This window comes from Lycium ferocissimum, unplaced genomic scaffold, assembly GCF_029784015.1.
Source record: "Lycium ferocissimum isolate CSIRO_LF1 unplaced genomic scaffold, AGI_CSIRO_Lferr_CH_V1 ctg4691, whole genome shotgun sequence".
Taxonomy (NCBI): Eukaryota; Viridiplantae; Streptophyta; class Magnoliopsida; order Solanales; family Solanaceae; genus Lycium; species Lycium ferocissimum.
Window position 1 is genome coordinate 1 of NW_026725744.1, and position 52,149 is coordinate 52,149.

General features: G+C 38.6%; 2 protein-coding genes and 1 long non-coding RNA gene across 5 annotated transcripts; 2 read left to right on the forward strand and 1 right to left on the reverse strand.

Annotated features, from left to right (window-relative positions):
- Positions 1 to 5,547: 5,547 nt before the first annotated feature.
- On the reverse strand, positions 5,548 to 30,679 carry LOC132044511 (dynamin-related protein 3A-like). 2 transcript variants are annotated; one of them, XR_009412203.1, is made up of 21 exons: positions 30,172 to 30,679; positions 25,409 to 25,691; positions 25,304 to 25,332; positions 25,106 to 25,207; positions 22,112 to 22,180; positions 21,967 to 22,026; positions 15,422 to 15,535; positions 15,210 to 15,258; positions 14,943 to 15,052; positions 14,272 to 14,364; positions 14,037 to 14,129; positions 13,814 to 13,951; positions 13,219 to 13,332; positions 13,027 to 13,122; positions 12,836 to 12,875; positions 12,491 to 12,633; positions 12,258 to 12,404; positions 11,364 to 11,416; positions 10,957 to 11,056; positions 7,120 to 7,213; positions 6,077 to 6,208 (listed from the first exon to the last, which is right to left on the reverse strand). XR_009412203.1 is itself a non-coding variant. In XM_059435008.1 (20 exons), the coding sequence occupies exons 1-20, from the start codon at positions 30,529 to 30,531 to the stop codon at positions 5,927 to 5,929; spliced, it is 2,475 nt and encodes an 824-aa protein (XP_059290991.1). In that variant the 5' UTR covers positions 30,532 to 30,677; the 3' UTR covers positions 5,548 to 5,926. The 2 variants fall into 2 exon arrangements, 1 of the variants encoding a protein (XP_059290991.1); XM_059435008.1 differs by lacking the exon at positions 7,120 to 7,213 and having other exon boundaries at positions 5,548 to 6,208; positions 30,172 to 30,677.
- On the forward strand, positions 27,316 to 28,575 carry LOC132044512 (uncharacterized). Of its 2 annotated transcripts, XR_009412204.1 has the most exons (3): positions 27,316 to 27,545; positions 27,631 to 28,331; positions 28,421 to 28,575. XR_009412204.1 is itself a non-coding variant. In XM_059435009.1 (2 exons), exons 1-2 carry the CDS (start codon positions 27,344 to 27,346, stop codon positions 27,834 to 27,836), a joined length of 408 nt encoding a protein of 135 aa, XP_059290992.1. In that variant the 5' UTR covers positions 27,316 to 27,343; the 3' UTR covers positions 27,837 to 28,575. The 2 variants fall into 2 exon arrangements, 1 of the variants encoding a protein (XP_059290992.1); XM_059435009.1 differs by having other exon boundaries at positions 27,631 to 28,575.
- Positions 30,680 to 38,272: 7,593 nt separating the features above from the next.
- On the forward strand, positions 38,273 to 46,100 carry LOC132044513 (uncharacterized). Its single transcript, XR_009412205.1, has 4 exons — positions 38,273 to 38,794; positions 43,251 to 43,378; positions 45,561 to 45,692; positions 45,804 to 46,100. It is a non-coding gene; the product is annotated as an uncharacterized LOC132044513 (long non-coding RNA).
- The last annotated feature ends 6,049 nt before the right edge of the window (positions 46,101 to 52,149 follow it).

The window sequence follows — 52,149 nt, forward strand, 5'->3', positions numbered from 1 at the left end:
TTGGAAAAATTGATTTTAAAGTTGCATAAAAACTTGGTTTTCAAAAGAAGTTTTATTCTTAAACGGTGTTGAAACTACGAACGCCCATAACTTTCGACTAAGGGCTCGGATTGCCTCGATATCGTTGTGGGAGGTTGTATGACGTGTGATGAGTATGTTCTCCATAGGCGGGCCCGGCTCGGCTGACACTCGTCCGTGGGTCCGCGACCTTCTTTTGTACTTTTCGATGACGTTTGAGAGAGTTTGGTATGACGATTTTCCCGATCCCCAAGTATGGTTATTTTACTTACTTTTTGAACTTGTGGACAACGATTTTATGCATATGGTTACTCACGACCGGGCCGCGCGCGTGTTGTTGGTACATCTTTCACCTGCCTCCCGGCCGGTTTTGTTGTCGTGCGCACTATGATATATTCGGTGTTATGCGTGTTACGGTTCCCGAGACCTCGCCACAGGCCGGGTTCCGTTTATGGAGTTATGCCGTGATATGGCTTATGACGCGTTGTGATGATGTGTTGCGTTCGGGGTTGTACGGAGATTTGAAACCTCTCGGTGTTTGCGTCGTGTTATGGCGCCATCGACGCGGCGACCGTATTTTTCGTGTCCCTTGCATGCTTTCTATTTTAAAAATAAACATTTGGCATTTTGGAAATGTACTTACTTTCGGTAATTTCCGTTTCGTGTGACTCGCTATTTACCGTATTTTTTCGCTTGCATACTCGTACACATTTTCTTCCGACCCCCTTTCTTCGGGGGGTCGCGTTTCATGCCGCAGTGCACGGGGCCCGCCCGATTTGGCATCCGTCGATTAGGATACCTATCTGTCGTGTCGAGTGCCCTTTATCCGAGCCTACATCTTGGTATATACCGTTCGTTGTACGCGCGCGTGTGTGTACGTGTTCGGTGGCACGGCGGGCCGTCCCGTCCCGTCATATGATTCTCGTTGGTTTGTTTAGAGGTACGTAGACGTATGTGTGGGTTGTGTGTGCCTACCTTGGCCGGTACGGGTTTGTATGCTATATGCTTGGGCCACCGCGCCGTTTGATAGCCTTGTCGCTTCCGATATATATATATATATATGATTGAGTTTGAGATGTGTTTTGAGACGGCGTTTGATATGTTGATACGCGTCGAAGTCCACCGTGTGTGATTCGGGTTTGATGAATGCGTTTGGGTGCTCAACTCGGGCACTAGTCACGCCTACAGGGGTTGGGTCGTGACAATGAATGTCATGATTTGGAATGCTAGGGTACCAACCCGGACTTTAAAAGGCATTGTGTGAACATGGTTGGATTCAACAAGCCAATCATGTTAGTGCTTTTAGAAACTAAGGTAAGTGACCATCAGCATCTGGTTAAAGTCGAGAGATTTAATGCCCATGCCCAATCTCCCCGTTGTAGGCTATCAGGTGGCATAATTGTTATGTGGAAGGATGATTTCCTCATGCTAGAAGAAGTCTCAATCACTTACCAGATGTCCATGTCACTGTCAAGGTACTTTCTACTCAAGTATCTTGGCTATTTTTTGCTATTTATGCTAGTAGTATCTATGCTGATAAGATTAAGCTTTGGAATAGTTTAGTAGATATTGCCAGTAATTATCAGGGCAGTTGGCTGATAGGGGGAGACTTCAATGAAGTTCTAAGGGCTAGTGAGAAATTTGGTGGAAATAATATTAACAACTCTAAAGCCAATAAGTTTTGGAAATGCATCAACTAGTGCAAGTTCATTGACCTAGGGTAATACGTGGTCAAATAAGAGATACGCTAATAGGCAAGATCTTATCATGGAAATAATTGATAGGTGCCTAGCTACTGATGAATGGATTAAAATTGTACCCTAACACCACTGTGACCCATCTTCCTAGGATCCATTCTGATCAATGTCCTCTCGTTTTATCCACTGCCTTGCCCTTTGGGGCTCAGAATGATAGGCCTTTAAGATTTGAGACCATGTCACTGAGTGTTTTCTGGGAGTGAGAACCTTATAAGAGCTATCACTAAGTTTCAGAATGACTGCAGAATTTGGAAAAAGGAAGTTTATGGTAACATTTTCCACCAGAAACAGCATCTCCTAGCTAGATTAGCATGAATTCAAAGATCCCCCAACTTCCTTTAAGCACCTTCCTCCAAAATCTAGAAATAGAGCTGACTGAAAAGCTATCAGCTATTCTTAAGAATGAGGAAGAGTTTTGGAAACTCAAATCTAGAATAAATTGGCTCACCAATGGGGACAGAAACACTAGATTTTTCCACACTTCCACTCTGACCATGAGGAGAAGGAACAGGATCCTTAGCCTGCAGGATGCTGTAGGCAACTGGATTAATGACCCTGAGGACATAAAACACACAATCCTTTCCTTCAACAATAGGCTCTTCACCATTGAACATGACTACTCCAGCTCCACCACTGTTATTCCCTCGAGCACTGAACATACTCTCAGTCCGAAGTTCAACAACTTTTGGACTCTCCTCCCATTAAGTCCTTCAAGCCCCTTAAAGCATCAGGCCTGATGGGCTTCAGCCCTTTTTCTAACAATAATTATGGCAGGACTTAGAATCCAAGGTCAGTGCTATCTTTCGCTCCACCTTCAACGCCCAGAGAATGGACCCTGAGATCAACAAAACCTTCTTATGTCTCATTCCAAAATGTGCAAATGCTACTATCCTAAAGAATTACAGACCCATTGGGTTATGTAATACCCTTACAAGATAGTAACAAAAATCATTGTCAACAGAATCAAGCCTCACCTTCCCACCATCATTGGTCCCACTCAGGCTAGTTTTCTTTCCAATAGGAGAACTACTAACAATGCCATCATTGTGCAAGAGTTTATCTCCCATTTCAAAAGGATGAAAGGCAAGAATGGGAATGCCATCCTAAAGATTGACCTTGAGAAAGCTTTTGATAGACTAGAGTGGTCTTTCATTAGAACCACCCTTATCTATTTCAAGTTTCCTCTAGGATTAGTCAATCTTATCCTTTCCTGTTTCTCCTCTTCTAGTATCTCTGTTTTAGTTAATGTTAGTAAAATTGAATACTTCCAGCCCAGCAGAGGTATTAGACAAGGAGATTCCATGTCCCCTTATCTATTCATCCTATGCATGGAACTGCTTTCCAGAAGGATTGACCAACAGGTGCGCATTCAAAACTCTGGACCCCCATCAGCATTAGCCACAATGGTCCAAAAATCTCCCATCTTTTTTTTTCTGATGACTTAACTCTCTTTACAAGGGCAAATCTACAAAGCTTTCACACCATCACCAATACTCTTAGGGAATTTAGTGTATTTTCAGGACAAAAAAAATCACTCTAAGAGCAAAGCTATTTTCAACTTTAACTGCCCTGACAACATCATTCAAGAATGCACTAATATACTGTGTATCAACAGCAGCAATGATTGTGGGAAATACCTTGGGTTCCCCTTTCATTCCAGACCCACCCACAGTGACTTCCAGTACATTATTGACAATATGAATAATAGATTTGCTGGCTGGAAACCAAATTCCTCAGCATGATTGCATTAGCTAAAGATAACTTAAGTAGTGTCCCCAACCATGTTATGCAGTACATCCAATTGCCAAAGCACACCACCAACATTGTCAATAGACTGCAGAGAAACTTTGTATGGGGTACCACCTCTGGAAGGAGGAAGCTTCACCTCCTGAGTGGGATAACATTACTAGACCAAAAGAGAGGGGCCTAGGGTTACAGATCGAGCATAAAAACATTGTCATTCTTGCTAACCTCTCCTGGAGAATGTACTCAAATCCTTCCATTCTTTGGGCAAGAACTCTACTTTCTAAACACTGCAGCCCCAATACCAGTAGCAAAAGCCCTATATGTAGAACTTGGAAGTGTGTCCCCAATGGCTGGAAAGTATGCTATGAGGGTAATAGATAGGTAGTGTACAGGGTGAATTTCTTGACTGACAATTGGATTAATGGGCGCCAACCCATCTTCAAAACCCTCCAAGGACCTGAGCCTCAAAGTGTTCTGAACTCCAAAGTTAGCAGCTACCACCATATTAGTATCTGGCACTTAGAAGGCTTCCCTTATGACATTCCGAGAAACATCCAAAGGGCCATTAGTGGAACCTTCTTTACTGCAAATGTTGTCAAGGAAGACCATGGTCTGGGGACTCACCACCAATGCGATCTTTAGTGCTAGATCTGCCTATTATCACATTGCTAATGCCACTAGGCAGTCAACCTCCACCCCTAAAAACTTTCGATGGATATGGAACTAGAGATTCCAAACAAAATAAAGTTCTTTCTCTAGCTCCTTTACCACAGAAGACTCCCATCTGGCGACTATCTCTACTCCATAGGACATTAGTCTGGTTTGTCACTACTGCAACTGCACAAAAGAGGACATAGAGCACATATTCTTTCAATGTCCTAATGCCCAAAGCTTCTGGAATAGGCTGATCCAACAGTCCTCTTGCCCATCCTTGGACTTTCACCTGGCAAACAATATCACTAATCAATGGCCTGAAATTTTGGAATCCATCAAAAACAAGGCCTTCAACAGTGTCATTACTTGGAACCACATCCTTTCTTTCTTTTTCTAGAATATATGGCTCACCAGGAATGGAAATATCTTTAATAAAAGAAAAGATCTTGTCAGCACTGAGCATACCATTACAAAAGCTATAGAATCCTTCTTTATTATAAGGAAAGGAAATTCCTGCAAACCCAACAACAAAATTAGCATTAACATTAAGTGGGAACCCCCCAGACACAGGATGCTACATGCTAAACACTAATGGTTCAGCACTAGGTAGCACTGGATTAGGTGGCCTTATGGGTGTCATCAGAAATAATAGGGTAGATTGGGCCATAGGCTTCATCAAGAGCATCACACATACCACTAATAACGATGCATAGTTGCATGCTCTGTATGAGGGATAACTGATGATGGCTTGAAACCAAAATCTTGTTCTAATTCATTTCAGTGTTGGAGTCAACTGAGGTTATATCTATGCTTACTGTGGACATACTTTATATAATCCTATCGTAGATGAATGCAGGTGGCTAATACAAAAGTTGGGGAATCCAGCAGTCAAGCACTCCTTCCGTGAACATAACATAGCAGACCTCCTAGCTAAGGAAGGATCAAAGCGCAGCTTTTTGAATCACAACTCACTTTTTGGTAGCTCCCCTTGTGTATGCCGATGAAGCGGTTTTGCCAGACATTTTGTTAACTTCTTTTGCTAGAAATATTTCTACTTGTAATCAAAGACAATCTTTTGCTAACTTATGCTCAACATGAGCCTGGAATGGGAACAAGATTCCCAAACTCTGTAATTATTTTGTCGCCAAAATATATATAACCAAAAACACATAAAATGAACAATAAATAATTTTAATTTTCAGAATTCCATTCTTTCCTCCATTGATATATTGCACTTCTAAAGTCAATGAACTAAGCACGGGAACAAAATAACAACATTAAACATATCAACAAGACTTCAAAGCACATTGGAGTCGCTTGAACTACACCATTTTAAAGTACTTGTCACTGTTTGGTTACAAAACACTAGAACGAAAGCAAAGGTCAGTGTTCTCCAAAATAAGAGCAGACTATACAGAACTACAATCTCATTGTCAAAGCCACAAATCCAGTCATTTCCCTCTCCCTATGAAACTTGTAGGCAAATGGCGACTATATAAAATAGAGCGGCCACTTGCTATTATCAAAACAAAACAAAATTATTAGCTGCAGCCTGCGGAAGATGGCTCTCATTATTCCTTGCATAGCTTCTAAATCATTCTATATAAACAATAGAAATAAAGAATATTGGGGAGAGCGAAACAATTGGCATACATCTTCATTGTGGCAGAAAAAATATATAGTGGCTCTTCACTGCACCAGATCGGGTAAGGTTCCAAATGCCTAGCAACCCAAAGCATTTGATAAATCTCCTACATATCTATTGTTGGATAAAGACCAAGAAGAGAATTACGCCCACCGCCATTTGAATCTGCACCAGCATACATTGGCGATTGTAGCTCACCAGAATGGGATGATTTGCGTGATCTTGGGTTTTTAGGAGAAGCAGTGTATGAATCAGTTGAGCCACTGCTTGTCGTATTATACAAGGATGATGTTGGAAGACCATGAATCTTTGGTAGGCCCGTTGGGTCGGTACCTATGCTGTAACCTCTTTCAACTGTCTCAGCTTCAAGTGGCAACTCATCCAATGTCTGCAAACCAAAAGACATTAATTCCAACGTCTACAACCCAATCATTTATAAGGGTTTGGTAACCAGTTATTTTTCATTTTCTGAAAATGTTTGATTTGATTTCTAAGTTTGATTTGATTTCTAAGGCGTCTCGATAAATAGTGGTCTTGGTTTTTTGATTTTGTTTTAGTTTTGATTTTTGGCCATCGGGAATTGGTCTTTATTTTATTTATACAAAGTTCTTACTTTCAAGAAGGTTGAATACCTTGAACTTGCCCAAATTTTTATTTAGACATCAGAACTCACACTTGTTCCTAATGAACACCCGGACACCCAGTCCAAGTGTGCCTATCAGATACGTATGGCACAGTTTTCAAAACAGATTAAGCATATGTTGCCAAGCAGCTCTAACGTGGCCAAAAAAACAAATCAATATGCAACACATTGTTAAAAAAAAAAAAAAAAAATCAAAAAAATGGAGGAGAAAACCTTTCTTTACATTATTTTCCAGCCCCAAAGTGTGCACCCTTTTGTGATTCGCACTCTATTCTATTAGATTTTAATGATTACCGAAATCTCTTCATTTCTTTGCAAAATAATAAAAATGTTCATTTATTTATCCTTAAGAGCAAGACAGAAATACAGAAAAAGGAATAATGCAAAAAGGTAATAAAAACGTATTAAACATATATTATTTTATCCTCAATCATTAATTAACATTCTTAATTGAACACACTAAATATCTTTGAATATATAAATATATGACTATAGAAGTTTAATTTCCCCCTTCATGTTCACACTATTCATAGAATAATTAATTCACCTTTGGGTAAATTCTTAGGTTCTAAGGACAGTCCGGTGCACTAAGCTCCCGCTATGCGCCGGGTCCGGGGAAAGGCCGGACCAAAAGGGTCTATTGTAGGCAGCCTTACCTTACATTTCTACAAGAGCTTGTTTCCACGGCTTGAACCCGTGACCTCCAGGTCATATGGCAGCAACTTTACCAGTTACGCCAAGGCTCCCCTTCTAAGGACAATGAACACCAATTTATGCATTTATCATGATAATTTTTTTTTATCCAAACATTTATCATGATATTAGACATCTCACTAGTATCAAGGATAAATGACAAAATTTATGCATGTGTCTATCATGACATACTAGTTTTGACACTTTGGTAACTAACTAACAAACTACAACAACAACAACAAGCCCAGTAGAATCCCACCATGTGGGGTCTGGGGAGGGTAGATTGTACGCAGACCTAACCCCACCTTGAAAGGTGGGGCGGTACATTTCCGAAAGAACCTCGACTCAAAAGAGGAAAACTAGACAAAAGGTCGATATGTGGCCAAGCATATCAAAAACAATATGAAAACAAGGAATAACAAAAGCGAGAAAGTCATGGTAGAGCAGTCCGGAAAGAAAGGAGCATTAACTACTATAGATAAATAAGATAATCAAAGTACAAAGGCCCAACAACTATAAGCAGAAATTAAATGCAGAAATCCAATGGCAATAAACGAATGAGTAGAACTACAACTACTATGGTGAAAGGATAAGCAACCTAGCCTTCTATCCTAATCTGAGTCCTCCACAACCTCCTATCTAAGGTCATGTCCTCGGTAAGCTGAAACTGTGTCATATCCTGTCTAATCACCTCTCCCCAATACTTCTTTGCCTCCCTTTACCTCTCCCGAAACCGTCCATAGCCAACCTCTCACACCTCCGCATCGGAGCATCTGTGCCTCTCCTCTTCACATGCCCAAACCATCTCAGCCTCGCTTCCCGCATCTTGTCCTCCACCGATGCCACTCCCACCTTGTCCCGAATATCTTCATTCCTAATTCTATCCCTCCTAGTGTGCCCACACATCCATCGCAGCATTCGCATTTCCGCGACTTTCATCTTCTGAACGTGAAAGTTCTTGACTGGCCAACACTCCGCCCCGTACAATAAAGTCTGACCACCACTTTGTAGAACTTGTCTTTAAGTTTTTGTGGCACTTTCTTATCACACAAGACTCGAGGCGAGCCTTCATTTCATCCACCCTACACCAATACAATGTGAAACATCGTCGTCGATATCCCCATCTCCCTGTATAATAGACCCAAGATACTTGAAACTTCCTTTTTTTTTTAATGGCCTGGGTAGCAAGCCTCACTTCCTCGTCAGCCTCATGCGGTACGCCACTGAACCTTGCACTCCAAGTATTCTGTCTTGGTCCTACTCAATTTAAATCCTTTAAGACTCCAACATCTGTCTCCACCTCCGCCATCGTTAACCCGTCTGCAAGTCTCGTCAATCGGACTATGTCATCCGCGAACAACATACACCAAGGCACCTCACCTTGTATTTGTCGCGTAATTCATCCATCACCAAGGCGAATAGAAACGGGCTAAAAGTCGATCCCCATGCAACCCCATCGTAACAAGTGGAAAGTGCTCCGAGTCTCCTCCCACCGTCCTTACCCCCGGTCTTAGCTCCATCATACATGTCCTTTATCGCTCTAATGTACACCATGTACACCTTTAGCCTCCAAGCATCTCCACAGACCTCTCTTGGCACTTTGTCGTAGGCCTTTTTCTAGGTCAATGAATACCACGTGCAAGTCCCCTCTTCCGCTCCCTATACCGCTCCACCAATCTCCTTATAATATGAATGGCTTCTCTAGCCGAGCGCCCTACGAATCCAACCGGTTTCTCCGAAATAGACACACCTCTCCTCGCCCCCCCCCCCTCATTTCCCACACTTTCATAGTGTGACTTAGCAACTTGATACCTCTATAGTTGTTGCAGCTTTGAATGTCGCCCTTGTTCTTGTACACGGGAATCATTGAACTAACTAACAAACTAGATGGACGTAAATACATACATGAAATAAACGTTAGGTAACTTTGTGCATGTGTATATTTTCAACATTGTAGTTTGACCACTGTGAATAATAGACTAAAAAAACATTAATACATGCATATTATCCATGTATGGACACCCCATCTCAGCTAGGATTACTATAAATTTTGATATTATGAATTCATTCAATGACATTATTGTTTGTTTTCCAATTAACTAATTATTTTAAAATATTTCACAAAGGGCAGAGGAAAAGGAAACGTCCTCCTTGCTCTTAGTTAGATGAAGAGATATCTTATCATTTTCCAACTTTCAAAAGAGATGCAAGGTATATTGACGGTGCTCAACTTTAACCTCTGAAGGGAAGAGGATAAGAAAAGGGCAGAAGAAAGCAGTGGAGAAGGGAGAGACGAATAGGAATTGACGAGGCAGAAAGGAATAGATAAGAAATGAAACACGACAACCCTAAAAAATTTCTTTCTCCCATTTCTTTTTGCATCATGTTTTTTCTTATTTGTATTTTCCAGATTGGCCTTCGGGATAATTCAAGTGAAGTGTTTTATGGTTTTGTATGGAAATAAAGAGACTTGGGTGTAAATCATTAACAACAGTAGGATAGGATAGGGTGCAAATCACAAAAGAGAATGCAAAATGCAAGTAAACCAACATAAAATCTAGTGAGAGAAGGTCAGCTAAATTGTTATGGAGTTTCTGAAACCAATAAACCATGAAAACTCGAAGAAGGAGATGCTGAATGAAAGACAGCGCAGATTGCAAACACTGTTTTTTTTTTTTTTTTGGTGGTCAAAACTTTCCTTTTTTTTTTTTTTTTTTTTTTTTTTACTAATAGATGGAGAAGAGGGAAGGGTGGCAGGAGGATGTGGCAGCAGGCAGAGAGTGAGGAAGAAGGAGAAATTTGAAAGGAACCAAAAAACCAGAAATAAAAATGAATTAGCCATTTTAACGCGCTTAAAAGGAGTAGGAAGTAGGCACTTAGCCACAACAGCACGTGGTGTCTAATAGACACAGTTTGGCTCGAGTTCAAGTGTTCAATAGGTACAACCTTTAGTTTAGGTGTCGAAATGAAAAATCCGGGCAAGTTTCAAGGAGCCGCATATGTATTCGGCCCTTTCAGAAACTTGCATATGAGTTACATTAAAAGACAACATAACTATTCATCTTAATTGTTGTTTGGGGCCCGGGGGCCGGGGCGATTTGTTTGAGAAAAGGTCGACTAGAATGAAAGCTGGAAATGAGCTATCACTACTCTACTTGGGGGGTGCCTGAATATGGTTAAACTTTTAGGAAAACCCAACGCCGACTAGCATAAGATTTCAGGTTTCTTTTTATGTACTAAAAAGTATTTTATTAATCTTTGGTATAATGTTGAATGATTCTGAATCCATTAGTGATGAAGTTGGAACTGATATTTCCCATCTATATCGTGCTCCCCTGAATTTTAAAAACTTTTGGGTCTTTGTGTGGTTTGTCCATGTTTTTGTTCAATCTGGTACTAGTTTCATATCTCAATTACTTGGATTCAATTAAGAGCCCATTTGGATTGGCTTATAAGTGGTCAAACCAGCTTATAAGGTGCTTTTTGGTTTTTTAGGTGTTTGGCAAACCAGCTTATAAGCTGTTTTTTGGTCAAACCAGCTTATAAGCCACTTTTTTTAAGCTAAGCCAAACGGGCTCTAAGAGCGTAAGTAAATCATAGAGACCACCATCCACCCATGCATACCTGCTCATAAGAAATTTTTTGAAACCCAAAGATTTACACTACAGGCATTAACTACCAAACTACAAGAAACCACATAGAACTGCTAAAACTAATAGCTTATCAACACGCCATTAACATTTCTCTGAAAAACTCAGTAGATAATCTACATTCTGAATAAACGAGAACCAAGATCTGACCTTGAAAGCTTGCTGAAGAACACGAAGTGTCTCACGAGTGCGCTTTCTCTTCAAGGATATCTCATCAGGTTCCTGCAACATCTCTTCAAGGAGGTTGTCTCTGTGACATGTTGTAAGAACAATAAGAATCGCAACTAAACCATATGTTACATAACATTTTTGAGTTAGCTAAGCAGTTGAGCAAAGAAAAATATTGTAACATTTTTGAGTTAGCTAAGCAGTTGAGCAAAGAAAAATATTGTACTATCAGCATAGAGAGTAATAGCATCATAGAAGTGTGATCCAAATCACTAGCTGAGTGAGGAGCATTTTATTCAGCAAAGAAGCCTAGTGAAAGATAAATAAGCAGATCTCTGTAATAAGTTTGGGCTTCAAATAAACTTGGATTTCTTACTCTCATACAATACCTGTAAAGTTTCTTGATAAATACATTGTGGAGTTCTCGTTTTGTGTGGTTGACCTGAACGAAAAAAGACAGACGTTCTTATCAAACAAGGGAGAACATGAATTATACATACATGTGTGTGTGTGTGTGTGTGTGTGTGTATATATATATATATATTGTCACTGGTGCAACAACATCGTATAAATAAAAGAAGAGAACACTTCCTTGCGCAGATGTTAGCCTCTGAAATTTTGGCAGAAAAACCAAGAAAACCTTCAAACTTAAAGAAGATTATTTACTCATTCCTATTTGTTTGCCAGTTTATCTGGATTATCACACATATACAACATAGCCTACAGCAGAGTCTTAACGGTACTTAACTTTCCACCTGAAAGAGACGAATCTCCTGCCTAAGGAGATAAAGAGACGAATCTCCTGCCTAAGGAGATAAAGAGGATCTACAAGTGAATACACCAGATTATGGGAAGAGTTGCACAATCAAATCAGAAAAAGTAACACATCCAAGCACCGAAGGGTGTGGCCTCCTGGTCAATGAAGTTGTGCAAACCTTAGAGACCAGGGTTCAAATCCTGGTAGAGACCCAAAAAAAACACTGGGTGATTTCTTCCTATCTGCCTAAGCCTTGGTGAGCAAAATTACTTGGTACTTGTTTTAGAGAGATGTAGCAGGTACCCGGTGGAACAACCGAGGTGCGCAAGCTGGCACAAACTCCATCATTGTTTTAAAAAAAAAACCTAGTACGGAGTACTCATCTAAATTACTTAAGATCTGCAATAAATGGAACTAGAAAATCCTCCCTATCACAAGCACAAGTCCAGTGAAAGCCTACTTGAGTAGATGCCAAAACATCAAAGCACGAGATCATTAAGACACAAGATTGTGATATCATTATTACCAGAAAGTGCATGATAGCTTTAGGTACTGAGTCCTCGATGTTTTTTCTGACAATGTCATAATATGACCTCAATAACAGTTTCGTGACAGCAATTTCAATAGTCTCCTGATCCGAATGAGTTTCTGACGGCCTCAGCACACTTGGCGGCTTCAAAATGGTGAGATTCAAAAGTAAGATTATCATCAAATTGACTATCTAGTAATTATAAAGTACGGGAGCCTTCAAACACATACCTCTCTCAAGTGGATGAAAGTATGATTCATGCTCTGGACAGGTTCACTGAATGGCTTACTAATGGAATTGTCTTTGACAGATGTACGACTGTCTGATCCACCAAATATTGATGATATCCCCCAGCTTGAACTAACATTTGATCCTGATTGTGAAGAACCAAGATTAAGACATCACCAATAAAACCATGCAACATTGGATCTAAAACGGGGAGTCCAGGTAAAGGAAATGGATACTAAAAAGCAGAAAAAATCATATGGTGTGGCATTCACACTAAAGTGTAACAAACATAACTTGCATACTGCAATACATGTTGAGAGCACATCTGTTACCAGAAGGACATATACCTGATGTTGTCGTTTTCTCTTCTGCAGCAGGCCGAACAACCTGCTTTTCGGATCAGGTATTAGAATAATCAGGCCAATCTTAATGCTTTCAATTCGTCTTCAGGAAAATTAATAAAACACCAAAGTAATTCCCCAGCAAGAGGACAAGGAAGAGAAGCAAGCTTGCAGATGCTGGTGCAGAGAAGTCATACCTGATCAGGAACAATTCCATTGGCATGTCTAGCAAGAATAGCGCGCGACTTCAGACTTCTTTCAGATGCTGGCGCTTTCTCTAAATCCACTCCATCCTGAGAAGTGACATAAAAGCAGTAATTTGCGACTAGTTAGTTGAGATCTGAGAAAAAGATCCGCTGAAGTCTGTAAACAGCATATCAAGTACTTACTTTCTGCCTCGGAACAGGTGCAGTAATCCTGTTGGACTTGACCTGCTGCATTGCCATCTCCACAGCTTTGCTCCCCCCAATGAAATTCGGATGTGAAGTGTTTATGTAATCCATCTAGAACAAAATATTATTAAGTTTAAGAAATTTCAACTTTCTATAGCAATGGATGCAGTGATGATTAGGTAAATCCACTGATGAAATTCCAGATGTTAACAGCTATTACTGTTTTTTGTTTCAATTACATTAGCTACTTTTTATTTAAGTTAACCATACAGTCTGTGATAGTAAAACTCTGGTGTCTCCTAAGATACTGACAGTATAGCAATTTGAAATAGATCATGATCTTTAAGAAAAGACGATTTCAAGAATAGCTAGGATCCCAAAATTGGTTAGGACTATATTAAGCAAATTCACTTCATAGTACACAGAAATACAGAAGAGTATATATGTGTACACACACATACAAGTTATACACAAGTCCATGTATGTACGAGTGAAACAGAAGAGTATCTATGTGTGCACACACACATACGATTTATACACAAGTCCATGTATGTACAAGGAGTAAGTATACAATAGGAGAGATTCAATATACCTCCATCTCAATAATGTGTCCAATCATAGTCTCTGAAGGTTCCAGGCCTTCCCGCAAAAAGTATCCTATAACTTCATCCATCCGTTTTCTCAAAATAGGAAATCGTTGCAATTCATTGACCATGCACCGATGGCTCATCTGTGAATAAATAATACAAGTTGAACACTAGATACAAGCACGTAGCACCCAAAAATCAAAGGCAGTTCTCAACAAAAGGGCATACTTTTATAAGCTCATCGTAAATAAATCTTGCACACTGAAGACTTGGATCTAATAGACGAGCTATCTGTCTTCGGATAAGAACTTCAAATGGAACCTACATATAAAAATGTTGATTAAAGTGCAAGACCAACCAAATGGAATAAATTTTATATGAAACTACTGGAGAAAGCACTCCACCACTGGCACAAAATAAAAGCAATTCTACAAGCAAGTAAAGGTTCACATCAAGAACCTACTTCTGGCACAAATAAAGCAGATTTAGGACCAGTTGCATTTTGAATGGCAGTTCGGATGTCGTCATCAGTTAAATCTTCACAAGGATCTACCTCCTGCAAAAGATGGACGAGTTGGATGATATTTGATGAATTTTGGAATACCATTCAAATAAACATTAACAAAGACACTATACTGATGCAAAGAAGCTGAAGTTTCTTTAAGTTTTCTCAATCATTCACACGTTGGACTATACCCCGGAATTTAAGAGTCCAAAGTTCAGCTGTAGGGGACAACATAGATAAGTTTTTGGGGGTTATAGACAAAAAGAGTGCTAAAGCAAGTAATTCAAAATGGGAGGCAGATGCTTCCTGCTACAACTTTCGTGGATATAAGACACATTGTGGACGAATGATAAGATCTTTTGTAGATAGCATATGGTTACTACGCACTTGGGAAACAATTCATTATTATTATTGCTATCATTGTTACTATTGCTTACACTAATAAAAGATAAGCAGAACCTCCCAGGAGCAGCATAATAGAAGGACTGGCTATCCCGCATACATATACTTTGAAACACAAATACTATTAAACATCACTTAGATGCATACTGTCAGGTAAACAGAAAATTTTCTCCATGCTAGAAAAGAATATAGATTGGCATTCTCAAGTTGATATGAAAGATGTGCACCTCCAAACTCTTCACAAATATGCTCTGGAAGATGTAATGAATTCTTGCTCCCCCAGACAGCTCAGATGTTGACATTTCTTCATTTTTTCCTTCAATCATTGAAGAGAATGCTGTTCTCGAACCCCAAAAGAGAGACAGAGATAAGAATCTGTACTTCAATGAGATTCGACAAAGCTCAACAGCATTTATTAAAAAGTAGCATTGGAGGAATAAAATCATAAATACTACTGACGGACTAGCAGTCTCAGAAATTTGAGGCCACATTACCTTCACTGTACTTGGAAAGAATGTTCAGTAGAAGTGCTCCCATACCAGCCTAGATTGAGGGAAAACTAGTGAATAAGGGAAAACTAGTGAATAAGAAACAGAATATCTACCATGAAAAAAACCCAATATCAACGGTATGTTGTAATATCACAACAAACTAGCAATAGTTCAGGTATATGCATGGTAAAGTTAAGCAAGATGACAAAAGATACCTTGGACTCTGTGATCTCCCCATAGCTGGCATGCTCCTTTGCAACAGACACCAATGCAGCACTAATGCGTGATTTCAATCCTGGAAGAACGGTCTTGATGTGTTGCACTAGAATCTGCGTAAAACAAGAAGTTGCATTATGGAAAATTGTTATGAAACCACCTAGTTTTGGTGGATGTCAGGAACCACATTGGTGATCACCAAAGTAAGTTATCTTTTAGTTGGTGAAACCAAATGTAAGTTATCTTTTAGTTGGTGAAACCAAAGGTATTACTAAATTAGTTTTCCTATAAATAGGACCACTCACGTCCTATTGAACATACACAGAAGTGAAAGAAATCATATCAATCTTCAAGTCACTTTCATATATATGTTCTCTTGCATTTTAGTTTATTATTTCACAACAAGTTATCAGCACGAGGCTCTGCTTTTTACCCTTAAGTTACGTTTCACAGAATATGGAAATTCCCCAATCATCAATTGGACCCAAGATCAATTACGATGATATATGTCATATAGATAGTGCTACAACACACACACTATTTTAAGAGATAAGAAATACTTCTCTTTCTTGGTGATGAAAGAAGCCAATGTTAATACAATATCTGGAAGTACAAGATTAATTGAAGGCTCCGGAAAAGCTAATTTATTATTATCCAGAGGAACAAATTTGGCAATTAATGAAGCATTATATTGTAGTAAGTCCCAAAGAAACCTACTGAGTTTCAAAGACATTCGCCAAAATGGTTATCATACTGAGACTACAAATGATGAAAAGATTGAATATCTTTATATTACTACACTGATGTCGGGTAAGAAATATGTGCTCGAAAAAAAATTACCCGCTCTTTCTTTCGGCTTATACTATACAAGTATTAGCATGGTTGAAACACATGCCATAGTCAAAATGGTCTAGCAGAATCATTAATCAAACGCCTCCAATTAATTGCTAGACCAATGCTTATGAGAACAAAACTTCCCATTTCGATATGGGGTCATGCTATTTTGCATACAGCAACTCTTGTGAGGACCAGGCCCACAAGTTATCATAAAGTCTCCCCATTACAATTGGCTTTTGGTCAGGAGCTGAATATTTCCCATCTTAGAATATTTGGATGTGCGGCATATGTTCCAATTGCTCCACCACAACACACAAAGATGGGTCCCCAAAGAAGGTTGGAGATATATGTTAGGTATGAATCTCCTTCTATTATAAAATATTTGGAACCTATGACTGGAGATTTATTTATAGCAAGATTTGTTGATTGCCATTTTGATGAATCAATATACCCAGCATTAGGAGGAGAAAATAAGCAGCTGGAAAAAAAAAAAAAAAAAAAAAAAAAAAAAAAGATAGATTGGAATGCAATATCATTATCTCATTTAGATCCTCGTACAAATCAATGTGAACTTGAAGTTCAAAAGATAATCTATTTGCAAATCAACTGCCAGATGCATTCAATGACCTATCAAGGATTACTAAATCTCATATTCCAGCTGCTAATGCTCCAATTCGAGTTGATGTCCCGATAGGACAATTAATTAAGGCAAATGAGTCTAAACCACACTTAAAACGTGGTAGACCGATCGGTTCCAAAGATAAAAATCCTCGAAAAAGAAAAGGAGCAAATAATCAAAATGATAATAATATAGAGGCGGTTGCTCAACAAGAGCAAAGAGACTAAACGATTAATAAAACCTCGGACGAGGTTCAGGTACCTGAAAATAATAAAAATGAAGAGATCTCAATAAGTTATGTCTCCTCAGGAAAAATATGGAACCGAAATGATATAATTGTCGACAATGTTTTTGCCTATAATGTTGTTGAAATAATGCAACAAAGTGAGGATCTTGAACCAAAATCTATCGAGGAATGTAGACAGAGAAATGATTGGCCAAAATGGAAAGATGCAATTCAAGTGGAATTAGCTTCTCTTGAAAAACGCGAAGTTTTCGAACCTATAGTTCAAACACCTGAAGGTGTAAAGCTAGTGGGGTACAAATGGGTTTTTGTGCAAAAACGAAATGAAAAAATGAAGTCGTAAGAAATAAAGCACGACTTGTGGCACAAGGATTTTCACAAAGACCTGGCATTGAGTATATGGAGACATATTCTCCTGGATGCAATCATGAAAAACTTGATATGCATTTGATGGATGTTATCACAGCCTATTTATATGGTTCACTGGACAATGATATTTTTATGAGAATCCCTGAAGGATTCAAAATGCCTGAAGCATATAAAGATTCCCGGGAAAATTATTCAATAAAGCTTCAAAAATCTTTATACGGATTAAAACAATCAAGGCGCATGTGGTATAATCGCCTTCGCGAATACCTATTGAAAGAAGGGTATAAAAATGACCTAATTTGTCCTTGTGTCTTTATGAAAAGGTCTGGATCAGAATTTGTCATAATAGCTGTATATGTTGATGACTTGAATATTATTGGAACTCCTGAAGAGCTTCCAAAGGCAGTAGAATGTTTGAAAAGGAATTTGAAATGAAAGACCTTGGAAAGACGAAATTCATCTTGGTCTACAAATTGAGCATTTTACAAATGGAATATTTGTCAATCAACTTATACTGAAGATATTTTAAAGAGATTTTACATGGATAAAGCACATCCATTGAGTACCTCAATGGTTGTAAGATCACTTGATATTAATAAAGATCCATTTCGACCTTATGAAAATGATGAAGCACTTGTTGGTGCTGAAATACCATATCTCAGTGCAATTGGGTATTAATGTATCTTGCCAATAATTCTCGACCAGATATAGCTTTCTCTGTAAGCTTATTAGCAAGATTTAGTTTTTCTCCCACGAGAAGACACTGGAATGGTATTAAGCATATATTCAGATACCTCCAAGGAACCCTTGATATGGGACTGTTTTATTCAAATGAATCCAATTCACAACTAATTGGCTATGCAGATGCAGGATATTTATCCGATCCACATAAAGGTCGATCCCGGACATGTGTTATTTATTTACATGTGGAGGTACAGCTATATCATGGCGTTCAACAAAACAAACTATGGTTGCTACTTCTTCAAATCATGCAGAGATAATAGCCATTCATGGAGAAAGTCGAGAATGCGTTTGGTTGAGAATTGAGATCAATAACTCAACACATCCAAGAAACATGTGGCCTCCTTTTGGAGAGGAATATTCCAACAACATTATACAAAGACAATGTTGCATGCATAGCTTAACTAAGAGGAGGATACATTAAAGGAGACAGAACAAAACATATTTCACCAAAATTCTTTTTCACTCATGATCTTCAAAAGAATGGTGAAATAGATGTTCAACAAATTCGTTCAAGTGATAATTTGGCAGATCTATTCACTAAGGCATTACCAACCTCAACATTTGAGAAACTGATACACAAGATTGGAATGCGATATCTTCGAGATATTAAGTGATGTTTTTATTCGGGGGAGTTAATACGCGCTGCACTCTTTTTTCCTTAACCATAGGTTCTGTCCCATTAGGTTTTCCTGACAAGGTTTTTAATGAGGGAGCTACAATACGTATTATAAAATATATGTACTTCATCTTCACTAGTACATTTCCCATGGTGTTGTCCCATTGGATTTTCCTAATAAGATTTTTAAATAAGACACATCTTTTGTTAATGGACATCCAAGGGGGAGTGCTATGAAACCACCTAGTTTTAGTGGATGTCAGGAACCACATTGGTGATCACCAAAGTAAGTTATCTTTTAGTTGGTGAAACCAAATGTAAGTTATCTTTTAGTTGGTGAAACCAAATGTATTACTAAATTAGTTTTCCTATAAATAGGACCACTCACGTCCTAGTGAACATCTACAGAAGTGAAAGAAATCATATCAATCTTCAAGTCTCTTTCATATGTATGTTCTCTTGCATTTTAGTTTTATTATTTCACAACAACAATTTCATTAATGAAAGGGCAAAGAAAAACACCTATATACAAGAAGTATACTAAAAAGTAGGAAACCTACAAAATGAAAAGGTTTTCTACGAACTACACCCAATCTTCTATAGAAGATGGAATATCATGGGTGCACCAAAAGGAATGAAGGGACAACAGGTTACTCCTTACTATAACAAAACTCATCTCCACACCCTCAAAAGGTCTCCTATTTCTTCCTCTCCACACGACCAACATAAGTGCAAGTGGCGTCACATTCCACACCATGAGTCTTTTCCTTCTTTTACAAATATTCTAGTTGAACAATACTTCTTTCAAAGCACCCGATATCACCCAAGTAACTCCAACCCATCAAAGGATTTCCCACCACAACCTCCGCGCCCCTAGACAATGTATGAGAAGATAATCAACTTCTTCACTCGAACACTTGCACATAAAGCAATTGCTGACGTAGGCCATTTCCTCCACCTCAAGATCTCGGTTGTCCCCCTTTAGCCGCTAGCCAAGCGACAGAACACACCTTTCTTGGAACTTTAGGAATCCAAATCAAGCTATGTGGGAATGCAACCTCCTCCTTAGACAGAAGCTTAACGTAAAAAGACTTGATAGAGAACATTCCACCATTACCCGCCTCCACCTCCAAACATCGTGACTTTCCTGTGACATTGCACCCGTTGGTGGAGCAATTCAATCAAACTTTGGAACTCTGTCATCTCCAAGTCCTGCAAATTCCTCCTAAAACTTAGATGCCAAAACACCACTTTGTTTTTTACGCACTTGTTGAACTGTCGTCTCCTTCTGGCAAGAGATCTTGTACAAGTTTTGCAAAGTAATACTCAAAAGAGCCCATACCACTTGTGCACTCAAAAACTCACCCTCCTTCCATCCCCAACCCTTAAGCCACTATGGCACTGAACTCTTCCCACCCCTTCAAAATATTCCTCCATAATGCGCAACCATATGGCATAGAAACATATTTAACCACAATTACCTCCCTCAAAAAAGAATATTCTTCGGGCCCAAATATCCATAACTATTTTTCTCATAGAGCCTTATCAAACACCCTAAGATCTTTGACTCCCAATACTTAGGACTCGTTACAGTCTACCACCGCACCAAGTGAAACTTCCTTGCCCAGTCAATCGATCCGCATAAGAAGTCTCTGATGCATTTTCAATTTTCAAACTGGAGCATGGAACAATGACATAAAATATGTGGGACTCAATAAAGTGCTCTGAATAAGTAATTGTTTCCGCATTTAGAGAAATACCTTCTCTGTAACGTGCAAGTCTCTTCTCAACCCTCTATATTACCGGATTACTTGAAGCACCTAGCGACAACCCAAGATAGGTAGTGGGAAGAGCCCCTATCTTGCAGCTCATAGCCTGAGCTAACATGGCAATGTCTTCCACCTCCCCCACCGGTATTATTTCACACTTCCTCAGGTTGATCATTAGCCTTGACACCATGTTAACATATGAGCTAAATGTTCCAACAAAGATCTGTCAGCATCACAAAATACCAATGTGTCATCTGCAGTAAAAGATGTGAAACCTTCATAATACTACGTCCCCCCAACTGCAGCAGTAAATCCCTTTAAATAACCACCCGCCACAGCTCTATCCATCATCTTGCTCAGCATCTCCATAACCAAGATGAACAACATGGGAGATAGTAGATCTGCTTGTGACCCTCTCGAACTGCCAAAGAAACAACACGGGCTACCATTAATAGACCGAGTACCTAACATTAGAAATACAATGTTTGATCCATTTTCTCCATCAATCACCAAAACCCGTCTTCAGCATAATGAAGTGTCCAGGAACTCCCACTTAACATGATCATAAGCCTTTTCAAGGTCCAACTTGCATAAGTTGCCAGCACTCCCTACTTTCTTCAGGAATCAACAACTTCATTGGCCACCAAAGTTGCATTAAGAATCTGTCTACCTTCCACGAAAGCATTTTGCAAAGGAGAAACAGTCTCGAACAAAATCCTCTTAAGTCGCACGGAAAGAACCTTAGAGATGATCTTATAGATGCTTCCTACAGTTCGCTACTTACCACAGATAATTCCCGAGTGGTTCTCTCTCATGTCCTCCAGTGCCTATGTCCAAGAATTTTGTATTGCTATAATCACAGGGAAAGCGTATCTCAAGTGCTTTAAGTTAAAGATGTTTCAAACACACAAATTTCTTTCTTCTCAGTTCAAATGTCCAATTCTAGATTTAACAATAAAATGAAGCAAAAGATAAAAATCTATATGCTTTTTATTTTTAAGAGAGAGAAAAAGAAAAAAAAAAAAAAAGAGAGCCGAGGGTCTTTCGGAAACGCCCGTCCTACCTTGGTAGGAGTCGAATCCAACGTACACTCTACCCTCCCCCTGACCTCACGTTGTGGGATTTCACTGGGTTGTTGTTGTTGTTGTTGTTGTTTTTATTTTTAAGAGACATGATACAAATGTTAACTAAACTATATATATATATATGCCACGAACTTGCTTTCGTTTCCGACAGTTCAAGGAAATTGAATGCTAAAAAGAACTTTTTTGCATATATGAGTATGACAAATCGATAATTAATTTATTGCATATAGAAACTACTACTCTGATTCTTGGACTAATTACCTGGTTCAACTTTTTTGCCAATTGAGGAACACCACAACGATCTGCAAGTTCGCTATATACCTACACCAGAGAAGAGATCAAACATGAGACGTATAAATCTTAGAGACCTGAAATTAACTAATAACAAAATATGGTACCAACATACTGGACGACTACGGAAGAACTTTTCCTCAGCTACAAGTGCATCCTTGATACTCCGGTTCATCCTTATATCCTGTATAAATGCTTCAGTCAAGCAATTGAGAAGATTATAGGCCTATATCCTGTATAAATGCTTCAGTCAAGCAATTGAGAAGATTATAGGCCTAAAAACCACTAATGTGTTTGTTTATTTGAAGTGTGTGCTTATGTCTTGTACACACCCCACTCAAGTACATATACGCACACTAGTTTCTGATCATATGCGTTGCACGTGCATTCCATATTAATCAATATAAAGTATAAACATTTTAAAATGATATGAACAATATTAGAATATGCGTGCAATGAGTTCCACAAAATTTGAAGGGAAAAATGCAAGCTCAAATTGATGAATAGTAAGAGAGTGACTAATTACTTTTAGCAATTTTCCCTAGGCACATACTTTTAGTATTTAAACACACCGTGGCTCTATGAGAGAAGTAATTGATCGATCTTCCATTCCACTACGCCACTACTTGCTTCCTCCATTAAATTAGCATTCCTATGTGTTTGGCTTCTTCACATGTATTTCTCCATATAATCACTGTACACTTGATATCATATGCATTTGTCTTATTCAAAGAAAGCTTATATAATCAGAAGGATAGCCAATTACATCAAGGGATGCCAGTAAAAGAACAAGGATTTCAATTTTTTTAGCTAATTACGTCTTGGTCTACCAGGAGCGTCTAGAGACTTGAGAGCCTACACGCATTTGATTCTTAAACCATCAGTTTATTCGTAGAGTTCATAATATTTAAAACTAAATTAATTACCACAGACGAGCTAGCAAAAGAAAATCAAAGACAAACCGGAAAAAGAAAATCAAAGACAAAGTACTGGAAGAATATTACATTTTTGGATTTCAAAACGCTGATCGAAATGTTACAATATACTATTTCTAAAATACAAAGGAGGAAAAGAAAAGGCAAATTACCTCGAAAGCACAGTTCAAAAATCGCGACGATCTATACTTTATTATGGCAGAAGACACAAGTCCTCAACTAGGTTATTCAATCTGATTGCACTACATATTTTTTGGTTGTGTTCCCGTAGCGAAAATATATGTTTTGGTCTCTTTGATCCATTTGTCACAAATCTCACACCCAAATATGTTGTTAGCAAGTAGAGTTCTTGGTGATAAATCTATATATCACCTCCGTTGCTAAATAATAATTAACATATTAACGTTGCAGGATCCAAAAGTCACCAAATTGAGTAGCTGCCGTTGTTTCTTTATCTCTTGTGTTCAAAGGGATAGATAAAACAGTTTTATCTTTTTCATATTCATCATTTTAATTAGAATAATAACTAAGAGTTGTTAATTAGTATTTGAATTCTTGTAGGAAGTGACATAAATTCAAACGATAAAAAAGACATTTTAACTTTATATGGACATTTTAATCAATCAACTTTTCACTTTAATCTTCCCACCTTTAGAATAGTAATAGATAATACATGCATGGACATGACGGACTGTGAATATGTACATATATATACTAGTTTCTCGACACATGTGTTGCAAGTGTATTCCCAGTCAATTTATACAAATGTTGAAATCACACACACATTTATAAGTGTGAGTTATAATTCAAGAATTTGACCTAAAATTCTTAGATGTCATATGACCATGTGAAGAAGAATAACTACAACCTCTTGGTTGGCTGCTACATAGAGCCAACTATATATCTATTTATGTATTTCTTCCCTTTAGGTACAACGAAAGGCGAGCAGAAGGGATCAAACAGCTGGCATAGTTGCTACTAGACCCCAAGTGGGTATGGCCTAGCAGTCAACAAATTTGGTGAAGACCTCGACCAAAGTTCAACGAGTTAGCAGGTGCTTGTTCTGGTGAAAAATAGCAAATATCCAATGGAACAGTCGAGGTGTGTCCAAGCTGGCTCGAACACCACAATCATCCAAACGAAAAGGTCTCTCATTTTTACCCTAACAAAAGAGCCTTATTGTTAGGCATTTTATACATCCTTCTAAACTTCATTGTCTTTCATTCCATTTGTTACTTTGTTCTACCACTAAAATAGTGTGTTTAATCATATTTCCCAAAAAAAAAAAAAAAAAAAAAAAAAAAAAATCTATATGCCATGATCAAATAATAAAGAACAAGCAAATAAAATGCTAGAGGCCAAACACCAGGTTACTACTACATGAGAATAAGACCTTAATTGTGACGGATCTTCAGACTGATTGGAAGTATGCAATTAAAAGTATTTGACACATATTATATTGCTGACATTACAGAATATTGTCAGCCAAGATAGCAAAATTCGCTGCATAGGTTTTTTCTAATGGATAGCTGCAGGTTTTGTACTCATATAAAATAAAAATCAGTTTCAAAAAACAATTAAAAAAAAATTAGGTTACCCTTGTGGTCCGGCCCTTCCCCGGACCCCGCGCATAGCGGGAGCTTAGTGCACCGGGCTGCCCTTTTTATCATGTTGAAGAGGTTAATAGGATGCAAGATTTGAAGCACCAAACTTTTAAAGCTAGCATCTCTTCGCCTAAAGTTTAAACTACAGTAACGCAGAGGAAACCTAGAAAACAGGTCAAGGCACCAAGTAGTCCAAAAGATATCAGTTAAAATATAACAAGAGTGAACACGTGCACTATCAAGAAAGAAACCACAGCCCTAAAGAAGAATTGCTAATGAATGAAAGCACAAATGTGCTAGTTAGAGAGCATGGACTGGAAATGCCACTACAAAGACAAAATATAAACCTGTCAAATGCCTGGAAAATAGAAGTCGTGGAAGTAAAAGGTACAAAAATGAAGTGAAACGCCAAAACATAAACATGAAATCTCCAGGAGAGCTCAAATCGAGAAACTCTTCACAATGGAAATGATATCATAGCTTATGGAGAGAAGTTAAATGGCCCATTTGCAAATAAAATCACGCTAACAAGTTTAACTATTTTTCCATCATGTCAAGTTGAAACATTACCTCCTGACTGCGATTCACAACCCCAACATAACCAAGGCGAAGGGGAATCACTTTTCCAAGTAAAAAATTACGAGCATCAGTACCCCTATCCATGATGTCCAACTAAGGAAAGAAAGAAAATTCAATCAATGAAAACCAACTATGAATACGGAAACATAATAAACAAAAAGAAAGAATTTCATTTTCAATCAATCTGACCTTTGTGATTACTCCAATGGTCCGATAACCTGCAAGAAGAAACCATTGGATAAGAGTCTTAGAGGCAACTAAACTCACCTAGCGAAATCATATCTTGGGACATACCATCCGGGTCAGCATTTCCAGCAATCTGAAGAGCATCTGAGTTTGCTAGGTCAGCATTAGCAGGTGTTACAGCCAGTATTAAGCAGCTTGGAAGTTTAATATAAGACATTATCATAGTTCTGATCCGGGCTTCAATATCAGAAGGCTGATCGCCAACAGGGACCTTTGTTATGCCCGGCAAATCCACAAGAGTAATATCAAGAACATTCGGTGAGAAAATCTTCAAACGTATCTGCTTATCTGAAACACCTTTATTCACTCCCGCTTCCCGCTCTGTCTCCGCCTAAAGCCAATCATAAGGAATTAGAAGTTGGGAAGTGAAGAAATTACTTAACTGTTACCAGTCTCAGAAGAAAAAAGGAAAAAATTACTTACGTGCATGAGAAAACAAAAACATACATACAACAAACTGAGATGTCTCCTTTTGAGTGTCCCACTCACGCAATACTTGCTACAAGATGTTATTGTTACCAAAACCCACAATGCAAACAGTGAATACCAGTGTTGTTAAAGGCGAGCGCCTTGTCGCCTTTGGCGAGAGGCGTGGCGTGGCGAGGCTTCTGCGCCTTTCATGGCCATGGCGAGAAGACCTTCAAAAGGCGCGCCAATGGCGAGAAAAGAAATGGCGAGGCGAGCAGGGTTTTTAAAAAAAAACAATTAAAAGAAGTGGAGGACTTAAATGAAGTGGAGGACTTAAATAAAAATAGCAGCTAGGGTTTTTTGTTTGCCTCCTTCTCTCTTCTCCTTCAAGGTTTCAGGTATGTCTCTTTCTCCTTCTTCTTTTTCTTCAGTTCTTCTTCTTTCTTCTTATTTCTTCCTCCTGTATTTTTAACTTCTGCTTCTTCATCTGTTCTTCTTCTTTCTTCTTCTTTTTTTCCGGCGACAACTGGCCTATTTCCGGCCACCTCTGGTTTTTTTTTTTTTCCTTCTTCTATTCTCTTCTTCTTTTTCTGTTTTTTCTCCTCTGTTTTTTTACCCTCAGTTTTTTTCACCTCTGTTAATTGCTCTGTTTTTTTCTCCTCTGTTTTTTCCTCTGTTTTTTTTTTCTCTGTTTGGACCAGTGAGGCAGTGGTTGTTTTGCTCCTATTTTTTCTGTTCAATAATTGTTTAAATTTTGCTATACAGTTATAAACAGTAGGTTCAAATTCAATGGAATCGTCGGACGCTAGCAAAAAAGACATAGGTTGGAATTATGGTACCAAAGGCCCAACAAAAGATTCAGTCACATGTATCTTTTGTCGAGAAACTTTCAATGGCGGAATTACTCGACACAAACAACATTTAATTGGTGGTTACAGAAATGTAAAAAAATGTGGAATTTGTCCGCCTGAAATTAGGGAAGAAGTAAAAAAGTATGTTGAAAGTAAACAGTTGTTAAAAACTCAAATGTTGCACCAACCATCCTTGGCTAATCTCTCTGATGAAGATGATGAAATGATGCCTCCTCCCTCAAAACTCAAAAAATGTCATCCAATGCATCATCCACGGCACGGACTGCCAATGTGAAAAGTCCCATGAATCTTTATTACCCGCAAACATCAAAGGGGAAGGGAAGCAGTAGCACGGCAGCGTCTGATGCATCCAAGAAGTTGCTAAGAGATCGCGCTGTAAGTGCTTTTGCAGTATGGGTATATGATGCAGGGCTCCTTTTAATTGTGTAAATCACAAAAGTTTTGATAAATACATTGAGGCCATAGGACAATATGGCCCAGGAATGAAACCTCCTACCTATCACGAAATTAGAGTTACTCATCTAAAAAAAGAGGTGGAGAAGATAGATGAGATTATTGAGGAACATAAATTGAAATGGACAGAGTTTGGGTGTTCAATTATGATAGACAAGTGGAAAACACGAAATGGAAAAATGATCATCAATATTTTGGTCAATTCTCCATTAGGTGCGATGCTAGTGATGAATCTACAAATTCCACCAAGATGTTCAACTTGTTTGAGAAGACTATTAAGCAAATTGGACCGGAAAAAGTTATACAAGTTGTTACCGATAATGCTAGCGAGAATGTTAAAGCCGGTGACATGATAATGGGTGTGTACCCGCACATTTATTGGACTCCATGTGCTGCACATTGTATCAATTTGATGTTTGGTGACATCTTCAAAATAAACCCGTATGCTTCAGGTGAAAAAAAATAGCTTATACTATATGCTTATTGCTTATTACTTATTACTTAGCTTACTTAGCTACTAAAATATTCCTTTTACAGTTTTTCAGAAGGCCATTAAGATACATTCTTACATAGCAATGAGGCCATTGTTGTTGAACATGATGAGAAGATATACAAAACAAAGAAATTTGGTGAAACCGGCTAAGACAAGATTTGCAACGGCCTTCTTAACTTTGCAATCTTTTTACATGCAAAAGAAAAACTTGAGAACTATGATCTTCTCAACCGAATGGACGAAAAAGTAGATTTGCAAAGGAACTTTTGGGAAAAGAAGTTGTCGGACATCTTACTTCTACATCTTTTTGGAATGATGTTGTTAGGGCACTTAAAGTTGGTTCTCCTTTGATAGTAGCGCTTCGCTTGGTGGATGGAGAAAAAAACCATCGATGGGCTATATTTATGAAGCAATGGATAGAGCCAAAGAAGCTATTGAAAAGGGTTTTCATGGTGATCGGAAGCAATATGAGAAAGTTTTCGAAATCATTGATCGGCGGTGGACGGACCAACTTCATAGACCTTTGCATGCAGCAGGCCATATTTTGAACCAGGAATGTTTTACACTAATTATCAAAATAAGACTTTATCAACAGAAGTGTGGCAAGGTTACCTTGAATGTGTTGGTAAGATGGTCCCTAATGGAACACAAGATGCTCTCATCAAAGAGCTTCATATGTATAAACATGCAATGGGGACTTTTGGTATGCCTCAGGCTATAAGAAACAGAGACAAAACATCCCCTTGTAAGTGGGTTGATTTAGTTATTTTTATAGCTTTACTTAAGTTATTTGACTTATTTATAATTATTAAACCTTTAATTTTTTTTTTATAGCTGAATGGTGGTCGGTATTTGGTAATCATACCCCAAACTTGCAACGACTTGCCATAAGAGTATTAAGTTTAACTTGTAGCGCATCCGGATGCGAGAGAAATTGGAGCGTGTTTGAACATGTGAGAAGAAGATTTATTATATTCTAATTTCTAAATACATTATTATTAGTATCTACTAATTAGTTTCTACAACTTATCTTGTGATTCATACCAAAAAGAGGAATAGGCTTGAACTATCGCGTCCGACAATCTAGTGTACATTAAGTACAATAGAACATTGAGCGTCGTTATGATGTTGGCTATGTTGATCCATGTTGGATAATATTGACGAAGCAAATGAATGGTTAATTGGATGCCCCCAAAATGAAGAAGAGGAACTAGTATATGAGGGATGTGATCTTGATTGGGGTACTGTTTCTAGGGCGTCTGGAGTTGAGGAGAATATCTATGGTCTTAGGGGCGGTTCTTCAAGTTCAAGGTCACATAACAAGGGCAAAAGAGTAGCTACTACTGCTACAAGCTCACTTCGGTCTCGGTGCTTAATTGATGAAAACTCCGAGTCCGAGACCGAGATTGACACCGAGACCGAGCCCGAGCCAGGGAGGAAGAAGATGAGGAGCAATATAATGTTGAGAATCTTGGATATCAAGAATTTGGAAATCTTGAAGATCTTGAATTTGAATAGACTTTTAGTATTGCACTATTGCTTTAATTTTAGTGTTGCTTGTCTTGTCAACATGAATTATTGAGTCATTGACTTATTCAAGTTCTAGACTTTTAGTATCTACTATCTACCATCTACCTTTAATTTTTGAATTGAAATATTTGCTAATATGTTATTGCTAGTGAGATTTTGATTATTTACATATGCAATTAAATATTTTAATTTTTTGGTATTTATTGGCGCCGCACTTCAAAAAAGGCGAGCGCCTCGCTGCGCGCCGCGCCTTAAGGCGAGGGGGCCTTGGCGCCTTTTGTCGCCGCGCGCCGTCCAAAACACTGGTGAATACTAAAATGCAGATATTTTTTGATAATGAATTAAAATGCAGATATTTCCACAGCAAACTCACATAGAGTCCTTCAAAACCGATTTCTATAACCTTATCGTGTCGAACTCAATGGTGTCAGTTATAGCGATCCTACTACTATAAAAGTACATATGCAAAAAATAGTAAATTGAGTGAAATTTCTGAATTAGATTGTGCATTAGAGAGCAGATAAAATATCCTCTGTATTCTCTATTTCATGGAGATACTACCTCAATTCTACAATTAAACACATTGACCTATTGACTGTTGTAACTTGTAATTGGAGTATACCATTGTCCCCCCTCAAGGTAATCTCCACTTTTCAACTTCATTATCTGATGACTGAAGTGAACTCCATGCAAGAGTAATGGTATATAATAACTAAAATAATGAGCATAATCTATAAAGAACGACATAGACACACCACAGTGTATTATAACAAGTGTGTCACCTTAAAAATCACAAAATAGTACTTTTCAATCATAATACATAAAGTTATTGGCTAAAAAAACCCTACACTATCATGTTTTTGCTAATTTCGTACCTAAACTATATTTGCTTCCGTTACTCCCTGAACTATAACTTTCAAGGGTTAAAGACCCCCGACTGAATATTTGTTAGTGTGTGTACTCCACGCTCCTAATCCAATTAAAAAATGTCCCAGGGCTATATTTGAAAATTCAATGTAGCCTTATTGGAAGTTTACAGAAGGGGCAGACTATACCTGAATCTCGGAACGAATTTCATTGAAATCAAAGAATCGTTTGCCAGGAAGGTGCAAGAACTCTCCCCATTCATCTTCATTACGTTTGGTCTGTATAAGCTGTAGAACAAGGGGGCGGCGAGTACAGATATCAGAACCCCTAGGCAAGAAATCACGACCAACAAGGGCTTCGAGAACACTGGATTTGCCACTACTCTGACTACCGACAACAGCAACCTGAGGCAGCTCAATGGTAGACTGACTTCCAAGCTGTGCGAATATGTCTTGGAGTTTGTTCACTATTGGTATCACTGACTGACCCAACGCCCCCGTATTCGAGGACGATGCAACTACGGGAGCTGGAACTGAATCATCTGCCATTGAGTAAGATTGTGATGTTACGATCGGAAACCCTAGAGAGGAGATTTTAGGGGTTTGACAAACGAGTTTGAAAATCCTTCTTTCCGACACAGAAGGGGTGGTATATTGTATGTATCCTCTCGTACCCCCCAAGCAAAGGGACAGAAAAATAATTTTCGAGGTTTTGTTTTTTTATTGGGAAAAGGGTCAAAAATACTCCTCTACTTTGAAAAAAGGGCTAAAAATATATCCAAACTTATTTTGGGTCAAAATCCTAAATGACACTTGTCTTGGCGGAAATTATCCCCCAAAATAACCCGAAATCATTTTGAAACCCAAATCATTTAATCCAACTAAATAATAACTCATAAAATTTCCTTATTCCCCTGTACGTAGGTTTGAAGTTTGAGGGAATTGGGGAATAAAGGGATCTTATGGATTATTATTTAGTTGGGTTTAAATGATGAATGAGGTTTAAATAATGATTTGTTATTTTGGGAGATAATTTCGGGTCTTTATATTTGAAAACTTTAAGGATGATATTTTTGACCCAAAATAAGTTCAGAGGATATTTTTAGCCATTTTTTCAAAGTAAAGGGGTATTTTTGACCCTTTTCCCTTTTTTATTTTTGCACTTAACGAACGTCTTAGGGCGTGAGGTAAATATTTTCTCAACAATATTTTTCTATTTGATTGATCAATACTTTTTCTAAAAAATTAAATTCATATTATTATATCATATTATATTTGTCTATCCTCCTCCGCTTCATCTATTTTTGGGTGAGTTTAATATGCTTTTTCTTTTCTGAGTTTTTTGTTTTTGTCACGGAACATGGGTTGTATTTTTGTGGTCTTGCAATTTTGACCTAGGGTTCTGAATTGGAGATTAAAATATACATCTCAGAATTTTCTATGCATTTAGAACTCGCGAGGTGTTCTATTTTTGTCTCTGTTCCCCCCCCCCCCCCCCCTCTAAATTGTGGAAGATCTAACAGAGAAGGTTCTTAAGAATTTGAGTACTATGATGTTCGTGGTGTTAGTTTTTCAGCATCTGTAGAGCAAGTGATACGTAAGGCCCATAGTTTCAAGGTATCGAATTTCCTTCTTTAAGTTTTACTTTCTAAATCTGAATTTATCAACTTTTCTTAGTGATTTTATATCGTTAAGTGTATCCAATTAAATAATTTTTGGGCCGTTTACCTTAGAAATTAAGGTGTATTTAACCCTAAGAGGCGGAGGATTAGTCAGGTCGTTTTCTGTTCTTTCACCTTCTTAAATTTTTTCTTAGCTTTTCCCATTGCTCTGTCTTTTTTGCTTTCTTATGCTAATTTTTCTTTCATTTACTACTGAATTCAAATATACGACAGTTATAATTTTAGGTTTGTTGTCTCAGATTTTTGGGTTTCTCCCTTCGTATTTGCAGTAGCCAAATTGGCCTGCTTGACTGAGTCCGCGGAAGCCACCATGGAGAGCCACCGGTGATGTATATGAAAATGAGGGAAGTCGACAAGAAAATCCAAAACTTCGTCATGTCGTTTTAATAACTTGTTCGGTTTAACTTCCAGTATTTTCTTCGCAATTGAATGTTATATCTTCTCTTTGTCATATCCTGATAATCTGTACACTCGAAAAATTGTTAAGAATAAGCAAGGATTCAGTAGGATATATATCTCTAAAACAAGATCACAAGTAATCTAAAATTTGAGACCAATTATTATGCAACTGAAAATTCAACTTCACGAACGTCTTGAACCGACGACCTTTTATGCCTTTGACCAATAGGATATTAACATAAGTTTACATGTGTTGAACAAAGGTGCTTGCAAATCACAATGATCCTTTAATCAGAGTCGTTATTGAGGACGACACAGTTTTGTGTACATTTATCCAAGGTTGGATCAACGTAGTGGGTTGTGCAGAATCTTCTGTACTTTGGACCTACACATTTAGTGTCACGACCCAACCCCGTAGGCCGTGACTAGTGCCCGAGTTGGGCACCCAAACATATTCCTTAACCAGAATCGCATACAGATAGCTTATACATATACAAACATCGGACGCTGTGTCTCAAACTGTCGCAAACACAAACATATATATATCCGTGTTTCGGCAAGGCTATCATATGGCGCAACGTCCCAAAATATATATATACAAACGCAAGCCGACAAGGCTGCCACGGCGAATGGGACCGCCCACAATATATACCATACGAACACAACCCAAACAGAAATATTCACATCCCACATACATGTCTACAGACCTCTAAACAGAACAACAGAATCATATGACGGGACAGGGCCCCGCCGTACCCCTGAACAAATATATACATATGCAACGGAAGAGTATATATACCAAAATATAGGCTCCGAACAAAGGGAGCACTCCGAACGGCGGAGAATATGTGTCCTAGGTGGCGGATCACCGAAATGGACCTTCTCACACGGCATGAAACGCGACCCCGAAGAAAAAGGGGTCAATACGGGATATGTACTAAGTATGCAAAGCGAAATACGATAAACAAAATCATAATCGAAACGAGTACGTAAAGTAAGTGAAATATCCAAAATACCAAAACGTTTACTTTTAAAACACAAATCATGCATGGGGCTCAAGGAATATGGTCGCCGCCGTCGTTGGCGCCATAACACGGATAACACCGAAGGTTTCAAATCTCCGTAACCCGACATATCTCCATAACACCATAATCACAGCATAACACCAAAGTATATGGGGTCCCCGGCCCTCTAGCGAGGGGCTCGGTGAACTATAACACAGCATAACACCGGAATATAACATAGTGCGCACGACGACATAACCGGCCCGGGACTCGGCGAAAGATACAACAGAATGCACGAGCAGAGTCGTGAGTAACCATATGCATAAAAATCATTATTACAGACTCAATACATAAGTACATAATCAACACTCGGGGGTCGGGTGGTAGTTACACCCAATTCTGTCACAAAGTTGCTGGAACTATACAAAGGAAGTCGCGGGACCCACGGACGAGCATCAACCCGATCCGAGCCCGCCTATGGAAGACATAGTCATAATACGCTACAGAATCTCCTACGAGCATATCGAGGCGATCCGGTTCTGTCTACGAAAGTTACGGCCATTTTTAGACGTAGAATCCTTTAGAAACAAAATCTTTATGCAACATTTGAAATCCAATATTACCAAAGACATAGGAACCATAATACTGTTACATTAAGGAGGCCGACATTAAGAGGTAAATAAGAATCGTAGACATGCTCGGATCGCAAGAGTGGAGTTTCCTCGAGGCTCGTGTCATAGCCTATTTACAACTAAGACATGCCAAAAGAAAGAAGGGTTAGGCTTTACATACCTCGTCCGCTCTCAAACCTAATCCAAGCCTAAGTGTCGGACTCCCCAAGATCTACACAACATCATTAAATACCAACGTTAGCTATAGGCATTTAGGAGTTCATTTCCAAACTAGCACTTAATTCTACGGAAATTTGGGCAGCATTTCCCCTATAAATGCAACACCCCGAGAATTCAACTCGGCTAAATTCATCAACAACAATACCAACAACCAAACTAGCAACGTCAATAATCAATTCAAAACGCATTCTAGCGTTAGTAGCTTTTTTCTACATTATTCAACAACATTCATTATATTCAATTCAACCACTTATATTCAAACCAACATCAACGCTCATACGTTCAATTACTAATCCGGAACCATTCTGTCACGACCCAACCCCGTAGGCCGTGACTAGTGCCCGATCTGGGCACCCAAACATACCCATCAAACACTACCTCAAAACATAACGAACGCGATCAAATCTATAACAGAAGCCGGTAAGGCTATGTTTCCAATTTAGATAATTTCCAGAAAAATTTCGGCAGAGTTTCCTTTGTTTTATGGACTAACCAAAATAACCCTGCACACAGAAAATACCAACAAAGGCCACACAGGGCCAACAAAATATCATATACATAAGCGGACCGGCGCGCGCGAATGGAATCGCCCAACACACCAAATACAAACACAATCGTACGGAGGTAGGCACTGACCCACAAAGTATGTCCACGAGACCTCAGACGGACGAGACGAGTAATCATATGACGGGACGGGGCCGCCGTACCCAAATAGTCCAAATATACATAAGGGTAAACATGACGACGAAATATATACCAAAATGTATGCTCCGGATCAAAAGGAGCAATCCAATATAGCAGAGTGTGGCCTACGGTGGAGGATCACCAACGTACGTACTGCGGGCATGAAACGCAGCCCCCGAAGAAAGGGGGTCAGTACGAAAGAGGTACTGAGTATGTAAAGCATCGAGTACAGAAATCCAAATCACAGGCAAATAAGGATACGAGAGAGAAATATATCGAATCAGTATAACAAAAGCTGTATTATGACATATATACATAATGCAAATCAAAATCATGCACAACGCTCAGGAATGTGGTCACCACTCCGACGCTGGCGCCACAACACAGCATACTCCAGAAGGTTTCAAATCCCGTACAAACCCCAAACATATCGTATCACATATAACATATCGCGACATACCGCGTCAACAAAACAAATCATATCATCTGCCATATCACAAGATAACTCCGTATACGAACTTAGGCCCTATGGCGAGGTCTCGGAAACCGAAACACAACATACTTTCGAATTTAGCATACGGCGCACGATCACATAACCGGCCGGGAACCGTGAACGAAGTCATAATAAGGCACGGCGGAGTCGTGAGCAAACAATGCGGTTGTATATCAAAATAGCCTTTCAAAACTTGATTACTTCATAAGTCAATTTATTAACCAAAACGATCGGATAAACAATTGGTACGGAAGTTTATTCCAAAATAGTTCCAAAGTGGTACGTATGGTTCCAAAACATAACATAGTACTTCATAGGGTTCAAAACATTATTTCATAAGGAACAATTTCAAAATCGAAGATTCTTTATCGAAATTTATCCAAAAGAGATCCTGGTAGGACAAATAAGGCATCTCGGGGTCAGCGGGCCCACCTCGGGTCAAGTCGAGGTAGCAACCGTAATCTATGGGTGTTTGGAGTCTATAAGATCATATATGAAGATTTCAAAGTGAACTGATCACCTTTACATAGGTTTCGGACGTTTGATTGCTTTCTAGTCAAAATGGAGTCACTAGGCTTCAATTGAATTGAATGAATAGTAGCCATTTTATAAATTGGATTTCGAGGAGCAGAATTGCTCCCGGGGTTCCGATATCAACCTAGCATACTAAGACATGCCAAAGAAAGGAGTGGGGAGCTTTACATACCTTAGATACGTCTTACGCTCGCCCGAAACTCAAGTCCCGTTTCGCTCGAAGAAATGGTCAAAGTTACCAATTAGGAATCTTAAGGCTTAAGAGTTCATTTAACTTTGTTTTTTGTCCGCCGGAATTTCGTGACACTTCCCTATATATATAACATCCCCGAGAGTCATCTCGGCTCAAAATATTAACAACAACAACCCAACAACATCAATAATCATCATAGACTACATTATGGCACAAATGGTCTTCCTTCTACACAATTCAACAATTTTCATCCAAGCTCCACACTAGCCAACTAATATCAACATTTTCCATATTCATTAACTTATTCAATATTATTCAAACATATTCCAATAACGTTCCACACGATATTCATAACTTCAAGCATTCCGCCAATTTCCATATTCCATCCAACTCTTCCATAAACACAACAAAGCTTCCAAATCCCATTGTCTTTCTTCCAAACTCATCAACAACAATCATAATTCACATTTAGAATTTTATTTCTACAATTATATAAAAATCATACAAATTCACATAAATTTCTCATAATTGTACACAAGCAATCTCTATCCCAATTTAAGTCATTAAACCGTTATTTGCGACACAAAGGTCACAACAACACAACTAACAAGCCAAACAACCTTGAATTCATTCCACTTCCACTTCCACCTAGCTCACGGCCAAACACACCTCCCCCACACACACACGCCATGCACACACACACCATACTTACATAATTCTCGTCTAATTCTAATCATTATAACATATACACTTATTCCATAACATAAAACATGAAATTCATACCTTTTCTTAAATTTTCAACTCTCCACCAACGTGCTTCTTTCTCTTAGCTAATTATATTGCGTCGAAGAGCGTCTTGAGCTCACTACAAATATGAGAAGAACACGATTTTTTGGAGCAACACAAGGCTAGGAAATTTTTTTTTTCCTATGGGTTCGGCCGAAAGGGCTGTTGGATGATTGCTTGCTTTCTTTTTTTTTTTGGTTGTGTTTCTTGAAAATTCTAAGGCATGTCATGATATTTATCCAACTAAAGGTCATGTGAAAATCACATGACCATTTAATTAGAGGCTTGGGCCTAGCCTCTTGGCCGGCCACCCCTTGGTCTTGGGCCTCAATTTTTGTTCAATTTTTCTTGGCCCAATTCATTAAAATTCTCGTTTTGTAATTCCCGAAACAAATTTCCAAAATTCCAAATTCACCCTCGGCCTTCCCCGATGTCTCTACACCAATAATTTCACAAACGACATAAGCATATTAACTAAAATCAAATTGTTGCCTTGTAACATACAAGTCTTAAGTATTTCCATAATTTTCCACCATGCGAAAACACGGGACATAACACATTCAAACAATATTCAAGAACACTTTAACAATTCACACAACATTGCAAACAACCCAAACAATGTACCAACTCACCCGAAATTATCCCCAAACCCGAGAACCACAATCAACAACACATTCCTCACTTTCGAATTCATGATTTGCACCAACAATCCCCACTCTAACAATGTCATTCTCTTAAATATAAAAATTACATTAAATGCACATTAACCTCCAAATCAGCCCATAACAATTACAACATCAACTTGAATCATTAAACTCTCATCGCCAACATAGAATTCACAACGACAACAACTAAAACACTAAGTAACATTAATTCATTCCTTGTCACACAACATGACCTATATTCGGCCACCACCATACACACATATATTGATGATTCTCATCCATTTCAACACACTACAACAACCAACAAGCTAAATAGAATTAATCCATCACCCCTACACAACACACACTTACACGGCTTACAAGCCATACACACGGCTCACTTGAATCATGCATATTTCCATAAGTTCATTCATTTCTACATACTACAATATGCACACATCATTCATAACATATGAAAACAAGATTAAACCTTACCTTTTCTCTTTAACTTTACAACTTAGCTAGGGTTGTGAATGATGAAAACGAGCGGTTTGTTGACTCAAACGACAACTCCACGTTAACAAGGACCTTTCAATTAGTGGGTTTGCTAGAAGAACATAATTTTTTTATGGCTATTTTTGGACCTCAAATTTGCAAGCTTATGGCCGAATGGCCTTCTTCTTTTCTCCAAATTTTCTACAAGGTTCTAAGGATGAAGATGAAGGACATATTGACTTGGTCATCTTTTTACTAACACATATAAGGCATCCATGTGGCCATGGCCCACCCCCATGTTGCCGGCCACCTCCCTCTTAATTCATGAAATATTTTTTTTTCCAATATTCACTTTTAGCCCCAAATTTCTTTAATACTCCAAGCCAACAAAATCATATGCACTTATGCCTTAAAACAAGATCGTGGTTAAAATCTCGACTTCGTATCCCGGAATAGTCTTGTCCCTAACTTATCGTAGGTCACCCGGATTGTCCCGATAACAAAAAAATACGGGATATAACATTTAGCGTATCTAATGCTTTGGGTTTTTGTATCGGATTAACTATCTGCTTGCTCATATGACCAAGAAGGAACCCAGTTGTTATCATTTAGTGAAAATACTGTAAACAATGTTATTTTTTATGTGGAGTTCTAAATAATTGTGGTTGAGGCATTTCATTTGTTCTTCACACTGGAAAATACTACCAAATTATTTAATCAAAAGCGTTGCATGAGTTTGCAGAAGATACATTTAATTCAAGCTTCTCAAACAAATGTAGTACTGTATTTAACATGTGCGATGGAGATAATGTACTTTAAAAGGGAGAAGTTGGAATTTTACCATGGTAATATTTGTATTTCATTTTAAGAAACTTCTGCTCAATCAATCCCTTTCCTTTTTAGGATTTTAAAATTGGCGGAGCTTCATTTCAAAGGTGGACCAAACAATGAAAATGTCGCCAAATGCATATAGGGTTTTTTGTTGGAGTTGATTGGAAGGACGGCTGAAGAAGTTGTTAATTCTGATATGTGAGTTCATACTAAGAGGTAAGAACATTTCAAAAAAAAATTATAGAATTTTTGTTGTGATTAATTCAATTTATCATATCTTTGGTCATAATATGTCACTAATTGTGATTTCTATGTTTGTTATTTTAATTATTCTCCTTTTTTTTCCTGTCGTCAGCTTTTAATTCTGCAGCTTCTTTAAATTGGGATGTATATAATTATGCATTTCCTCCTCTTCCTCTTAGATTATATTCACTCTTATAATACTATTTCCCTTTTCATTGTCTCATTGTGCGATAGTGTGTGTTGATTTGTGGTGAGCTTCAACCTTTTTTTGGTTCCCTGTTTTGTGGATAATTCCTTTATGTCTTTTTCGGGTACATGCCGGTTCTTTGAACTCCTATTAAGAAAAATTGTGCTTATGCCTTTTTTTTTTGGCACAACTTAGAGATACAACAATTTGTTGTTCTATGGCTTTTCTATTAACTCTACGACACTTAACTACTCCTAACTTGCAATGCATGTGTCCTCTTAATACTCAAGTTTCATATAGCTAAATATCTTGCAGTGCAACTTTCTTACTTTGGCTAATATGTGTGAGCATAAAGAAAATGTAGATATGTGTCACGACCCAACCCCGTAGGCCGTGACTAGTGCCCGAGCTGGGCACCCATACGCACCCGTTAACCATAAACAGCGTACAAACAGATTATGCATATACAAAAGTCAGACACCAGATCATAGTTGGCATACCCAAATCGTATACAGACAGAAAAAGTAAAACGTCGCCCCAAATCTGTCACAAATACATATATACATATCGCTGTCACAACTCTCAGCAAATGATATCACATATAAGCCAGCCAGGCTATCAGAACACGGGGGGACGTCCAAAACACAAATTACACAGACATAACTGAATAGTGACTACCCACAACCCACACATATGTCTACAGACCTCTACGAGTAATAACAGAATCATATGACGGGACAGGGCCCCGTCGTACCCATAAACAGACATATACATATGCATCGGAAGAATGTGCCAAAACATAGGCTCCCGAGAATAAGGGAGCGCTCCAAGACAGTGCGAACAGAACCCTAAGCCGGTGAATCATCCAAACCGATATAAAGATCCGTACCGCGCGGCATGAAACGCGAGCCCCCGAAGAAGGGGGTCGTACGAAATATGTGCGAGTATGCAAAGCATGAGATCTAGTAAACGAGATCGTAATCGGAATAAGTAGTACGAAAAATAAATGCAAAATCCGAATACCAAAATACTTACTTATCAAAACACAAATCATGCACAGGGCTCTTAGAATATGGTCGCCCGCCCGTCAATGGCGCCATAACACATCATACTCCAGAAGATTTCATATCTCCGAAACTCGACATATCACATAACACATCAAATATACACGGTACCCGGCCCTATAGCGGAGGGGCTCGGCGAACCGGACACATCATACTCCGGAATATAACATAGTGCGCACGACAACATAACCGGCCCGGGACTCGGCGAAAGATATAACAACCACATGCACGAGCAGAGTCATGGGAGACTATATGCAGTTCAAATCACTTTTAAAACTCCATTGAATAGTCAAAACGAATCATTATTTAAAATAAAGAGAATAGTCAAATCAAGTTTTCCCCCGAATGCCACTCGGGAACATATCAAATAGAACTTTAGAAATCATGGTTACGTATCAAAATCGTATGCATAAAAATCCTCATTTCAAACTCGACAGATAAATAAGTAATCATACTTGGGGGTCGGAATCATAGCCACATTAAGTTCTTTCAAAGGTCGTCAGGACTATACAAAGAAAAGTCGCGGGACCTACGGACGAGCGTTCACCCAATCCGAGCCCGCCTATGAAAGACATGGTCATCATATGCTATAAAACCTCCTACAAACATATCGAGGCGATCCGGTTCTGTCTACGAAAGTTACGGCCCTTTTTCCGACGTAGAACTTTTTAAGAACAAAACTTTTTATGCAACATTTGAAAACCAATTATTCTAAAGGCATAAGGGCCATTATTCCATCGCATTACGATGTCAAAGATAAAATGAAAATGAGAATCGTAGGCATACTCGGATCGCAAGAATAGAATTTCCTCGAGGCTCGTATCATAGCCTATTTACAACTAAGGCATGCCAAAAGAAGGAAGGGTTAAGCTTTACATACCTCGTCCGCCTCTTAAGCTAATCCGAATTGAAATCTCATCTTCTCAAAATCTACATCGACGTCATTAGATACCAAACATTAGCCATAAGTACTTAGAAATCCAATTCTAAGCTAGCACTTTATTTACAGAAATTTGGGCAGCATTTCCCCTATAGATTCAACAACCCCGAGAATTCAACTCGGCCAAATCTTCAACAACAATCCCAATAACCATACCAACAACATCAACAATCAATTCAAAATGCATTCTAACGTCAATAACTCTTTTCTACATAATTCGACAACATTCCATTTACGTTCAAATTAACCACACACAATCAAGCCAATACCAATGCACATACATTCAAGTATCAATCCGAAACCATTCGAACAAGATTCAAGAATGCTTCAAACGATTCGCACAACATTCAAACGACTCAACCAACATACCCAAAATCCGAAACCTTCCAATTTCCATAGGAACATCAACAACACATTTCTTTCTTCCAAATTCATGAACTACACCAATAATCCGCATGTTAACAACATCGTTCTCATAAATTCAAGAAACTATATTAAAATCACATTAGCTTCCAAATCAGCCCGCAACAATTACAACATCAACTTGAATCATTAAACTCTCATTTTAATCATAAAATCCATAACGACGACAACCAAAATACTAAACCGAATTAATTCATTCTTAACCACACAAGGGTGGCCATATTCGGCCACCACCCCAACCTACCATTCATCTTAACACACTACAACAATTAAACATGCTAAATAAAATTAATCCATCACTCCTACATAACATAACATGCACACGGCCACAACACAACACACGGCCACAACATCAACACCACACTTTCATGAATTTCATTCATTTCCACGCTCTACAACACACATGAACCATCCATAACATATGAAAAGAGGATTAAAACTTACCCTTTTCCACTTTGTTCTTCAACTTGGCTAGGGTTGAGAATTGCATGAACAAAGGCTTTGCTTGCTCCAACAACCACTTTATGTTGATTAGGACCTTCCAATGAGTTGAAAACCTAGAAGAAATTATTTTTTTGAGCAATTTTTCTTGGCACCAAATTCGGCCAGCTTCAGCCGAATATGCCCCATTTTTTTCTCCATGTTTCTTCATATTTCTAGAGTTAAAAAGATGACTAATATGTGTGCTAGTCATCCATCCTCTATATATATATAAAAAGCCCCAACAAATATAATGTGCACACATGTACCACTCATAAATTTAACTAATCAAATTTGGCCAAGACTTGGGGAAGGGGGCCCACACCACTTATGCCACACGGCCATGGTGGCCATTTCATGAAAAATAATAACTTTCTATAATTCACTTTTAACCCCCAAATTTTTCTTATTCCAAATTTACCCTTAACACTCCATACCAATGAAAAGATGAATATGTAACTTGTGCATTAAAACAAAATCATGGTTAAAAGTCTCTACCTCATACCCCGGAATAGTCTTGCCTTTAACTTATCATGGTTAGCTCGGAATGTCCCGACGTGCGAAATACGGGATATTACAATATGGTAATTATTTTTCCTATATGATTTGATTATTAACGAATCGTAATTGAGAATATGGTTGTAAATTGAACAATTTTATCAAAATGCCAATAGTCTGCTCCCATTCCTTCTCTAAGTTATTGGTTTTTATTTAGTAGACTTGATTATTGGCTGGAGTTGTGTGTAATAATGTGCATTACTAGACTTATTAACGATTTTTGCTGATCCAGTGAAAGACGTAATACTCTAAATGACTTCTCAGAAGTAACAATTATGAAAATGAAATTGAGTTTATGCCTTCATACGTGTTTGTCTTTAATGTTGGAAAATATTAACTATTTGCTTCACTGTGCGAAGTTTCCGTCCATATTGGAAAATTAACAATGAGGGAGATATAGTATGATCCGTGTTTCCAGTATTACATAGGATGTTTAACTTGTGGTCTTTAGTTATGGGATTTTCTTATAGTTATTGTTGACTTTCATCAAATGCATATACACATCATGAAATGCAATTTATAAATATTCTATTCACATGACCTATGTAAGATCCTTAAGCTTTTTTTTTTATTATTACTTTTTTTGTTATGGAACTTATTTGTATACAACTGTAACGAAAATCACGTGAAAATCGAACAGTTTTTTGATCAATCTAATCTGATTTGGATGATATATCAACTGTTGAAGCTATTAAAGGAAGAAATCTGAAATTTGTTGTTCTTTGTTTTTAAACAAAATTCTATTTCCATGATATATGTTGTTATTTTCGATTACAGGCAAGCACAAGAAGGAAATTAAGAAGTTAAGCTGGACAACCATAAAGGTTTTGGATAGGTTTAATTGCATACACCAGGTAAATTCTCCTCAGCCATCCCATTCAACAAATAATTTCGTTGATTTTTAGGTAATATTATGCTCCTCTTTTCCTTCATATAATATAATGCTTTCTTCCATGGTAACTATGTCTTATCTATATTCTGATCTTGAGTGTCACAATAAAGAATTTTCTTTAATTTTTAATGAGTTTGATTGATTGACAATGTGATCAAGATTCTGAGAATTTCAACACTCAACTTCTTTGGGATTGCAGCAGATAATTGTAACTCTTGAGTACAGGAAATATTGTTGTAGGGTCAAGACAATAGAGACCTGTCGCTTTACATAGCCAGTTTCTGGAGAACTGAATACATAGTTAACGGAAGTTTCTCTAGCTATAACAAAATAAGAAATATTTCAGATGATAATTTTACAACTTGAAAGGGTATCATAAAAGAAATTTCTTTACATCGGACATCTCAAAGTTATTAAATTTTTCAATTTGTTCTCTAACAAAAGATATCTTCAAGTCCAAACATCATTGATAGATAGTTTATGAAACACAATCAAGATAGCAAACTAAGTCAAGAAATCAATAAATCTAGTACTGGCTTCCTTCTTTTAAGGAAGTTGGATCACTTAACCAAATCAGTCATTAAACAGAAGGCTATCTTATTCTATTCTCTATTTTAGTAAATAAACAAAACACAGGAAATAATGGAATTTTGCATAAAATTATTTCTGTTGAATGTAATTGAAAAGAAAATGACACATTATAGAACCTAGTAATCTTACAAATATTATAAGACATTCTTCTACAAATATTACACTATGCACTAACCTAGGCAGCAGGCATAATTACAGGTAAAGCATGCAGCTTATTTTGACACAGAGTAACCTTTATAGCACGCTGCATCTTTAAATGATGTATCGTCAAGGGCCGCAAATACTTTTTTCTTCATAAGACATGTCTTTTATTTATAGGAAAAATTTAAGGCAGGTTCATTTTAGAGTTCACAACAAAATTACTGTCAAATTTGTATAAATCAAAACATTCATAATTTGGGTAAATAACGATGAGATATGTACTGCAAGCATATGACATAAGGCAGCGAAATGGTTGAAAATTCAAAATTCGGACCGAGTCAATAAAATGATACATTCTTTTTAAAAGAATATATAAAAGGACCACTAATTATACTAACGCAATATCTCAACTTTCAAATATATTGACAAGTAATGAAAAATGGCAGTCCTTTCTTCATGAAGTGTAGATCTATAAATGTGTTACTGTAGAGAAGTCGAAGCCTATACTCTTCTACATATCAGGCAGTCTGAAATTAGTTAATAAAATTAAAAAAAAAATGCAAATGAATGGAATTATAAGATGATATGTTACTATTTGAATGTGAATATGATAAAGGCGATTTTTGAAAGAGTCTTCATTTTATGTGTTTGGATGAGAATATACATATTTCTTTCCTTCTATTTGGAAACTGGATGCAATATGTTAAAGTTTGGTCTGATTTAATTATAAAGCTTTATTCTTCTTGTCATTTGAAAACTTAGCAGCTTTTAGGATTTGAGTGGAAATTACATGAATTTAATGGTTCTACTTTATTTATTTAAAACTTTTTGTGTTAGAGGACCCTTAATATTTTAAAAGGAACTTGAATAATGTGTGATTGACCACTTAAAAGGACGACATTCTGTTAAGTCCAAAAGAATCCAGCTACAGTTTTTGTGGCACTGTAAAGCTGTATTCCATCCCCAAATGACAAGAACCTTACTTTTGGTTTGTTTTGCCCACCTAGGAGATTTCCACTACTTCCAAGGAGATAGTAGATGTGGGAATATACATATCAATATGATAGTTATTAGAAAGGAAAGAAAAAAACAACAGGACATGTACGGTTAAATTAGTGTTATAGTAATATTTTCTGTTTCATTTTATTCATGAGCATATTCACTATATTTAATTGTCCGCTGTTCCTACTGTCAGTAGGTGACTGCTTCATTGTGATGAATGCATATGCCAAGTTTGGAAGATAGGGTAGACTTAGTGGAGATCGTTGGAGTTCTATGTTAGGAGCCATATCTGTTCTTTAAGCAAGCACTATTTGTCTCCCTGCTATCTTAGGTGTTGTGGTATGTTTTCCTTTTCATACAATCTGAAATTATATCTACTTAAAGTTTTTGGTGCCTGTCACGCGAACTTCAGAATTTTAGGCTGAGGGTGTAGTAACATTTTTGGTCCTATTATTCTCCAGGTGGACATTAATGAAAAATGTTATTTCTCCAGTTGTTGGTGTGATGCAAGCAGTGTCAGCTTCCATATGCTCTTCGATGCCACATAACATTATAAAAAAGAATGGCACCAAGTGCACTGCATAAAGATCAGAGTAAGCTTTTCCCTTTGTCGCCGTGATTAAGATTCTAATGTTATTAGATTCTGTTGCTATTGCAGGTGGTTGTTTAAACTGAAAAGCTGAATAACGTGATTTTGGTTGCAGAGCTGGGATGCCTTGGGTGGCAGTGCAATGACTACAGATTAAGAATTCTTCAAGCTAAAAAGCAACAACTTACTGCTCTACTACTTTGAACATGGAAGAACAATAACGGCTTGCGGTGGATAAAGTTGGTCGCCAAACTCAGAGACGGGAGCGCTTTGCTGCAAGCTCTCATATTGACAAATGTCTATGTTGTGCACTCTATATGTAACCGAAGAAAATTGTAAGAAAGTAGTATATTGTTCAGTTCATGGAATTCTAACGACTATACATGTAATAGGAAACTTATGCTATTTCTATGCCATTATATTTAATGCATAATCATTTTATAAGAATTAATGTTTGTAGTTTGTTGGGTACACTTAGCTAGAGAGAAAAGGTTCTCAATTCTGACATTTGCTACAACATTAACCATTTGTGCTCATATAGCTGCTGCTAGCGTCAATCGTCTATGTATGTAAGCTTATTTCTTTTTAATTCTTTACAACCACTGAATAATTTAAAATGTTGGAGCACGGGCCATTCCCATCTAGTTATAAATATAAGAAAAATGACTTCACCAATGAAAATATGTAAGTTCCACAAGTGGCATTATCTATTGATGGTCACTTCCTCTTCCAACACACTCCAAGCCCAACCCCATAACCTGTAACCCAACCATACTGTTTGACTAGATTAGATACAAATATTTTTGGACAATGTTTTCAACTTGTGTACCAAACACACAAAAAAAAATGAGTAAGAAAATTACTTATTTTTTCGTGGAAAACATTCTTCTTCATTCCTAACACTTATTCAAATCTCAATCATTAATTTTGTTCCTTTTTAAGTCTGAATCTTAATTATTCAACTAGTGAATTTGTCCGCGCTTCGCGCGCTACATTAATAAATTTAGAATTATATTTTTATAAATCAAGTTAAGATAGAGAGATTATCTTTTATTTACTTAAAGTTGAAGACTTCTTTTCCCCTATTAACAAATGGTACAACAAAAGAAATAGATTCTTTACAATAAGTGTAACGACCCGTTAGGTCGTTTTGATTGTTTTGCTATCTTACCTATTTTACCCCTGTGGACCCTCCCCCTAGCTTCTCTAGAGTGTATTTGACTTATGGGGATGGGTGGCGCAACTTCCGAGGCATTCAGATGTTTTTGGAGTGAGAAAATAGAGTTTTTGAGAATTCTTAAGTGTTGGGTTGACCAAAGCCAACATCGGGGGTAAATGAGACTTGTTAGGGGGATTTCGTCGATTTCATTAGGTCCAGAATGTCGATTATAGCTTGGTAGAGTAGTTGGTTCGGTTCTCGAGGGACTCAGGGGCATTTTGGTCTTTTGGTTAGAAAGTTGGTTTTTTGACGTTCGGGGTTGACCAGGTCAAGATGACCTCTTTTCAAAATTCTGAGGGTGCGGATGAGTTCGTAGCATGTTTTTAGAATGGTTTGCATACCTGATTTATATCCGGGAGGTTCCGGATGAGTCTTGGGATTTCGAGGCGAATGAGTGAAACACCATATTTTTGCTAGTGTCTGATGTGTAGTCGCTTCTGCGGTGTTTGGTCCGCATCTGCGAACTTGGGGGAGTTAATGAGGTTCCGCAGATATGAGGAAAAGGGCGCAGGTGCGAGGCCGCATTTGTGAGATCGCTGGGCAGAAATAGATATTTAATTCTAACTTCGAACCTTAGGCTTTTCATTCACATATTTGGAGTTTGAGAGCTTAGCTAAGGGGGATTTTGGAGAGTTTAGCAAGGATCATCAAGTGGGTAAGTTTCTAATCTTCATCCTATGATTATATCATTGATTATTAAGGAATCTAAGGGTATGAATCATGATTTAAGATAGAATTGGGGGTTTATGAACCCTAAGCTATAAATAAGGATTTTTCTTCCAATGATCAAGAAATTGATGTGGGATTGAGTTGATTTTTGGTATCTAGATTCTATAGATCATGGGTAGACCAATTTTAGACTAAATTTCCCATTTTGCCCTCTTTACTCGGAATCCTATTTTGGGCATCGTTTTGGGTCAGAGTTTATTCTATGTCAATATGGGTACCGATAGACTCGTGTTCTAATTTATAGTCCATATTTGACCAGATTGGGACCATTCAGAGGCCGTACGAAAGGGAAAGCCGATTTTGTGATTCAGACTTCTAATTCCAATTCCAGGCAAGTTCAGACTTTGTACCTTATATAGAGCGTTGTGGTTGGTCTAAATGAACTTAATTAAGAGGGATAATTGGATCATTAAGGGGGTCCCGATACTCGTGAGGTGACGAGCACTTGTATTGGGTACTGGTGTCATGATGCGGTTAATTGTGTACTTAAATTGTATAGTCGGTCTGAATGCCATGCTTTGGGCACTAGCTGGTAGATAGTATGATCCTGTGGTTCTGTGATTGGGTCTGAAGCCCGTACTTTCTGTCTTTGATTATATGCCTATCTTATTTGATATGTGTGTATATGGTAAAAATCGGTGTAAAGTGCCACGAGAGGTCAGAGTAAAATATAAACCTCGACATATGTGACGTTGGATTTAGTTCGGTGGTTCGGATGAATTAATGTTCGAGGAGTTGTTTGCCCATTAAACCGAAGACACTAGAAGCCGAAGTGACACCGGAGACCGAAGAGACGCCAGTCAACGCACGCGAGGAATCCGTTACGGGCCGAATTTCTCGCCGCCCGTTACACGGACAGTTGTGGATGCGCCATCTTTAGTTAGGGTTTTATTGGGCTTTTAGGATTTAAGGAGAGGCCCATTCTTGTAACTATAAAAAGGGTGAAACCCTCATATTTTAGCACTTTGATTTTTTACTCTTAACACACATTTAATCTGTAACATCTCTCATAAGAAAGCTCAAGCTCTCTTCTAATTGGCTCGGGTTCGCAGTTCTAAGCTCGGGGCCAGACCAGTTTTCCAGTAGAAATAATACAGACTATTACTTTCTTTATTTGCCATGTTCAATTGATTGTTATTGCTTGCTTCATTACGTTAACTACTAATCAAACCACGTATCCTTTAAACCGTGTATAAATTCAATTGTTACCTTTTTAGAGGTTAACGGTTTGGCGCCCATCGTGGGGCTAAGGATAATAGTGGTGATTAGTTTACAACCCTACTCTCACTTGTTCTCTTGAAGTTTGCGATTTCAGGTTAACCTTAAAATGTCAAACAGCAGCCAATCAATTCACTTGAACAATAATGGTGAACCAGGTCACCACGGCGAAAACAACAACAACGGGGTACCGGTCAACGAGTTTCCCCAAGATCCAAATGGCGTTCCCGCCATTGATCTAAATGTTGTCAATTCGAATGACGTTGTCAACCTGAATATCGATGGCATTCAACCTGATGATATGTTCAACAGCAATAACCCCGTGATTTCATCGCGGGCTTCTGTACGAAAGACATCGGGTGATACGGGAGAAGAAATTTATGGGAGAAGAAATTAACTTACGCTTAATTTTTGATATGTTGCAGGAACAACGGGCGGCTATAGCTCAACTCCAAAAGAAGAACAGCGGCACAAGTGCAAAAGGATCGAGCCAAATCGGCTTAGCAGGAATGATCAAGTCGCTGACTACGGTAATGGATCGGGCTCTAATGGGTCGTCCGAAGTCCTGAAAATGCTTGAAGCACTGGCCAAACGGATTGACACCAATGAGAAAAAGGTGGAAACTTATAATTCACGAGTTGACCAGATCCTTGGGGCCCCATCGATCTTAAGAGGGCCGCATTCCAAACTATACCGTCAAAGGTGTTACCCTCCGAGTGCGGCCCGAAGTTGATTCCGAAGAGGTTTAAGATGCCGAACATTCCTAAGTATGACGGAACGACGGATCGACAAGAACACGTGACCTCCTATACTTGTGCCATAAATGGCAACGATCTCGAAGAGGACAAGATCGAGTCGGTCTTTGCTAAAGAAGTGTGGCGAGACATTGTCCAAATGGGCAATGACATGGTATTCTATGCTTTCCGAACATTCTATTAACTCATTTGAAATGTTTGCAGATACTTTTATAAAGGCTCATGCTGGAGCTCGGAATGTTCAAGCAAGGAAGGCTGATATATTCAGGATCGCCTAAAAGGATAATGAATTACTACGAGAGTTCGTATCGAGATTCCAAAAGGAATGGATGCTTTTGCCCCCGGTTCCAGAGGAATGGGCAGCGCAAGCTTTCACCAAGGGGCTAAACCCTCAGAGTTTCCCCGCCTCGTTTAAACTGAAGGAGAACTTGTTAGAGTGCGAAGCGGTGATATGGGCCGACGTCCACAACATGTATGAGTCCAAAATTCGGGTGGTAGATGATCAGCTTGAACTCCTACTAGGTTCGGCAACCCGAACCAGAAATGCAGATAGACCAAAAAGGGGTGGTCGAAACAGCAGCAAAGCCATCAAAGGATAGGTACCTGCCGTATGGTCAGTCGGAAAGGTCCAACTTTAGGGCGGACAGAGGAAGAAGCGGCCACAATCATCACTTAGTCCAGAATAATAGGCGAAATGATCAAAGTTTGGGTAGCCGAGGTTTGCAATTTTGGAGCGATATCGGTGGGTCGTCTAGCAGTGGTGAGAGTTCGAGGTTGTTCGAGTACAATTTTAATGTTGATCTTTGCGGGTCTCGTTTTAGATATTGGTCATATTAAGGACACGAGATGGCCAAGGCCACTTTGGTCTGATCCTGCTCAAAGAGATCCGAATATGGTGTGTGAGTACCATGGTACTCATGGTCATCGGACTGAGAACTGTCGGTAACTAAGGGATGAAGTAGCCCGACTGTTGAAGAACGGACACTTGTGTGAATTCCTGAGTGTCCGGGCAAAAGGAAATTACAAAAACAGGGAAGCAAATAAACAGGTTGAACCGGTGGAACCTCAACATGTGATCAATATGATTATCGGCGGGGCAGAAATTCCCGAAGGTTCGATGATGAAGGGGACAAAGGTCTCGATCACACGGGAAAAAAGAACCAGGGATTACGCACCGGAGGGTGTCATTTCCTTCAGTGATGAAGATACGGAGGGCATCATTCAATCCCACAATGATGATTTGGTAATTTGTGTCTTCATTAATAAATCTCAGGTTAAACATATTTTGATTGATCCAAGTAGTTCGGCTAATATTATCCATTAGAAAGTGGTAGAGCGGTGGCCGTTGGACCAAATTGTCTTGGCGGCTCGAGGTTCTCGCCCCCGGGTTCAACATGGCAAGCCAAACTACGAAGGGGGAAATCACTCTGCCAGTGAATATCGCCAGGATGGTTTGGTAAATGAAGTTTTACGTCATTGAGGGAGAAATGAGATATAATGCATTGCTTGGCAGACCATGGGTCCATGACATGAGGGCAGTACCTTCGACATTACACCAAATGTTGAAGTTTCCAACCCGGAGGGTAATACGATTCATAAAGGGCTTCGGCCGGCGGCGAGGATATATTTGCAGTTAAAGAAGCAGCTCCGATACCGAAGGCACTACCCTCAAAGACCGTAAAAGAGCTAGCCGAAGGCAAAGATGCTAAATAGCAATCACATGACTCGAGCCCAGGTAGCCCGAAGATAGAGGAAGGTACGACAAACTACGAGGAAGATGACTTCGGTATTCCTAGGTCGTTCGTGCTGCTGGATGATTCTGTCACGACCCAACCCCGTAGGCCGTGACTAGTGCCCGAGTTGGGCACCCAAACACACTTATCAAATCCGAATCACACACAGTTGGCTTACGCGTATACAAAAATCAAGCTGTCTCGAAACACGTCTCGAACTCGGGCCATATATATCGGAAGCCGACAAGGCTATCAAATGGCGCGTGGGCCCCGAACATATAACATACAAACTCATCCGTACGGGATAGGCACACAACCCATATATACGTCTACGGACTCTCGCCGGACTAACGAGAATCATATGACGGGACGGGGGCCCGCCGTACCCCAGAACACACACACACGCATATGCGACGAACGAAATATATGCAGAGATGTAGGCTCGGGATAAAGGAGCACTTAACACATTGAGGATAGGTGTCCTAAAGCGGCGGATCCAGGCTCGGGCGTACGTACTGCGGGCATGAAACGCGACCCGAAGAAAGGGGGTCGGTACGGAATATGTGCGAGTATGCAAGCGAGAAAATACGTTAAACAAATCGAGTCGCGCTCGAAACGAAGTACGAAAGTAAGTACATTTCCAAAATGCCAAATGTTTATTTTCAAAATACAAAGCATGCGTGGGGCAAGGAAGCCATGGTCGCCCGCCCGTGATGGGGCCTAACAGGCTAACACCGAAGGTTTTAAATCTCCCCGGGATCCCGTACCGTCATAACCCCGACGTAACCCCAACACGGCGTAACCCCG

Bases quoted from the DNA above. Each gene is read 5' to 3' on its own strand.
- LOC132044511 (XM_059435008.1), bottom strand. From the start codon at position 30,531: ATGGCAGATGATTCAGTTCCAGCTCCCGTAGTTGCATCGTCCTCGAAT. The intron at 25,692-30,171 runs GTATAGTCTGCC...GATTGGCTTTAG, and splicing joins AAATTCGTTCCGAGATTCAG to GCGGAGACAGAGCGGGAAGC. The intron at 14,365-14,942 runs GTGCACATCTTT...CATCTTTTGCAG, and splicing joins TATTTGTGAAGAGTTTGGAG to GAGGTAGATCCTTGTGAAGA.
- LOC132044512 (XM_059435009.1), top strand. From the start codon at position 27,344: ATGTTCAACTTGTTTGAGAAGACTATTAAGCAAATTGGACCGGAAAAA. The intron at 27,546-27,630 runs GTGAAAAAAAAT...TTCCTTTTACAG, and splicing joins AATAAACCCGTATGCTTCAG to TTTTTCAGAAGGCCATTAAG.